Source organism: Carcharhinus amblyrhynchos, chromosome 9 (genome assembly GCF_965287045.1).
Source record: "Carcharhinus amblyrhynchos chromosome 9, sCarAmb.v2.hapA, whole genome shotgun sequence".
Taxonomy (NCBI): domain Eukaryota; kingdom Metazoa; phylum Chordata; class Chondrichthyes; order Carcharhiniformes; family Carcharhinidae; genus Carcharhinus; species Carcharhinus amblyrhynchos.
This window is the reverse complement of record NC_137332.1, coordinates 109,134,700-109,206,788: the sequence shown is the minus strand read 5'-3', so window position 1 is coordinate 109,206,788 and position 72,089 is coordinate 109,134,700. Positions and strand designations below refer to the sequence as shown.

The following is a 72,089-nucleotide window of genomic DNA, read 5'->3' as shown; positions in this document are numbered from 1 at the left end:
ACACCATACGCCTTCTTGACCACCTCCTCCACCTGCGAGGCCGATTTAAGAGTCCTGTGGACCCGGACCCCTAGATCCTCCTGCTCTTCAACACTACGCAGACTTCTGCCCTTGATAGTGTACTCGTTCATCCCGTTGGTTCTGCCAAAATGGACGACTACACATTTATCCGTGTTGAGGTCCATCTGCCACTTCTCTGCCCAGTCCTGCATCCTATTTATGTCCTGCTGCAACTTTTGACATCCTTCCAGACCATCCACAACACCACCGACCTTAGTGTCATCAGCGAACTTACTTACCCATCCCTCCACTTCCTCATCCAGGTCATTTATGAAAATGACAAACAACAAGGGTCCCAGAACAGATCCTTGAGGCACTCCGCTGGTGACTGACCTCCATTCAGAAAAAGCCCCATCCACAACCACTCTCTGCCTTCTGCAGGCAAGCCAATTCTGAATCCACAAGGCCAAAGCCCCTTGGATCCCATGCCCTCTCACCTTCTCAAGAAGTCTTGCATTTTCTCTTTTGGTTTCAGATTCCAGTATCCACTGTAATTTGCTTTTTATCCTGCTTCAAAATTGTTCCCTTTCTGACTCCACTGTCAATAATTTGATATCTTGTTGCAAACTTTCTCACAGAGTGAAGACTTTCTCCTTATTTGCTCAGAACCTTCAAAACTTTGAACACCTCTATTAACTTTGCCCTTTGATTAATCTGTTCTCAGTGAGGCCAATGCAAAACAGTAACTTTTGGACAAATCCAACATCCCTACTCTGCCGGCAACTGCAGGCCTTCACTTCTGGGACTGTTTAGGTTAATCTCCCTTGCATTTTTTCCGAGGAACCAATGTCTTCTTTAACGTATAACACCCAGGCGTAGAAACAATTCATCAGCTAATACATGATCAATAATTGATAAAGGTTGAGTTGAGATATCTTGATTTGTTTGCCTCAGTATCTATATTTATAAAGTCAGGTACATTGTATCCACTTCAACAAAATTACACATTTCTCCCTCCAGTGGTAACGAGGTGTTTGCATGTGGTTGCTCTGTTGCCACGTTCCATCATTCCTGGAATCCATTATTACTCTCAATATTTACACTGAGCATTTCCTGTCATCAGCAAATGTTGATATTAATTATACATAATATATACAAACATTGATATCATTTATACATAAGTAAGTCAAGATTACAATTTCTTTAAGTTCTTAGCATAAGATTTCCTTGCAAGTCTATTAATGAAATATCTGACCAATTATTCTACTATTCCATCCAGAACCATCAGAAATTCTCATTTGTCTCTCTGGAGTGAGTAAACATGCCGTTTTATTGTTGTATAACAATTTTTGGATTGAATGGGTTGAATTAAACCTTAATTTAAAGAAAAGGAAAGTGCTACAGATGCTGGACATCTGAAGTACAAGTCGAAACAGATTAAACAAAAACAGAAACTGCTGGAAAACCTCAGTAATTTGGCAGCATCTGTGGGGAGAGAATAGAGCCAACGTTTCGGGTCTAGATGCCTCTTACTCAGAGCTGAAAGGAAAGAGAATCAGCGGGCATTTATACTCCAATGGTGTGGGTGAGGGGTTTGGAATACGACAAAGGGAATGTAAATGAGGATACAGAAGTCTGAGAAGGCCCTAAAAAATGTCCATGAAGTGATCAGGATGCATGAATGGCAGAACAGAGGTACAATGTTCTAAAGGCTTGAGGAATGTGCCCTGAAAACGGAGAGGGGGTGGGGGTTGGGAGTTGCAAGAAGGGGAACTGGAATGGAAAGTAGAAAACTGAACTGAGAAAGAAGGATTCCAAAATAGATGAATAGGATGAAACGAAATAAAATAAAATAAATGGAAGTAGGGTGAAGGTGGAGTACAGATTTCATGCTCTGAAGATGTTGAACTCAATGTTCAGCCCCAAAGGCGGTAAAGTGCCCAATCGATAGATGCAGTGCTGTTCCCATAGTATGCACCTGGGTCGCTCAAACATTACAATGGATAGGGGTTGTGAAGCGCTGTAGTCAATGTAGTTGTAGGAATTAGTGGGCTTGTGGGCGTTTAGAGTAGCTAAGAGTAGTGGGCGAGAAGAGGATTGGGAGAGGTTTAAATGTCAACAAAGATTGACAAAGAAATTGATAAAGAAGGTAGGATAAACTATGAAGCTGGGCTAGCACTTAATGTAAAAAAGGATAGCAAGAGTTTTTATAAGTATATAAAAAGGAAGAGGCTGGCTAGGGTGAACGTTGGACCATTAGATGGTGAGAAGGGGGGCTTAGTGGTAGGGGATGGGGAAATGGCTGAGATCTTGAATAACTTTTTTGTTTCAGTCTTCACGGAGGAGGACGTGAATAATTTGCCGGGTGTCAGAGATGGAAAGGTGGTAGGACTGGAGGGTCTCAATGACATTACTGTTACTAGAGAGGCTGGAGGGGGCTGATTGTGGACAAGTCCCCAGGGCCGGATGGAATGCATCCGAGGATTCTGAAAGAAATGGCAGAGGTGATAGTGGATGCCTTGGTGGTTATTTTCCAGACATCGCTGGATTCCGGGGAAGTGCCGGAAGATTGGAAAGCGGCTAATGTTACGCCGTTGTTTAAGAAGGGTGCCAGGCAAAAGGCGGGGAATTATAGGCCGGTTAGTTTAACGTCTGTTGTAGGTGAAATGTTAGAATCCGTCATCAAGGAAGAAATAGCGAGGCATCTTGAGGGGAATTGCTTGATAGAGCAGACACAGCACGGTTTCGTTAAGGGGAAGTCGTGTCTGACGAATTTACTGGAGTTCTATGAGGATGTGTCTAGGGTGGTGGATAGAGGAGAGCCGGTGGATGTGGTCTTTCTTGATTTTCAGAAGGCGTTTGACAAGGTACCTCACAAGAGGTTATTGCAGAAGGTCAGGGGGCATGGAGTTGGGGGTAGGGTGTTAGCGTGGATAGAGGATTGGCTGTCAAATAGGAGGCAGAGAGTGGGGGTCAATGGGTGCTATTCGGATTGGCGGTTGGTGACTAGTGGAGTGCCTCAGGGGTCGGTGCTGGGGCCTCAGCTATTTACCATTTATATAGATGATCTGGAGGAGGGAACCGAGTGTATGGTGTCGAAATTTGCTGATGACACCAAGATTGGTGGAAAGGCAAATTGTGCGGAGGGTGTGGAGAGTCTGCAGAAGGATCTAGATAGGCTGGGCAAATGGGCCAGGAAATGGCAAATGGAATTTAATGTTGGCAAATGCGAGGTGGTCCACTTTGGTAGGAATAATGGTAGGAAGGATTATTACTTACGTGGAGAAAAACTGCAGCAGGCGACGGTGCAGAGGGACCTCGGGGTCCTTGTGCATGAGTCACAAAAACCCAGCTTGCAGGTGCAGCAGGTGGTCAGGAAGGCGAATGGGATGCTGGCCTTCATCGCGAGGGGGATTGAACATAAAAGTAGGGAGGTCTTGCTGCAGCTGTATAGGGCATTGGTGAGGCCGCAGCTGGAGTACTGTGTGCAGTTTTGGGCGCCGTACTTACGCAAGGATATTTTGGCCTTGGAGGGAGTGCAGAGGAGGTTTATTAGGCTGATGCCGGAGTTGAGGGGGTTGAGCTATGAGGAGAGGCTGAATAAACTAGGCTTGTACTCGTTAGAGTTTAGAAGAATGAGGGGCGATCTCATTGAGACGTATAAGATGATGAATGGGATGGATAGGATAGAGGTGGAGAGACTCTTCCCGCTCAGAAAGGACAGTAGGACTAGGGGGCACAGCCTCAAGATAAAGGGGGGGCGGTTTAGAACGGAGTTGAGGAAGAACTTCTTCACTCAAAGGGTGGTGAATCTCTGGAATTCTCTGCCCGTTGAAGTGGTGGAGGCTACCTCGCTAAATATTTTTAAGACGCGGGTTGATGGGTTTTTGATAAGAGAGGGGATTAAGGGTTATGGGGAAAGGGCGGGAATGTGGAACTGAGCCATGACAGATCAGCCATGATCTTATTGAATGGCGGGGCAGGCTCGAAGGGCTAGATGGCCTACTCCTGCTCCTATTTCTTATGTTCTTATGTTCTTATTGTCATAGATATTAGTGGACAGGTTATCGCTAGAAATGGAGACAGAGAGGTAAGGGAAAGGAAGAGAAGTGTCAGAGATGAGCCGTGTGAAGTTGATAGAGATGTGGAAATTGGAAGCAAAATTGATACTGTTTTTCCAGATCCAGACAGGAGCATGAAGTGGCACCCAAATAGTCATCAATGTAATGATATAGGAGTTGTGGGAAGGGGCCAGAGTAGGACTGGAAAGGGGATGTTTGACATAACCCATAAACAGACAGGCATGACTGTGCCCCCATGCAATAACCAAAGCCACACCTTTTCTTTGGAGGAAGTGAGCCAAGTGAAAGGAGAAATTGTTGAGTGAGAGAACCAGTTCAGCGAGACGGAGGGAATTGTTCAGATCTCTGTTCAGGAAGAAGTGAAGAGCTTTATGGGGAATGAGGTGTAGAGGGATTGGACATCCATGGTGAAGGGGAGGCATTTTAAGCCAGGGAACTGAAAGTTATTGATATGGTGTAATACATCAAAGTATTCGTGGATGTAGGTGGGAAAGGTCTGGACAAGAGAATGAAGTCAAGATAGGAGGAAATTAGTTTGGTGAGGCAGGAATGGACTGATATCATGGGCCTACCGGGGTAGACCTGTTTGTGGATTTTGGGAAGCAGGTAAATGCTCACTCTCCAGATTTAGGAGTCTATGAGGTTGGAGCCTGTGCAGTGAAGATCTCTACAGGAGATGAGGTCATTGACACTCCTGGAAACAGTGGATTGATGTTCAGTTGGCAGGTTGTGGTTCAGGGGAAGGTAGGAGAAAGCATCCAAGATTTGGTACTAAACCTCTGAGAGGTAGAGATCCATGTGCGAGATACTAAGAGCACCACCCTTGTCAGGGGGTTTGAGGACAAGGTCAGGGTTGGACCTAAGAGAGTGAAGTGCAGCAAGTTTGGAAGCAGACAAGTTGGAGTGGTGGAGAGACGCAGTGAAAATGTAAAGGCGAATGTCACGCCGACAGTTCTCGATAAAAAGATCAAGAGCAGGTAAGAAGCTAGGGAGAGGAATCTGGGGGAGAGGTGATGCTGGCCAAAGAGATGAACATGGCCAGCAGGGTTGGCAGTATCAGTGGACAGAATCACTGATTGAATGTTTCAGTTCTGTAACCTCTCATTAGAACTGAGGAAAGTTAGAAATGTGATAACTTTTGGGCAAGAGAAAGGCAGGGTAGCCGTGGGTGGTGGTGTGGAGAAGTACATAAGTGAAAGTTTTTGACAGGTTAGAGCACAGAGGAATATATTTTAACTTTATTTGGCAAGCAAAATGGAGAGTGGTAATCGGTAAAAGTAACAAAGCAAATTGGTGTCTTGATTAATTTATTTGATTGTATCGGAACCATAGCAATAGGAAGTAAAGAGTTTACGAAAGAAGCAAAAAGGCATAAAAGTACAACATGGTAGAGGTGACAGAGCTTTTGATTTAGCGTTGTTGACCCTGTTTGTTCACTGACTAATTAACGTCATTCTCCATGGACCTCAGTTGTTTCACTGGAGAATTTCCCTGTTCTACTAATAAGGAATTGATTTCCGTGTGTTATCTGATCTTGTCCGAGGACATGCCAGCCCTGATACTGTCAGTCAACAGCAACTGTAGAGTGAGGAAAACAATAGATTGGAATTTGTGAACAAAAGGTTTCAATACTCCGGCAATGGATTGGAATCTAAGAACTATAGATTGGAATGTTACAACAAGGATACCAAATCTTAGATCAATAGATTGGAATGATATAATGATAGGTCAGAACCTGAGAATAGGGGATTGGAATGCTACAATAATTAGTCAGAATATGAGAACATTAACAATCGGCAGGAAGTTATTTTGGGAGCTTAACTTTCTTCTTGATCGTTACGGAAGAATACCATTAGAAACTAAATTCTATTACTTACTTCTGCTGATGCAATACATTTACTATCCCATGCTCGCTGTTGTTGGTGTTCCTGGTAAGTCCTTACCTCCAGGTATTAATTTCATGATCTATGTTTTATTGCATTATTGATTTTGAAAGTTACCCTCTTGTTGATACTGATTTTCCATGTAAGTCTGTGCCAGCAATTAACTGTGTAAATCATTGCCAAATGTGTCACTGCATCATCTTTCCTTCTGATATTGACATTGACCATCTATATCCAGCTATGAACTCAATAAATCACATTTTGCTATCCTACTATTCTTGCCAATTAAAATTTGGCAAGGCTGAAGCTGTTGTCTGTGGATCCCATTCAGAGTTCTTTACTCATCCCTGGCTGAAAGGCACTCTCACACTGTCAGCGTCTCAAAGCTACACTCTTGAGCTAAACTGTATGAAACTTATAGTTTATTTCATAGTGAGTTGCATTTCAGTGGTATATCATTTCCATCACTAAACATATCTAATACAAACACAATACATTTCCCGATGTTTCAGCCATAACTACATTAGCCCTCATCCATGCCACTGCTGAATGCAGTTATTTTTATTGACAAACTAAACTGACCACGTTCTCATTTGCAAGCCTTCACAAGCCACAACCCATCCCAAACTCTATAGCCCACATACCAAACTGACACCAAAAGCCAAGTCACCGAAATTATTTGTGATATCAGTCAGTTACAGGTGAGGCACCACTCAAATTTAAATATACTTCACTTTGTTTTAATCTCTCTATATCCATTCCTTGCAATTATCTCATTTACTTATTCACCTCCTATATTCTGTCCACTTTTGCCTCTTTAATAATGAAATAGCTCCCCTTTCTAAAACGAATTTACTTCCCCTTGTATCTCCATCCAGTCATGGTTTTGAACCACAAAGAGCGACTGTTGGCAGCACTTCAAATCTCAACAATAGCTGCCACTGCTTCTGAGATGTCCAACATGTCTTGTGGTGGGTTTCACAGACAGTCATAACCTAACGATATCTGTGTTCACTAAGTGCATGTGTTTGACCTCCTCAACAACACAACGAATGCTGTCCAGCATTGTTTAGGTGGGCTGGGCATGCATCTTGTAAGTGAAGTGTTTTCCATTTATTTCCACTAGTGAAATTGTTCTGCTGCAGACATGTTCTGCTGCAGGCATCGTTGACGTGGATTTGCTAGCTAGGTCAGTATGTATTGTCCATCACAATTTCCATTCATTGTGCACCAGGGAGGGAGGGGGACCTGCAAAGGTGAGGAAATAGCTTGTGTGTATGTGTTTGTGTGTCTGTGTGTATGTTTTGCGGGGGTGGGGGAGAGTGCAAGTGGAGAGGTGAGGAGGGGAGCGCTTTCAGGCTTTCGACTTTGTGTCCTGTAAGCCGTTGTCTATACTATTTATGTATATGATGAATGGCAGTGGCCCGAGTACAGACCTCATCTTTACTTCCAGTAGTAAAAGCAATAGTCCATCAAATTTCCTGTGTTTTATTAGCATAGTGAACATTTAATGGTGTGTCTGTTTCTGTGTGTCTGTGCATATGTGTGTGTGTGCGTGTGTGTGTGTGTGTGAGAGAGAGAGAGAGTGAGACAGGGCTGGGGGTGGGGAGCGGGGTTGGATGTGAGAACCCATTTGGCTGTTATTACTCATCTGTAAGTTTATATTTTGATCAACTCCCTAGTCCAGCTGAAAAGTCCACTTTTACACTACTTCCCAGCACAAGCATGATGATCTAACTGAAACACTTTTTCAACTAAAATAATTAGACCCATCGGGGAATGAAATAACAAATGTAAAAACGTCACACTTTTACGTCTCCCGTGTGTTATCTTTATTCTCAACAACATGCAGAAATTCTCCTGATTGGTGATAACTAGGACATAATTTTGAAGGTTTGCTTTGTTGATTTTTTCACTGGACGCAATTCAAATCAGTATCATGAAACAAATCAACCCCATATTGGCTGCCAGAGGTTAGGAAATCACTCAGTCGTTACAAATATATTGTTTAATACAACAGCAAACTACTATGGATGCTGGAAACCTGAATCATGCGGTGAAAAATTTGGAATCATTCATCAGGCCTGAAAAAAACCTGTAGAGAGAAGAGAAACAGAGTTGATGATTCAAGTCAGTGACCCTTCACCAGAATTGGGGGTGCTTAGAGGTAAAATAGCTTTAAAATCGGTTAGTGAAAGTAGAGCGAGATGGAATATGAGGAGCATTCAGTTGCACAATTTCAGTGCCATCCTGTTGTAATTTAATGTCTCCTGAATTCAACTCTATCACTGGCCTTCCAGATTGACCTTTCAGGTATTATAATTTCAATTTGTCACTGTTTAAAGTAATACATTTGGAATTCTTAACAAGTCCTCAGTCAAACAACAAATCTAATGTGAAAATGATCTGTAATTTCCCTGCTTATTTTCCTTCCTGACAGTTAACTTAATGACGGTTGTGATCCTTTCTCAGGGAAACTGTGGTCTTTCCAAATGTGTTGCATGTTACCTCGTGGCAATGGCAGTGGCGGATCTGCTGGTTATTATTCTGGACCTGATATTGAGGCACATTCCAATTGTTTATCGAGAACTGCTTTATTTTGTGACCTATATTGGTGTGTGCAATATCCATGCTGTATTGCTGTTTGCAGCCACTGACTGTTCCGTCTGGTTCACTGTCTCTTTCACCTTCGATCGATTTGTGGCCATTTGTTTCCAGAAGCTCAAAAATAAATACTGCACTGAGAAAACAGCAGCTCTTACCCTGGGAATAGTGACAGTGCTAAGCTTTCTAAAGAACATCACCTGGTATTTTACGCTACAGGGCCGGTATCAGCTCAGTAATACTCCCTGGTTTTGTTACCTAGTATTGTCAACTTATTACTCTCCGGTCTGGGTAACAATTGAGTTCCTTCATTCCATTCTCACCCCAGCAGTCCCTTTTGTTCTGATTTTAGTGCTCAATGTTTTCACCATCAGGTACATTGTTGTGAGCAGCAAAGCCCGCAGGAGACTCCGAGCTCACAATAGCAGTGAAAGTCCCAGAGATCCAGAGATGGAGAACAGGAAGAAATCCATCGTTTTACTATTTGTTATCTCAGCCAATTTTATATTGTTATGGGCAATGCTTATGGTGTTCAATATATGGAACCGAATGCAGTTTGTGGGGTATTTCTCAATATATTTGGATGACTTTGTGCTGGAATTAGGCTTCATGTTACAGCTTCTGAGTTGCTGCACAAACACATGTATTTATGCCGTAACTCAGGCTAGGTTCAGACGGCAGTTTACAAATATGTTGAGATATCCTATAACTCGAATTACTCGGTCCACTTAAATAAGAGGAATAGAATTGTTGAAAGTTTCCCAAATCTTCTGATTACATTTTCTATTTAGAGTTGGTGACCTACCAGTACAGTAACAGAATGGATGTGGAAAGGGGTTCTTCAGCAGGATGGATTGTTTGAGAGTTGGGGAGTTGCTACATTTATGGCAACAAAGTTGGACTGGGCCCATAGTTGTGGTAAAATGGGAACAGCTTCTGCCACTACAGTGATGGGCAGTGGGAATGGGGCTTCTTCCCCATGCTGATTCTGGAGCTGGGGAGCAGGGATTCAGTTTGTGATACAGAGTGCTGGTGGAGAAGTGCCTTCTTATCTCCATTGAAAAATGTGGAATCGGGACACTGTCTGGTTCAAATGTTGAATGGCTTGTTGCATATTGCCCCTGGTGACAGGGTACATGTGTCAAAGGATGTATTTCTTGATGAAGGAAGGGGAGGTGTGAACCTGTTCCTGTAGGTCTAGTTTGTGAAGTTAATGGGAGGGTGGGGCACACCTTGTTTCCCATGATCCTGGCTCCGTGTCATTGGGAACTAGCTTTTCTTCATATTCTTCCAGGAGCAAAGAGTTGGATCTGCGTCTGGTCTCTTTGGTGAATTGTGTGTCAGTGTTTTTGTGTTGTGTGGAGTTCTTGTCCCTATCATGTCCGGTCCAGGAAGTTGGAGAAGCACAGAATCCTAATAATGACAGCACAATTTGTTTTATGTAAAGTCCAATGGCCCTGGTCCATCCAGAACCTGCTCACCCGCTGTAGTAGCATAGCAACTACAGTGTTCATAGCAACCAGGATAATCAGTGCACCACGAAGTAGAGAGCGCACTCCGACCCTTCTTGTTGAAATTGTAATAACTCTTCATTGCTCTCTTTATCCCGCTATGATCCTTTAGTAATGTGAAGAGAATAAAAATTGGACAAAAGGTATGGATAGTTGTGGCCTAAAGATACTCGGTCCATCGAGGTGTGGGACTGAGGTTGAATGAGTTTTTGCACCACTCTCGATGCAGACAGAGGGGAGGGGGGGGGGGCGATTGGATTAGCATTTGCCCATACAGAGAAATGACGAATAAATCCAACAGATAATTCCAGAGAACCATTATCAGATTCAGTCATGTGTTGTGAGTGTCACCAGCCCATACTGTCCATTGTTATTTTTCTTTGAGGAGTGGCGAGAATGTGGAATTCGCCGCTAAAGGGAGTGGTTAAGGTCAATTTCCAAGGTGCATTTTAGAGGAAAGTGGGCTAAACACATGTACATGGACATGTTGATGGAGTGAGATAGAGATGAGTGAGAGCAGGCTGGGCTGCAGCGCAAGAGCAGTTTGGCCAAATGACCTGTTTCTGTTCTGCATCTAGGGAATTTTATTCTGTTGTGTGCATGTACATGGTTTGCTGCTTATCTATAAACGGGTCTAGAATCTTAAGGCCTTCGAGAAATCTCAATCCTAAAATCAAAATCAATTCAAATCGTTCTACGAATTTCCCGCACTTTCATGTTGACTCGATTTTATTTGGATCCGTAGTCAGACCATTTCAATCAAGAATGGGTCCATTGCGTGTGGCCCTGAGCCTTACACAGAGACACACCGTAAGATCCCAGAATTAATTAGCCCTATTTCCCAGTCTGCATCGAATTTACGCATTCCACCGCCCCAGGACTGTTGCTAACGGTGACCCAAACAACAACTTTTATGTAAGGTGTTTAACATTGTAAATTATCACAAAGTGCTTCACATTACGGGTTTAAACATTCCCACTGCTGCACGTCAGGTAGCAGAAGCCAAGATGAATGTTCCCCATTCTGTATTTGTTCTTGAATGCTCCCCGTTCCTAATTTCCCTCAAGGTGGAGTGGTGAGGTTCCCCCTTAAACCGCTGCGCAATCCGTTGCAAATGGCAGGACAGTTAGGAATGGAGTTCAAGGAATTTGACCCAGCAACAATGAATGAACACTGGTATATTTCCAAGTCTGGCTGGTTAGTGGCTGGCCGGAGGACTTTGAAATGGCGGTGTTCGCAGCGGTCTGATGCACTTTCTAGATGGTGAAGTTCGAGGTTATGGGAAAAGCGTCTGCTATGAAGTCCTGGTGAGTTCCTACAGTGCAGCTTGTGGATCAGTGCTAGACAACCCGCGACCTGGTGCAACACACGGCCCCTCAGGGTTCTGACGCCGGTCCACTGGCATCCTGTTGATGATTGCCCACGTACAAGCTTACAACATCAGTTCCAACAGTGTAGGTGTTTTTCCTTCCGGCATAATTCAAGTGATACGCTTGGAAAGCAAGAGAAAGTGGTGAGGTGAGTTCTGATTGCACAAATTGACTGTGAGAGCCGTGCTCTCCTTTTGCAACCAAAGTGTTAATATTTATTTTGCTTTTAACATTTGAAATTTATGGCAGTTTTATTGATGTATAAATGATTAAACATTTTATGTATCTCATTATGAAATATTTCGCCTGCGCTAAATGTATTTAATGTTATTCATGGAGCCATGGTAAGTGAACATGACTGGCTTTCAACCTTGCAGCGCATTGGAATGACATAAGAAAATTCTTGCAGGCCAGTCACTCGCCGAGGTCGCCCATCACTCTAGTAGATGGTACTCACAGTTGCAACTGCGCACCAGTGCTGGAGGGAGTACCAATCAAGCGGACTTTGCCTTAGCTCGGACGGAGTCGATCTTGTTGCAGTTGGAGCTGCACTCATCAGGCAAGCGGCGAGTCTTCTATCACATTCCTGATTTATGTCTCGTCGATGGTGAGGAGGTGTTCAGGGGGCAGGAGGTGAGTTACCCCCCGCAAGATTCCTAACCTTTGACCTGCACTTCTAGCCACAGTATTTGTATGGCTAGTCCAGTTCAATTTCTGGTCTATAGTAACCAACACACCCAGCCCCCCATCTTTCCGGTTGTTGATGATGGGAATTCCCCGATGGTAGTGCCATTGAAAGACAAAGGGCGATGGTTAGATTCGCTTTTCCAGAAAATGGTCATTGCTTAGCGCTTGTGCTGCAAATGATACTTGCTACTTGTCAGCCCAAGCTGGGTATTGTCCAGATCTTGCTGCATTTGGAGATGAATTGCTTCAGTATCCGATGTATTGGGAATGTTGATGAGCATTGTGAATATCCACACTTCTGACCTTAAGATGGAAGGAAGATGAAGCAGCTGAAGATAGTTGGGCCTAGGACACTACTCTGACGAACTTTTGGAGTGATGTCCCGGATCTGACATCCAACCACAACAATGTTGCATCAATCCAGCCATTGGGCAGTCTTCTCCTGATTCCTGTTGATTCATGTTTTGCTAGAACTCTTTGGTACCTACTTGGATAAATGTTGTTTTGATGAAGGGCATTCACTCTTACATCATTCGCCCAGGTTATTGTGTCCATGTTGACGGAAGGCTGTAATAAGGTCAGAACCCAAACTGAGCTTGGGTGAGCAGGTTATTGCTGAGTATTGCCACTTGATGGCACTGTTGATAACCCATTCTATCACTTGACTGATGAGCGAGAGAAGACTGATTGTGTGGTAATTTGCTGGGTCAGATCTTTCCTTGTTTTTCTCTCTTTTTTTCTACCTTGAAACTTTCCACATTGCTCGGTGGATGCCAGTGTTGCAGCTATACCTCACCGGCTTGGTTAGAAGCGTCACATGTTGTGCACCACAAATAGTGGTGCACAACATAGTCATAGTGTTGGAATGCTGTCAGGATCCATAGCCTTTACAGTCTCGAAAAGCTTTCTAACGTCTCTTGAAACCAAAGTTCCTGAATTCAATGCTGAGACTGAAAGGCTTTAAAGGTCAAAATGGCAATATTACTAATCCTGTCAGGAACAGCTAACACAACATTACTAGAGCTGCATATTCATGATTGTTTGAAAGAGAGACGTGTAGTTGTAATCTAGAAACAAAGACAACACTTAACAGTGAACGAAGTAAATGAGGAGTAATAATGATATAAGAGCATGTATCAGATGGAACACGGAGATTCATTTCAATCCCATCATGTAGTTAAAACTCAATTATTTCCAAAAGCCAGGTACACAAACTCAGGAAAACTCTAAAAAGAATGAAAAGGAGTACTTTACTCGGGGGGGGGGGGGGGCAAAAAAAGTTCTCCAGATTTCAAGTGGGTTATTCCTTGCCTTTCGAATCCTTTTGTAACTTCTGAATCTCTGCACAAAGGTACTATTCATTGAGGCATTGTCAATTTTATTGCGTCCAGTGACCTTCAGATGCTCTGTGGAATCTAACAAGACCGTGGAGAGGATTTAGTGTCCTCCATTTCATCCTGCAAAAATGAATCACATTGCGACATTTATCAGCTGAACCGACAAACCAGGAGATTGAAGTTGGCTTGCGCAAGCCAGTGTCTTGATACTGATTCTGGCTTGAGACTGACAGTAATCCGGTTCAGTTCCTGAGTTCTCCAATCGCTGTTCTCCACCAATACTGTTGTTAGATTCTTCTTTCAGCACGGCAATGCCGCAAGACAATCATATTGGTTTATATAGTGGGATCCAAAACCAGCTAAATGCTATAGCATAAACATTAATACAGAATCTTAACAATTAATTATCTTTTCTGCATTGTTGTAGACATTAATGCTACATTCTCCAGCTAATCTTTCCTTTCACACTAACACTCATGGAAACGTATCACTGAACAACTTGATTGAGTGAATCGCCTTTCAAAATACGGATTTTATCTGATCTAAGTCTAAGAAGCAGAACAATCCTCAGCTGATAAACACAAAAAGTGGCCACTCGGCCCATTGAAAGTGAGCACCTTCAAAAATCTTAGTCACGATTTCTTGGGCAGTTTTGAATGGGAGATTCTTTATTTCAGCACTGATGTTCTGTCATAAAATGCGAACACAAAATGGTACATGAATATTTAGCTTCCTACCACATCCTCTCTGCGACGAGAAACACTGAAAAATGGGAATGTTAGGACCATTTTAATCATTTCTAAAATATTCTAAGGAAAGCTAATTCGTAACGCCAGCTATTTATTGCTCACAGCATCACTGAGGGTGATCACTCAGTAATATGAGCTGTCCTGTCCATCGGAAAGTTCAATACACTGTTTGAAGGGAAATGATAAACCAAGGGTCATCTAGACTCGAAATGTTGGCTCTATTCTCTTCTCTGCTGTCGGATCTACTGGGATTTTCCTGCATTTTCTGTTTTTAACGTTATAAACTCCATTAACGCCGATAAAGCACTCCTGTGTGTCCTATGACTATAAATCAAGACTAAAATCGTACTAAGTCCCAAAATATATGATGACATTGATTTTAATCCTCTTGCGCTAGAATGTCATATTCTATTTTCCGGGGTGCCTCAGGGTAAGTGTCTGAAGCCGTCAACATTGGGTGTCAAAGCAGTGAAGGGATGTGTATAACCAGAAAAATAGAGCACGAATCTCACGATGTGAAAATGAATTTGTAGAAAAGACTGGACTGGTCCCGTCTGGAGTTCTGCTTAACATTTTATTGAAGTCTATCCAAGGAGACATTCAGACATCAGGGAGCGGGTATTAACAGAAAGCTAACCTGTTCGATAGAATTAATGAAGTGGAGGGGCCGCAGAGTCTGCAATGGAGAAGGGTGGGATTGTGGCGATCTTATTGAAATGTTCAATGTTCAAATAGTGTAGAAAAAAAACAAACGTCCACAGAAGTAGGAATATTTTCAAATTTATAACTGGGAGGGTGACAAGACAGTTTAGATTGAAGGAGATTAATTTTTTTGAGTGACCCCATTGATCGAGCGGTTAGTGAACCAGAGAATTCACTGCTCAAGCTGAGAATGTGACCAGAGGCTCAATCCATTAGAAGGAATGAACTTCAGAACAGTAATACAGGCCAGTTATCCAGCTGTTTGAAGTGTAGGAAGATGTCCTTGAACGAGACGGGTAGAGGGGAGTGTGGAAATCAGGCGACATCTCCAGTGAGAGTAATGGCTTTGGGCGGAGCAGGGAGGCAGTGAGAGTTTACGGGAGAGACGAGATGGAAAACGAAGGAAATATAACCCATCTCCTGGTCACAGCGAAATCATTTGAAAATAGTTAAAAGTGACCGGCAACTTAAACGATGTCTTCATGTCCTCAGCATGACTCAACGTGCGTCGTAATCTGTGAGTTATCTTTTAGGAATGGTCATTGTTGTAACCTAGGAAATGAGAAAACCAAATTGTGAACAGCAAGATCCCAGGATCAGCATTGTGATAAAGTTGATGTTTTGTGTTCTGATGATGCGTGTTCCGGTCTAAATTTTGGCAGCAAACAGACAGAAAAAAATATCCTTACATCACGTCCAATGGGTTTCCAGTTCCCCTTTCGGATGAGTCATTAGGCCATTCTGCAGACTGCTCTCTGGGTGGCGCTTGCATTTCGCCATCCCATGAAAGATCGAGATTGTACTGAGTCTCTATTTACATCGAATTATGGGTTAACTATCTAAATGCTGTGGATGTAGGAGCAGGTCAGAAGCTAGGAATCTTGCCACGAGTAACTCACCTCCTGACTCTCCAAAGTCTGTCCAACAGCTAAAGGCAGAATTCAGGAGGAGTGTGATCCACCTGTCTGGGTGAGGGCAGCTCCAACAACACACAGGAATCTCAACATCATCCAACACAAAGCAACCAGCTCGAGTGACACTCCTTCCTCAAACATTCACTCCCTCAATCCCTGACGCACAATGGCAGCAGTGTGAACTATCTACAAGATGCACTGCAGAAACCCATCAAGGTTCATTCCAAACCTACGACCTCCAGCATATAAAAGGTTAAGTGCAGCTGACACCTAGGAACACCACCGAATGCTGTGTCCCCTCCATCCTTGACTTTAGCTGTGTCAAAATCCGCACTTCCTTCTCACTGTGGGTATACCCACGCCACAGGGAATGCAGCAGTCCAATATGGCAGCTCACCATCATCGTCTTAAAGACAATGAAGGATGGGTAGTAAATACTAGCCTAGCCAGAGGTGCCCACATTCCGTTAAAAGATTTTAAAAATACCTTCCTGTATATTTCATTGAGATCACCTCTAATCTTCTAAATGCCAGAGAACATAAATTCTGTTTAGTCAACTTCGTCCCCCTGCGCCCCCCCCCCAACTCTTCACTTTCCTTTAGTGACCTCCCAACCCCCACTTCCTCTCCGTCATCTGTGCTCTCTACTTCCTCCATTCCCTCTCCTCTAACTCTAGCTCTCTCTCTGCTCCACTTCCCATTTGGAAAGCTTGCCTGTGAACCATCATATATCAACCTGTAGAAATCAGCTGCCGATCTCAAAGCACAGTACCCATCATTTTCAAGAAAATAAATAGATTGTTTCAACTCATCTTCAAAAAGACAATTCGCTATCTCCCCCCGCTAGAATTCCCTTAATGGGTGGGATCTTCTACAGGATCCTGTGGCGTGTTTTCCATGACTCTCCATTGGGCACCAGGGGGAGCTTCCAGCCCTACCAATGTGTTGTGCGTCTCACCCGTCCCATCGTCGCGAAGAATCAGAAAATCCCGCCTGCATCTACATCAGCAGACCACCTGGTGTCACAAATTATTTTGACTGTCAGATGTTTTTCTCATTTACCCACACCAAGCATGATTGTAACATAACGTACACATGCGAGGAAATCGAGCAAAATGCATACACATCTTGGATGAAGTCAAACAATGTGTTGCCTCCTCACAACATTCAGCAGTAGCGTTGCATATTAAATGTAAGGAGTGACTGGAACAAGGTATATTTAAAGCAGAGGGGTTTGTTCTGTTCAGCCTTCCATATGGACCAGAATATTTTCCTGCTATATTTATGGCATTATGAAAGCTCTTCATCCCATTCTAGGGATTTGTCGTGTTAGTCTTTGCCTAGTTGTTTTAAACCAGTCAGAAACCTACAGCATTACCAAATGTGGTCAGCAGCGGACATTTTATTAGTACAGCCATTTGTCCATTAAAAAATGAATTTAAAGAAGAGAATATGGAAGATATACTAATAACCCTTTTTGAATTCTTTGTGCTGTCTCATCGGGATGGTTAACAGATGCAGAAAGTAATTAGCAAAGCTAATAGAATATTGTATACTGGAGCGGAATTGAATATGGTAATAGATACGTTATGTTTGAGTTATACAGGGTATTCAAGAGATCACGTCTGGAGCATTGTTTTCAGTATTGGTCACCTTATTTAAGATGCAAATAAGCTGGAAGCAGTTCAGAGAAAGGCTCTCTCATTAATATCTGGAATAGATGGATTGTCTTACGAGGAAAGATGGACAGGTTAAGTTTCCATTCACTGGAGTTTTGGAGTGTAAAAGGTGACTTATTTGAAACAAGCAAGATCTTGAATAGTTTTGACATGGCTTTTGTGGACAGAATGTTTCATCTTGTGGAATAATCTAGAAACAGGTGTTCAAACATAAATATTCATCCGTATGAGACAGAAATGAATATCTTTTTCCCCAGAGTGTTGTGAGTCACTTCCTAGAAGGGCACTGGAAGCAGAGACTTTTGAATATTTTTGAGGCGGAGCTAGATATTTTCTTCATTAACAAAGAGGTGAAAGGTTATATGGGCAACACAAGAATGCAGAGAAATCAGTTTGGCTATGAATAATTAACTGGTACAGCAGACTTGAGGGGCTGATTGGCCTACTGCTGCTCCTAGTTCTTGGTTTCTATGTGATTAACATTTCTGCTTAACCAGTTGAAAAATAGTTTTTCTGGTATACACTAGAATGTTATTGGACTCACAGTAATCATTTACCTCCAATTTATCTGGTCTGTCTCATCATTGTCCACATCAGTGAAATAATTCTTAAATCACAAATATGACCTGTTTTATTAAAACATTGTAAAAGCTTTCTGTACATGTAACTTGTCCATATTATGGCTATTAAACAATACTGCAGTCTAGAGGGAAGTTCCATTTTTAAAATGGTTCTTAAACAAAACAGAGAACCACTGGAATAGAAACAGGTTTTCTCAAATATTACACAGTTCATCATTAAATCCAAGAAGCAGGAATTAAACATGTTGTTTGTTTTATTTGTAAATTGTTCCAGAGTCTGAATCCTTACACCGTCCATTCCAAATTCATTTGGGTTATTTTAAGAGTCTCTGGTTGAAGGAAATGAAGTGGTAGTTTCCTGGAGATGGTCTAGAAGTTTACTCTGGTCCTTCAGTCATCGGCAAATTGCATAGTGCCCTGAGATGCTCAGTGGGACGGTCAGTTTCTGGAAACAATGTAAGATCATAATATTAGAAGGAGGAGAATGTGGTCAGTTGGCTGTCTGCTTCTTTAGACATGCTTTGATAGAACAAAGAAGAAAGAAAAGTACAGCACAGGAACAGGCCCTCTGGCCCTCCAAGCCCATGCCGATCATGATGCCAAATTAAACTAAAAACATCTTCTGCCCTTACTACGTCCATATCCCATTGTTCCCTCACTATGTCCATATCCCTCTGTTCCTTCCCTATTGATGTACTCATTCAGGTGCCTCTTAAACGACAAATGATAAAGCTATTCAACTGATCCCAATGCAATACCTTTCCTCGTCTTCTTTTATATTTTCCATCTTTTTATTGGGCAAGCATTTGTTGCCCATGTCTAATTGCATTTGAACTGAGTGGCTTACTCAGCCATTTCAGAGGGCAGTTAAGAGTTAATCACGTTGCTGTGGGTCTGGAGTTACATGTAGGCTAGACCAGGTAAGCTCGTATCCTTCTCCAAAGGACATGAGTGAAACAGATGTGTGTTTGTGTCAATCAGCAATGGTCATCATTAGAATTTTAATTCCAAAGAGCAAAGAAAATTACAGCACAGGAACGGGCCCTTCAAGCCTGCAATGACCACGCTGCCCGACTGAACTAATAACCCCTATCGTTCCAGAAACCATATCCCTCCATTTTAATCCTGTTCATGTATTTGACAATACGCCCCTTAAAAGTTGTGTCTACTTCCAACAACTGTCTTGTGGGATTTGAACCCGGATCTCCGGATTAATAGTCCGACGACAATGCCAATGCCCTACCGCCTGCCTCAAAGATCAATTCAATTTTGAAAGTTACTATTCAATTTGGTTCCATCACGCTATCATTCCAGGTCCTAACTGGCTGTGCAAAGAAACCCATCATCATCACACTGCTGTTTTTCTTGTTATCTTACATTTGTACGCTTTAATTTTTGAACCCTCTGCCATTACAAATAGTTTATTTTCCCCTGATTTGCTCTATCAAATATCTTCATGACTTTGATTGTCTGCCTGGGCGGAATTTCACACAGACTGGATTTTACCGTCCTGCCGAAATGCACCGGCGTATGAACTCTCACCTAATTTTAGGGGTGGATATATCTACACCACTTAGATTACGGTGTTCAATAGGCAGCTCACCACCTTCTAGCAAAGGGTAATTAGAGATGGACTATAATTGTTGGTCTAGCCAGCAACCTGCAAATCCCGTAAAATGATTTTTTTTTAAGTTCTTACTTCCCAGGTGAAATTTACCTTTCTTATCCACTCAGTTGAAACTTTCCATGCATATGTCTCACTGTTCTGTTCATTGCCAACCCTATGGTTTTCTCATGTTTCTGAAACTCTCTCATGTTTAATTTCACTTCGATCTGGTTCTCCCTTTTTACTTTCCTCAGTTACCATTTAATTTGTTTGCTCTTTGATGGATTCCTTTGGTTTGTCACCATCACTTGTGCTTTATCTCACACCAATGTCCCTCTCCTAGCCCTCTTCAGCGTTTAATTTTACAGCAATTTCTGGAAAATTTGACAAGAGTTTCTTCAACTGCTTCGATTAAACAAACAAAGGTCATTAACAATTCATTGCAATTCGGTCGTATTCGCTTCAGGAGACATTTGGACTGTCCACACTAGATTCAACACGTTGCGTCTGAAATTTCGGGGACAGTCTATGCTTGTTGGACCGGTTTTAATGGGGAATTCATTCCTGCAGCACTGCGACTGTGTCAACGGTGCACGCGTTAACAATGACAATCTCCAGAGATCAGTCTGGAACCTCCCTGGCAGTTACCCCATAGGGAAATATCTCCTTCCCGTTAACTGTACATGTATTTCAGGCGTAATGTCAGTGAGGTTCTCTGTATGTGCAGAGAATTTCGCGTTTTATTCAGCAGAAATAACGACAAACGAGGACTGCAATTTAGTTTCCTAAAGCAGAGTTTTGACACCAAGATTCAGAGAGATCCGATACGGTTGCTGAGTTCTCCAATCACTTGCAATCTACATCAACATACTTAAATCGTTCTGTTGGGGAAAAATGCCCAGAGGTCAATCAGGTTGGATTTGGAGCACATTTCAGACCCAGCTAAATACATTAGCATGTATCAAGCCCTACATGTTAATGGACAATCCTAATGAGTATGTTTCTGTTACATCATTGTGCATATTAACCTGATAGTTTGTAATTATCTTCCTCAACGGTAGCCACCAAATATAGAGTCAGATCATGAGGTTGAATTAAGTTATTCTGAAAATGTGGATTTGATCCAAACCAAATATAAGAGTATATAACATTCACAGTCTGATCCAGCATAGAAAGAGACCATTTGGCCCATCATATCTGTGATCCTTCAAAGACAGTCAATAATGCCTGGGCTGTTTTCACTTGGGATTATTTTCTTGAATATTGAGGTTCTGTCAGCAGCTGGCAGCGATGGGTTTTGTGACAATGAAAGATTTTGTGTTCATACCAAAGATTTCCATTATACAGGAAAATATTTGGTTACCGGAAACTTAGGGCCATGATTGTGGATTGACCTGAGATGTTCCACAGAGCCATGATTCAGTCTGTATATTCTCTCCCCAGGTGAGGACAACATTGTGAGCAATGAGTAAGATTAAACTGAAAGCATTATACTTGTTCATTGTGGAAGTGAAATGCTTACTTTCTGACACTTTGTCCTACCTTGTTTCCTCCAGGACCACACCACCGGCAAACCATTGTTTCAACAACTGTCACCAACCTCACCTCTTCTACACACATTCTCTTTGACATCCTACGAAACTCATAGCTCCACAATCCGGGACGAACTGCCTTGATCTCCTTCCCAAATCGACAAACAGGACTGCCCCGGTGGACCTTTGCTTCAGGTAGTTTCTGTCCCTCTGAACACATTTCTTCCAGTCTCCCCTTTGTTTTTTCTCCCTTTGTCCATGTTCTCACGCCGACATCTGTCACTCAATGAAAAACTGAGCAGTTTGTGTCTAGACCCAACAGAGTTTAGGCGAATCTAGGTGATCACAATGCAACATATAAGATGCTGAGGGGACTCAACAGGATTGAGGCTGAGAGGATGTTTCACCTGGGGAGGAATCTGGTCTGAAGGGACAGTTTAAAAATTAATGACCTCCAATTTGAGACTGAGATGAGGAAAATTTGCTTTCTGTCAGGGGGTGATTATTGTTGGAATTCTCTTCCTCATTGCGCTATTGAAGCTGGGTCACTGAACATATTGTACATTCTTTCTTTCCCACTCCTTTCCACACCCTCCCAATCTCCTGCTCACAAACTCTTCCACTTTTTTATTCGCCCTCTTGCTCTATCTCACCCTCTCCCAATCTCCCTGCCAGCCTAAAATCTCAACCCCTCCATATTGCCTCCTATACCATTTGCCTTCCAACTGCTCTCTATCTGCTGCCCTCTATTTCTGACCATCTCTCATAATCTGTATCATCTGCTCGCCCTTGTTTTCTCTCCTGCTTTGCCAATCAAACCTCTTCCTCTCTCACTCTCCTACCCACATCCTGCTCTCACTCTCCTATTTGCGCTCTTTCTCCCTTCCCTCCCTCTCGCTATTCCGTGTTCTCTCTTTTCTCATCTGCACCCTTCTACATCCTTTCTCCTTCCCCCTCCCTAAATTCCTCTCGCCACTCCCTCGAATCTACTTTCTGCTCTCTCCCCACTTCTCTCCCCCCGTCTCCTTGCTCCTATCCCATCCCTGCTCCCACAAACCTTCACCCCTCATTCTCCTCTCCCCCTCACAAATTTCTCTCCTCTCTTCCTCACTACTCACACTTTCTACCCTCAAAGTAAAAAAGTAAAGTTTATTTATTAGTGACAAGTAAGGCTTGCATTTACGCTGCAATGATGTTACTGTGAAATTCCCCTTCCCACTCCCCCTCCCCAACACCCCCCCCCCCCCCCCCCCCCCAACCCACCCATCCCAACACACTCTCTAAATCACTGTGTTATTTTACCTTACCCCAAGCTCCAGCCTTTCTGACTCTGGATCTGAACATAGCAAATCCCTGGCTCATCCTGTCTGGCGACCGGACCAGTGTGAGACTCAGAGACAAATGGCAGCCGCTTCCTGACACCCCAGAGAGGTTTCATCCTGGTGTCTGTTTCCTGGAATCAGAAGAATTCACATCAAGGAGACATTTCTGGGTGGTGGAGGTGGGGGTGAAGACAGAGTGGAGTCAGGGAGTGGCCCGAGTGTCAGTGTACAGAAAAGAGGGAATCTACTGAGCCCTGAGTCTGGGTTCTGGATGGTGAGGCTGAGTCCGAAAATTGGTTGTTTAGCCTTCACCTCCCCCTCACCGAACCCACCCCCCCCTCACCCCAGTGTGGATTTCCAGAAGAGCAGGGTTTTCCTGGACTATGAGGGTGGACAGGTGTCATTTTACAATGCAGATAACATGCCCCATCTCCACACTTTCACTGAGAGAATCAGTCACATTTTCAGGCCGGGACGAAATGATGATGGGGAAAACTCCACACCGCTGATAATCTGCAGGGTTAATGTTCACTAACAGATCTATTCCCATAATTTCACACTGTCTCCCTGCCTCGTGCCTGCTCTAAACTGATCAGGGTTCAATTCCAACTTGGGGTCACTGTCTGTGGAGACTAAGAAAATGTGACATGTCTGTTACGACTCTCACCAACTTTTACAGATGCACCATAGAAAGCGTTCTTTCTGATTGTGTCACAGCTTGGTACGGCTCCTGCTCTGTCCAAGACCACAAGCAAATACAAAGGGCCGTGAATGAAACCCAGTCCATCATGTAAACCAATCTCACATACATTGACTCTGTCTACACTTCCTGTTGTCTCGGAAAACCAGCCAGCATAGTCAAGGATCGCACACACCTTGGACATATTCTCTTCCACCTTCTTCCTTCGGGAAAAAGATACATACGTCTGAGCACACGTACCATCTGGCTAAAAAACAACTTTCTCCCTGCTGCTATCAGACTTTTGAATAGACCTACCTTGCATAAAGTTGATCTCCCTCCACACCCTAGCTATGACTGTAAGACTACATGCTGCACTCTTCTTTCCCGATGTACGGTATAAAAAAGTTAAAGTTTTATTTATTAGTCACAAGTAAGGCTTACATTAACACTGCTGTGAAGTTGCTGCAAAATTCCCCTAGTCACCACAGTCTGCTTTCACTGTGTAGCGTGTAAGAAACAACACTTTTCACTGTATGCTAATGCAAGTGACAATAATACATCAAATCAAATAAGAAAATGAACAGCCTCAGCCTCTATTCCCCAGAGATTAACTGAGAATGAGGGCAGATGCTGGAAAGACGGTTCCCCTGGCTAGGATTTCCAGAACCAGGGACTTTAGCAGCTTGATGGTGATGTTCCCGGAATAATAATAGACTCTAACCAGTGGAGAGCCCTCCCCCCGCCATTGCCATTGAGTTGTGTTTTGCTGGGGCTCCTTGATGCCACACTGGGTGAAATGCTGCCTTGATGTTCAGGGCAGTCACTCTCACTCCATCTCGGGAATTCAGCTCTTTGCTCCGGATCGGAGAGATGCTCATTTCGGCTTCCTCCAGGAGCACTCGGCTCCACACCTCATTGCAGCCTCGGTGCAAACTCTCAGGAGGCCATGGAATGGAGTGAAACTAGACATCCCATGAGAAATTGTTGCCCTCATATGAAAGGAAGAGTTGAATGAGCGCCCGTGATGCGGCTCCGGGCGGCTGAGGGGGGAAAGCGGGCTCGCGGGAGGAAAAGCTCCGCCCAGAGCGCGAGGAGCGACCGCGCGCTGACCTCCAGCCCAAGGTCAGAGCACGGAATGAAGCGCGGCTCTGATTGGAGGATCAGGCAGCGTCAGCTGGGGCAGTGGGAGGGGCTGGACTCAGCACAGCATCACGTGATGGGAAGCGCGACTGGGGGAGGAGAGCCGGGGAAAGGACCCGGAGCCCCGGGTTTAGAAAGAGACAATGTCCCAAATTCAGCTTTCTCACCACATTCTGTGATCCTGAGTGTCACTGATTCACCAGCTCCATTCACACATCACGCACACACTGATTGACACCCACACTGCAACATTACATTGCGCTCTTCATCTGCTTATTCCTCTGCTCAGATCATTCCTGCTCAAAACACAGGAAATATCATCAAATCATCCCCAAATTGACTTGTAAGGCATGGTTACAGTGGATTAACCAGGGTTCAATTAAATACAGTCCTGGTGCTGCCCACAAAAGAATTATTAAAATAGTTGTCAAAAGTTGATTTGAGCCACAGAAATAAACCTATTTACCAGATATTGAAAAACGATGTCAATCTTAATATTTAAAGAGCATCTTAAAGGAGGGTGAGAGAGGTCAGGAGGTTTTGATGGAATCGCGGCCTTTGGGCTGGGACAGCTGAAGGCCCAGCCACCAATGTTGGAGCAAATAGAATCGGAGTTTAACACGAGGCAGAATTGCAGCAGCTCAGAGACCTTAGTAAGTTATCCGGCTAGGGGAGTTTGCAAAGATAGGGAGCAGCGAGGTCAAGGGAGGTGACTTGAACACAAGGATGTGTTGCAGGAACTGGATATATAATCACACACACTTCACACCTCAGGTGCACACAAACCCGTGTCCCCATCATAAATACAGACAACATTCAGAAAACACTGAAACAGACAGGGGATGATCTATTAACTTCACTGTGGTTCAGGGTGAAAACTGTGTTATTGACAGACAGAAATTATCAAAAACCGAATCACAGACAAGAGCATAAGGAATAAGGGAATGGAGTAAAGAATGGGGAAGGGCGCTGGAGTAGGGCTAATCCACATATTTCATAACATAACAGAATTGCCCATGGAATAGAGGAAAGTTAAGAAACTGACTAACCTGTTCCGTTATGCTCACAAGTATTAGATGGATCCTGGAGCTCTTATTTCTCAGTAAGAAATCTCACAACACCCGATTAGAGTCCAACAGGTGAAGGAGAGTTCTCCCCCATCAGGTGAAGGAACAGCGCTCAGAAAGCTTGTGATTCCAAATAAACATGTTGGACTTTAACCTGGTGCTGTGAGACTTCTTACTGTGCTTACCCCAATCTAACGCCGGCATCTCCACATCTTATTTCTCATTTTGACTCGAAGGAAGTAATCACATCTCCAATCACCCTGAGACATTTCGAACAGTCTTTTTGACTTTTGTGTACCGGTATCTCACGGATTTCTTGATCATTAGAATCTCAATTCCCTTTAACGTCCAGATGTTTTTTTTCATTGTTTCGGAAATCTTTTCTTCCCTGAGATCTCCGAGTAAAATGTTCCTCGGTGAGATTCTGGTGCATTTTAGAATCTCAACGGCTTCACTGATCAGCAGGAAACGACTCATGTTTCTGTCCGTCTGTCCAGCAGGACGCGTCTTGTCAGTTTCACAAAACAGCTTCAGTTCTCTCCGATCATTCTCACCTTTCATTTCCTTGTGGAATTCAGATTTAATTTACCAAATTTTATTTTGTCTGAGTCTCAATGTCAGAGGAAACCTCCCAGCATTTACCCTGACAATCCCCTGAAGAATTTGAGATGTTTAAATTAGATATTCTTTCATTTTCTCATCTCTACAAATTATAATTATAACAAAATTATCTCCTTATAAAAATCCCCCGGCAGAATTTTGTTTCATGGATCCTCTTTGCACTCGCGCAAATACACCTATATCCTACAATTCTTGTCTCCAGAACTGTAAACAGTAATAACAGCTGCCCACTCACCAAGGCCCTTTATAGGATCATAGAATAAAATCACAGAATCCCTCCAGTGCAGCAGGAGACTATTCGGCCCATTGAGCGCGTACCGACAACAATCCAATCCAGGCCACCCCACATATTTACCCTACTGATCACACACTAGGGGCAATTTCACACAATCAATCAGCCCGCACATCTTTAGAGTATGGGAGGAAAGCTTTGAGGAAATACACACAGACACAGGGAGAACATGTAAACTCCGCACAGAAACCCGAGCCCGGAATCGGAACCTGGTCCTTGGCGTTGTGAAGCAGCAGTGCTAACCACTGTGCCACCGTGCCTCTATTGTTTTGCAGAGAGAATTCTTTGATATTCCAATCCCTTTGTGATAGGCCGAAAGAGTTAATAGTGACCCAAGTCAACAATTTAAAATATAAAGAAATATTTTAGCTGGGAAACACGAGGCCTGTGATTGACTTTTTTTGGTGCGGTGTCTCTGAGACACTCTGTTGAGTCTAAGGAAGTTTGCCGAGTGAGTTGACCCTCACATCATTTTGACTGGCAGAAGGAATCCCATTGCAATACTGGCTGGAATACCAGACAACCCAGGAACCCAGGTGGGGGTAACAGTGAATCTCTTGGGTGGGTCTCTCCGGAGTGTTAGTTCTGGCCAGTTGTCTCTGTGGCGTTTTCTCCTGTTTCTGGTGACAGTCACGCTTCCCCGTTGGCCTCGCTGGTAAACTCAGTCATCCGCTATTGAGGGACTAAACAGTGATGAGAAAGTACGAGACGGCCGTGATCTACATGGATCAGAGACTTAGTCTCAAGATGGCATCAAGGAATGGGAATCCCGTTGTTGATGAATCAGAGTGACTGGGATCTGCCCCAGATAAACAACCTCCCCGCAGTGGCGTCTGTAGCAGCGCAATGTGCAAAATGTCAATGTCACCGCTACACATGTTGCAGCTCTCCAGAGCTAGTAATAAGATCTTCAACAACTCCAACTCGAGAAGAGATCTTGAGACCCCCGCCATTGCTACCAGCCCTGTTGGCAGCTGGGTTCGGGTCCCAGAGCAGAAGAGGCAGCCAACTCAGTAGGTGACGACACTGTTAACGAAGAGTGAACGGCCACATCCACCGGAAAATACGATCTTTGTAACAACACAAACCTCCTATAAGAAGAAATATTGTGTTTCCAATAAGGGAAGGGAAACTCCGGCCAATGAAGCGGCAATTGACACAATAGAGAAACATCCGAGGCGACCACCTTCATGGAAGGGGTCACTGTCGAGCCGACTTATGACAGAGCATCAGTCAGAGAGGTGATCACCCATTACCCCCATTGATGGGGTTGTTCTGCAGCTCCTCCCTCCTCCGCAGGATCACCTTCTCCAACATCCACATGACCAAAGTGCCCCAGGTTACAAACATCAGAACCAGGTGTTGGCGCTGCGGTAAAACAGGAGACTATCAATCCATTGCCTGGCACTGCCCTCAGTGTAGCGGAGAAAGGTAACCTGTAACAGTCGGGGAATACCAATGCAGCGAGTGCGAGATCAGCTTCACCACCAGGTCTGGGCTGAGCCAGCACGACAGGCAGATACATGTCGTTTTGCGCAACCAGAAGTGCCTGGAAGCATTTCAGGTCAATTCTAAGCTGGGGATCTGTACCTGTAAGTGGACCCCGGAGCAAGTTACACTCCTGAGCGAACTTGAACCGAGATTTGCAGGATGCCGGTACACCAATAAGGAAATCGCAAGCATTCTTCAAACTGAAACACCCAAATAAACCTCAGACAGATAAATAATAAAGCATTCCAAATAAAACCATCTCGCTTCATTAGCAACTTACTTTTTCGAAGTAAGCTCTATCCCACAAGTTCATCCCTAACAAGGGGGGATATCAAATGCTATCAAATCATATCAGTGATGCGAGGCAGCAAACAAAACCATCACCCACTTTTCTGGTTGCTGCCCATTTGTAAAGGGCGCAAGAATTAAACACCACAGCAAGGGATTCCAACAACTATACCTATGTGTCAGTAAGTACTGCTGAACATCTTACAAGGAGCCAAGACTAGTGGCCGAGGACGGCTCCTTATGGAAACCTGACAAAATACTCACGGTAGATCAGAGTTACAGTGGTGGGTGTCACAGTGCGGTACGAAGGCGAATACAAGGCAGCTGAGTTGTGTGGGAATTAAAACTGCACAAATACAACCATCTGGGATCGGAGGTGAAGGAATTGCCGGGAGGTTTTGAGCGTGAGTACTTGGGCTTTGTGCTGAGCGCCAGAGGGAAATGGCTGGAAATGAACAACACCTTACTAAGATTCCTATTTTACAGATAAACAATTTCTCAGCAAGGACAGTGTCAGGGAAAAGGGCGGAGAATAACAACAGGGAAAGCTCCATGAAATGGTGCAAGACAGGAGAGGTTAAATGTCTAAAGGTGTAACGGTACAAAGTATAAGAGAATGGGGAATGGGACTGGTGAAGAAGCATAAGGTGGTTCCAGAGCAGTGTTAATGGTTACAGCAGAATGGTAATGGTGGTTAGAATCTGAAGTTCCTGAATTCAATGCTGAGGCTGAAAGGCTGGAAAGGGCAGAATGGGAATATCCTTAATTCCTGTCAGGAACAACTAACACTGCATTACCAGAGCTGTGCATCGGGGTGTTAGAAAGAGAGACGTGTCGATGTCCTTTTAGAAACAGTTAATCAGTTAACAGTGAACTCAGTAAATGAGGAATAATAATTATATGTGAATGCGCTTTAGATGGAACATACCGAGATCACAGTCGGTTTTATTGTGTTCAGTGTCTCTGTGATCCTCTGGGATGTCTAAATGAGATCTGTGGAGAGTTCAGTGTCCAACATTTCATCCGGCAGAATGAATCCCATTGCGACATTCATCAGATGAACAGACAAACCAGGAGTGCAGTAGATTGGAGTTGACTTACACAAGGCAGGGTCTTGATACCAGGCCTGCAGCGATCCTGTTCAGTTCCTGAGTTCTCCAAACACTTGTGCTCCACGATTACTGTTGTTAACTCCCCCTGTCAGCACAACAATTTATATTTAAATAGTTTTCATTGCGGGTTTCTAAGCCAACTAAATATAGCAGCATGTATAGAGTTTTTGCAGAATTTTAATGCATAAATCCTTCTCACAGAATGGTGAATATTAATGTGACATTCTCCTGATAATCTTTCTCACTAATAGTCAGGGAACATCCCACCAAACAATGGGATTCACTGAATGGGATTTGTTAACCTGGATTTGATCAGATCCAAGATTCTGAATAAATAACAACGCCAGTCTGATACAACACAGAAAGAGATTATTGGGTCCATCAAATCGGTGAACCTTCAGAGACAGTCCCCACTTCTTGGGCAGTTTTTAATGGGGAATTCTTCACTTCAGCACTGTGATTCTGTCAGCAGGAGGCAGCGGTGCGCTTTGTAACAATGAAAGACTTGAGTTCACACAGAGTCTCAACCCATCCCAGAAACTGATTGCACCCGCAATGAATTACTCACAAGAACATGAACAGCCGTCAAGTAGAGAGATTGTCACAAATGACAGAAGCTTCCCAGACTTCTTTGGGTGGAAATGATTGTCAGTAAATTCCACTGGGCTCCGCACCTTGTCACCCTGGAAAGTTACAATGTTCCCAATATCTATCCCCAGAGAGAATTCACATTTTCCGACACTTTAATGTATAAAATTGCTGCATGATTTCACTCCTGAATGTCTCCGGTCAGATTTTAACGATTAAAACTGAGCTCCCCCCAGTGCTGATGATGGGTGAGAGAATGTCCCAAAATCGAGGAGAATTCCATCCGGCGGGAGGATTGTCGCCAATGACACAAACTTCCCAGATTTTCCATGTGTTGAAATGTCTGTCAGTAAATTCCGCTGGGCTGCGTAAGGGCTGTCCCCCAGGACAGATTGTCTTTCGTGTTCTCCACACAGGAGCTGTTTAACACCCAGGCAGTAACAATAAAACCCAATGTTCAACACTATCAGATATATGACACATTTTACACCAGAATCATAGACAATATCTCTGCAATAAAACAAGACATTGATTTCCAATCCACATTGATCTCTCTCCCTCCACCTGGCATTTTCCGAACTTTACAAAAATGCCTGTTAATAAATCTGATCCATCGGAAAATTTCACAGCCTGTGGTTTTTCTTGCTGGAATAGTGCGAGTGTTGGGGGAAACTCTTCAAATTCAATCCCAATGGGATGTCGTTTTACCTTCTCCCATTTCCCATGTCCCACAATCCTGCTCCCACGCCCTGTGATGTGCTTCCTCTTTATCAGGGACTGGGAGGGCAGCCCTGTCAAAGTTTCAACTCTCTCTACCTCAACCACTCCATGTGACAGTGAGTTCCACATTCTCGCCATTCCCTGTGTGAAGAAACCTCGCCCAATATTGGAGGGGAGATTCCACTTCAAAAGTTCCCTCATCAGTTCACAGTAAATTGCTGCGGATGCTGGAATCTGACGAAGAGACATCCAGACTCGAAACGTTAGCTCTGTTCTCTCTCCACGGATGTTGTCAGACCTGCTGAGATTTTCCAGCATTTTCTGTTTTTGCTCCGTCATCAGTTGATGTTTCTCTGGGTCAGGGTCCCCGGGAGAGATTCAGAAACATTTATAAAACCGCAAGTTTCTCTTTCTAGAAAATAAACCAAACTTCACAGATCGAACCCTCTAAATATCTTCTCGATACCTGTTGTGTAAAATGTCTCCTTGACATTTACAGTACTTGATGTTTTAATCTGAGCGGCTGCAGTCATGAACACAATTCAATTTCTGGGTCTGGATCTCACACCAAGTTTCACCAGAGTGGTTTTAATCGGCACTGGATTCAAACTGAAGAGAAATGTCATGGAATCTCAATCCCTCCCATCTCCACCTCTTCTCCCCATTCTATCTCTCCATCTCTCTCTCTTTCCAGTGTCAACATTCCTGGGAGCCCAACCCACCCCAGACAGAGTTCAATGATTCCCCACCGTTATCCTTTACACCGCGCCAGTTGTTTTCTCCAGTGTGAAAGTGGCAAGGACATGGCCCACTCTGGAATAATAATTCCCTGAGTGCTGCAGTGAACTTTATCGGGAAATAGCAGAACTGAGGACGTGCGGCAGTAACACCGAAACTGAAAGCAGTTTGAATCAGGAAGTGCTGGGTGTGAAGATGGCTTCCAGACAACAGCTTCAGAGTTTGACCGAGGAGACAATTTGTCCCATTTGTCTCGATTTCTTCACTGATCCGGTAATGCTGGATTGTGGACACAACTTCTGCCGTTCCTGTATCACCCAGTGTTGGGAAAAGAAGGAGATAAACTCCTGCCCGGGATGTAGAGAGGAGTTTCCGGAAGGAAACCTGAGGGTAAATTGGGCCTTAGCAAATCTGGCTGAGAAAGCTCAACAATTAAAGCTGAATCCGAAAGAGAAGGAAAGTAAACTTCACTGTGAGAAACATCAGGAAGAACTGAAGCTGTTTTGTGAAACTGACAAGAAATTGATCTGTCTGGTTTGTAGAGATTCGCGGGATCACAGAGACCACCACTTCCTGCCCGTTAAAGAAGCTGTTGAAATCTACAAGGTAAAAGGGAAATATTATTTACCTGATAGTTTTATCACGTTTTCAACATCCAGCACTTTCATTCTGTGATTTTCTCTCCCAATCCCAGGATCAGCTCAAATCTGCCCTCGATTCTCTCACAGAGAAGAAATCGGCGGTTCTAGAAATGGAACAGAAACAGAAAGGGGAGATTTCTGAAGTTTGGGTAAGGTCTCCCTGTGCTGATTTTCTGGTATCTCGGTTAGTTTTGTTCCTGTTATCGCGGGACATTAATTATATTTCACATTTCATTGGGTAGGAACAGTCGAGCAGTCTGCAGACCCACATCACATCCGAGTTCACCAAAATGCGCCAGATTCTCACTGAGAAAGAGCAGCGATTACTCAAAGATCTCAGGGAAGAAGAGGAGAGGATTCTAGAACCAATGGAGAGAAACCTTCGAGAGATTCAGGAGAATTTAAATTCTATTGAGGAGAAACTCTCAAAGTTGCAGAAACAGATGGAGCAAAAAGATGAGCTGATATTTCTGAAGGTGAGGGAATATATTGCAGCTCAGTTCAGGGAAACTTCACACAGTCACTAAATCACTGATGGGAGCTGTGAAATTAATATAGAATTTACTGAAAAATACTAACCGGATTGAACAGAATTGTGTCCCCCTTCCTGAACGGTTTTCCTGTTGTCTCGGATCTAAGAGCTCCCACACTGTCTGCAGATTCCCGGGAATTCCTGTAACTCCTGAGAATGAGTTTTCTTGATCTTCACACTTGCTTTGTGATTATTTCCATGTTTCCCGAGTTTAATTTCCTCGTGGAACTCCCATTGTAATCCAGTTCCAGGTCCATGTTGTGAGTGTGTGGGTGTGTCTGGTACGGTGTGTGAGAGTCACTGTGTCTGTGAGCGGGACTGATGTTCAATTCCAGTTTATTTGACTCTCCACAATCTTCCTTCCAAAATGTATCACTTTACATTTCTGTGTGAAATCTCATCTGCTCTGAGTCTGCTCATTTCACCAGCCTGTCTAACTGCTCCTGAAATCTGTTACTGTCACCCTCACTGTTCCTGATTCATTTCTTTCAGGAGGAAGCTTGTCAGGAGAAAAGGTAGGACATGTTCTTTACTGAAACTCTGCAGTTTGGTAAAATAATTCGGTATCGTGTTATTGCGGTTTATTTATTCGTTGCTGTCACAGACGTTAAATCGTCATTCATCTGGTCACCAAAATTCCGTGTCTAGTTCATGGACGAGAGTTTTATAATAACCACCTTTATTACATTAATTTTATATAACTGTTCTCCAATATTGTAATAAATATCTAGGTGAAGTGTAATTAATACAATCTGGTTCCCAGGCCGGAAGTGATCACTTGCCCGATGTTGGCTGTTAGTGTCTGTGACCTTCCCCCTGACCCTGAGAGAACCACACAGTCCATGTTTCCATGGAGTGGGTCACCCATGTCCCTGCATGGAGCCTGACCAACCCGAGAAAGTCTCACATTAAAGGGGGGAATGGATTCTAAGTTTATACTAAATACAAACTGGTTCTGTGTCTTAACAACTACAACAGTAAACACTTGTATTTATAACAAAACCTTTATTGTAAATTAATATTGTAAGGAGTTTCACAGGAACGTTATAAAGTAAATTGACACAGAGCCTATTAAAGAAATATTAATCTGGGTGACGGAGTTGGATTTTAGAGAACATCTTAAAGGAAGAAACAGAAATAGAAAGATAGCGAGGATCAGAGAGAGAATTCCAGAGCTCAGGACCTCGGCAGCTGAAGGTCCAGCTCCCAATGGGGGAGTGACTGAAATCAGAGATGTTCAAGGTGTCAGAAGTAGAGGCGAGCTGGATTCTGGGAGAGTTGTGGGGCCCAGAGATTGCATAATTGGATATTCAGCTTTAGGATGTCTTCAGCCTTTGTCTTTGTTCTACAAACTTTGTTTATAATACAGCAAGTGGACAGGCTAAATGTTTATCATTTCCTGCAGTCTGTGATGTCTGTTATCAGATTTTGAACCTTCTTCAAGACATGGCTGTCTTCATTCTCTGCCATTCAATTTCTAAGTTATCCCTTTCTCAGTTAGAGTAACAAGATTAACATTTCTCTGTCGTCAAATATGCTGAAAACTTGACTATTTAAATAAGTTCTAAAATATTCTAACAGAGTCAAATTCATAGCATCATTTTTACCATTTACAGGATTAGTGATGAGACTCATACTTTCTCAGTATCTGCTGCCGCCCTGTCTATCGGGAAGTACAAAGACCTTTTACAGTACAGGGCATGGAGAGAAATGATAAACTTCATTAACCCCGGTAAATCTCTTATACTGATTTTCCTGATTATAAATACAGTTGTGAGCAAATGAAATGGGCTCCCAAGTTCCAGATTAAATATTCACATTTCAGGTTACTAATATCTCAGTTCTCCCCATTCTCATATTTCTCTTTCTGTTGGTTCCTCTGGGTAAGTGTCTGAAGCCATCAGCACTGTGTGTCAAAGCAGTGAAGGGATCTGTATAACCAAAGGAATAGAGAGAGCATCAATCTCAGGGTGTGAGATGGAATTGCTCCAGGAGATTGGACTGGACTCGTCCGTCATTCTGAGAAATAGTTTTTCATCATTGTTCATCAGAAAGACACATTGACATTACAGAGCAAGTGTTAAATGATATATAATCTGCCTGGTGGAATTGAACACCTTAATCAAGAGGAGGAGCTGCAGAAACTGCAAGGCTGCACTGGATTAGGGAGGGAATGTGGTGATCTTATTGAAATGTTCAAGGTTCAGAATAAAAGGGAGATTATAAACATCCACAGGTTTAACACAGTAACAAAGATTCCTATGTCAGATTCCTATATCTTGACTACAGTTCATCCTTCAACACCATTATTCCTACAAAGCTCATTTCCAAACTCTGGGTCCTGGGGTGCGGCTTCTCCCTCTGCGACTGAATCCTGAACTTCCTAACTCACAGACCACAATCAGTAAGGATAGGCAACAACACCTCCTCCACGATCATCCTCAATACCTGTGCCCCACAAGAATGTGTCCCCAGCCCCCTACCACACTCCTTATGCACCTATGGCTGTGTGGGCAAATACCTCTCCAACTCGACCTTAACGTTTGCTGACCGTATCTCAAAGAATGAGGAGATGGAGTACAGGAAAGAGAGAGAGAATCTGATGAACTGGTGTGTCAATAATCTCTCCCTCAATGTCAGTACCATCAACAAGACGGTCATCGACTTCAGGAAACTTAGTGGAGAACATGCCCCTGTCTGCAAAAACAGTTATGAAGTAGAAATGGTCAAGACCTTCATGTTTCTAGGTGTTCAGATCATCAACAATCTGGCCTAGTCCCACCATGCCAACAATATTGTTAAGGAAGTCCACCAATGCCAATCCTTGCTCAGGAGGTTTAGGAAATTCAGCATGTCGGCTATGACTCTCACCGACCTTTACAGACACACCATAGAAAGCGTCCTTTATGGATATATCAGAGTTTGGTATGGCTCCTGCTCTGACCCAAACCCCAAGAAATGACGAAGAGTCGTGAATGTAGTCCAGTCCATCAAGCAAACCATGACTCTGTCTGCACTTTCCGCTGCCTTGGAAAAGCAACCAGCATAATTATGGACCCTATGCAACCCCAGACACATTCCGAAAGAACACAGAAAATTACAGCACAGGAACAGGCCCCTCGGTCCTCCAAGCCTGCACTGACCATACTGCCCGACTTAACTAAAACATCCTACCCCTCCGGGGACCAGATCCCACTAATCCCATCCTATTTCTCTTTCACCTTCTTTGATTAGGAAAGAGATACAAAAGTCTGAGAACACGTTCCAACCGACTCAAGAATAGTTTCTTCCCTGCTGCCATTAGACATCTGAATGGTGCTATCATGTATTAAGCCGATCTTTCTGTTCACCCTATCTGTAACTGTAACACTATATTATGCATTCTATCCTTTCCGTCTCCCATATGCACTCTATGAACGGCATGTTTGCCTGTATAGCATGCAAGAAACGATATTTTTTCAAATGTGACAATAATACATCAAATCAAATCAATACAACCCTACTATCTCCAATACTGGTGGCAACGCCCATGATCCAGAACCCATTTCTCCCACACCAGCCTTTGAACATTCATCTCCACCATATGATTTTCCTTCTGCCAGTTTACATGTAGTTCAGGTAATGATCCAGAGATTATTACCTTTCAGGTTTGCTTCTGAATTGGTACCTAGCCTCTCACGGTGACTATGCCCTTTACAGACATTCCAAATATCCCTGCTTGCGTGACCACTTCCCTCCAACCTCAATGTCTCCACCCAGCCCACAATATCACACTGATTGAACATTAGTGGAGTGGACCAGGATGACTTTCTTTACTTGCCCTGTCTGTCGTTGGTACCTACACGGACCACACCAACTGGATCCTTCCACTTACAATGCAAGTTCCTCTCCAGCTCTGAGCACATGTTCTGAACCCTGGCACTGGGCAGGCAACACAGATGTCTGGGCTCTCGCTTTTGCCGCTGAGAACAATGTCTATGTCATGCACTATACTGTCCCCTACCTCCACCACATTCCTGTTTGCTAACCCCCACTTGACAGGCTTCCTGTATCATGGTGCCATGGTTAGACTGTTCTCTCACTGTGCAGATCTTGCTTTCATCCACACAGATTATAAACACCTCAAACATTTTCAAAGACTCAGGCTCCTCTATTACTCTCTGCTCAGTCCCTTTACCTGTCTTAGTCACGGGCACATCCTCCTGTCACTCACTGCTGACCAAAACAAATGACCCTGTTCTAAGAGGTGTGACCATATTCCGGATCAAATTGTCCAGGTATTTCTCCCATTCCCTTACATTGTGCAGTGTCTGCAGTTCCGCCTCTAACTCACTAATTCTGATCTGGGAGTCCTCCAGCTGCTTACACTTTCTGCAGAAGTGTTTGTCATGGAACACCTGGACATCCAAAATCACACATTCCACAGCAGCAACATAACATTTGTCCTGCCATTGTTCCTGATGTTACTTAGTTAAATTTAACTAAATTACTCATTTAATTAATTTAGATGTGAGAACCACATTTATTTCCCCTGTGCATTTCATTCCCACATGAATCTAATTCAACGTTCACTCAGTCTCAATCCCAGTCCAGCGCAGTCACCTGTCTCATGCACCTATTACTGGATGCATTTTGAAAGGTGTGTCTTATTTGTAGACCCTCTGATGAGTCACTTGCTAGTTTTACTTCCTGCTGCACTGATTAAGAATCATGAACCAACTGCTTTCAGGTGTTTGATGGATAACTGCCACTCCAGATTGTTCATAGAAACTAGATTACGCCAAACGGTCTTTCGAACATGCTCTGGTTTTTATTTTGACCATGTCTGATCATCAAATTCAATATCCTGATCCCCCTTCCAGTTTCAGTTTTGGTCTCCTTTTCCGAAGACTGATGTTCTTGCTCTCGAGGGGGTGTAGCGAAGAGTTACCAGGCTCATTTCGGGAATGGCGGGACTGATGTACGAGGAGAGATTGACTATATCAGGAAGGCTAATGGGATGCAGGCTTTCATAGCGAGGGGGATTGAATATAAAAGTAGGGAGGTCTTGCTGCGGCTGTATAGGGCATTGGTGAGACCGCAGCTGGAGTACTGTGTGCAGTTTTGGTCGCCGTACTTACGCAAAGATATTTTGGCCTTGGAGGGTGTGCAGAGGAGGTTTACTAGGCTGATACCGGAGTTGAGGGGGTTGAGCTATGAGGAGAGGCTGAATAAACTAGGCTTGTACTTGTTAGAGTTTAGAAGAATGAGGGGAGATCTCATTGAGACGTATAAGATGATGAATGGGATGGATAGGATAGAGGTGGAGAGACTCTTCCCGCTCAGAAAGGACAGTAGGACTAGGGGGCACAGCCTCAAGATAAAGGGGGGGCGGTTTAGAACAGAGTTGAGGTGGAACTTCTTCACTCAAAGGGTGGTGAATCTCTGGAATTCTCTGCCCGTTGAGGTGGTGGAGGCTGCCTCGCTAAATATTTTTAAGATGCGGGTTGATGGGTTTTTGATAAGCGAGGGGATTAAGGGTTATGGGGAGAGGGCGGGAATGTGGAACTGAGCCACGACAGATCAGCCATGATCTTATTGAATGGCGGGGCAGGCTTGAACGGCTAGATGGCCTACTCCTGCTCCTATTTCTTATGTTCTTATGTTGGGATTGTTTTTGCTGGAGCTCAGACGAATGAGGGGGGATCCCAATGAGACTTATAAAATTCTAACAGAACTGGACAGGGTAGATGGAGGGAGGATATTCCCAATGGTGGGGGAATCCAGAAGCAGGGGTCACAGTCTGAGGATTCGGGGGAAACCATTTAGAATTGAGGTGAGGAGAGTGGTCATCTGTGGAATTAATTATCACTGGAAGAAGCTGATGCCAAAACATTGAATTAATTCAAGAGGCGGCTGGATATAGCACTTGGAATGACGGGATCGAAGGTTATGAGGAGAAAGCAGGATTAGGCTATTGAGTTGGACAATCAGCAATGGTCGTAACAAATGTTGGAGCACGCTCGAAGGGCCAAATGGCCTCCTCTTGCTCCTATTTTCTATATTTCTATGTTCCCCCCCCCCCATATCCCATGATCCTTTTAGCTCCAAGAGCTATATCTGATTTCTTCTTGCAATCAGATGTTTTGACCTCAATTACATTCTGTGGTAATGAATTCCACACATCCACTACTGTCTCGGTGAAGAAACTTCTCCTCACCTCAGTTCTAAAAGGTTTGCCCTTTACCTTCAAAATATGACCATTAGTCCTGGACTCCCCCACCACTGGGAACATTCTTTCTGAATTTTCCCTTTCTAGCTGTGTCAGAACTTTATAAGTTTCTAAATTCCAGTGAATAGAATCCTAATCAACTTAGTCTCTCCTCATATGACAGACCTACCATACCAGAAATCAGCCTTGTAAACCTTCACTGTATTCCCTCTGCAGCAAGGACATCCCTCCTCAGATAAGGACACCAAAACTACACACAATACTCCAGGTGTGGCCTCACCAATGCTCTATGTAATTGCAGCAAAACATACTTATCCCTGTACTCAGGTCTGCTACCAAGACCAACATACTATTTGGTTTCTTTACTGCCTGCTGTACCTACACGCTTGCATTCTGTGGCTGATGTACGAGGAGACCAAGCTCTCGCTCAGTATCCACGTTTCTCAATTTGTTACCCATTCAAGTAATAATCTATCTTATTATTGTTACCAAAGTGGATAACCTTGCGTATATCCATGTTATAAGAACATAAGAACATAAGAAATAGGAGCAGGAGTAGGCCAACTAGCCCTTCGAGCCTGCCCCGCCATTCAATAAGATCATGGCTGATCTGTCGTGGCTCAGTTCCACATTCCCACCCTCTCCCCATAACCCTTAATCCCCTCTCTTATCAAAAACCCATCAACCCGCGTCTTAAAAATATTTAGCGAGGTAGCCTCCACCACTTCAACGGGCAGAGAATTCCAGAGATTCACCACCCTTTGAGTGAATACTGCATCTGCTATGCATATGCCCACACACTCAGCCTGTCCAATCACGCTGAAGCAACTGATCTTTGTGTTACCCCACTAGTAACAGGCTGCTCACCTCAAAATGAGCATTTATCCCTACTATCTCTTTTCTGTGTGTTAATCAGTTCCCATGTACATGTACTGGCAGTACATGCAAACTTCATTTGCTCCAAAATTATTTACTAACCTTTTGTGTGGGACCTTATTAAAAGCTTTCTGAAAATCTAAGTACACCAGATCCACCAGTTACATCTTATCTATTCTGCTATCACATTCTTCAAAATCTTCAACTAGTTTGTTAAACCGATTCCCTTTCATAAATCCCTATTGACTGTGCCCAAATTCACCATTATTTATTACATCATTTGTTACAGATCCTAGAATCTTTCCTCTGACTAATGTCAGGCTAACAAGTTTTTCATTCCCCATATTCTCTTTCCCTTCTTTTTTGAATATTGGAGTTACATTTGCACCTTCCAATCTGCAGGAACAATTCCAGAGTCTGCAGAATTTTGAAAGATAACCACGAATGCATTTACTTTCTCGACAGTCACTACTTTCAGCATCTGAGATAGAGACCAACAGGTCTGGGAAAATTTATCTAGTTCAAATCTCATTCATTTCTCCACTTCTAAATTCTTATGAGCATAAAAAACATCTCGAAGTTCCTCATTAATGCCAGTCACCTAATCCTATATTATTTATGGGAGGTTTTTAATGGTGATCATTGATATTTGGGCACATTATTGAGAAAGTCTGTGTGTTCTGCCTTGGTCATGTAATCTAACATGAGTTTGAGGTTTGTGTGTGAGACCAGTGCCTGGAGCTGTGAGGTAGCAACCTAACCAATGCACCACCGTGCCACCTCTAAAATTATTGTGTTTCTTTCAAATTATGGAATCTGATGGCTTTATCCTCTTAGTGAGTAATTAGGATTTGCTATTAATTTATGCTTAACTCCTTCATTGTTTAAGTATAAGATATATAGTATTAATTGTTTGCTTTGTTGACTCTTTCATAGAAAAATTATTCCTCTGACTCCTGGTGAGTCAGAGCCTATCCCGACAGGTACTGGGCATTAAGCAGGATACACCCAGAATGGGACACCAATTATCGCAGGTCACACACTCGCACACAAAAATTAAGGGGCAATTTAACATGGCCAATCCACCTAAGTCACACATCTTTGAAATGGAGAGGAAACCGGAGCATCCTCAGGAAACACATGCAGACACAGGGAGAACATGCAAACTCAACACAGACAGTGACCCAAGGTTGGAATTGAAGCCATGTCCCTGGAGTTGTGAGACAGCACTGCTAACCATTATGCCTTGATGCTGCCTCTAAAATTAACGTGTTTCTTTCAAATTATTAAATCTCATGGCTTTATATACTTCTTTAGTAACTGGGATTTCAAATTTGCTCTGTGCACCAAAAAACGTTGATTGTTCCTATTCTGAACACAACCAAATATGGAGCCTCATCCAATATTGTAACAAATTTGGAGCCTGGTCTGATATTGCACCGAGAAACTGCAGAACTCTGGAGCAGAGAGGGATCTGGATGTCGTGATGTAAAAATCACAAAACGTTAGTCTACATTTACAGCAAGTAATTAGGAATATAAATGGGATGTTAGTGTTTATTGTAAGGAAAATCAAATAAATCAATTGTGCCTGCAGAGGTACAGGGCCTTAGTGAGGCTGCATTTGGAGTAATGCGCACTATCTTGATCTCCTAATGTAAGATAATGAGATCATAAGACAGAGGTAGGCCATTCAGCTCATTGAGTCTGCTCTGCCATTCAATGAGATCAGGACTGGTCTGATGTGATAATCCTCCAACTCCATTTTCTCACCTTATTTCCATAACCCTGATTCCATTATTGATTAAAAATCTGTCTATCTCAGCCCTAAAGATATGTTCCAGTCTTTACAGCTCTCTGCGGTAAAGAGTTCCAAGGATTCACTACCTCTGAGAGAAGAAGTTCCTCCTCACCTCTGTCTTAAATGGACAACCCTTTGCTCTGAGAATATGCCCTTTGGTCCTGGACTCTCCCACGAAGGGAAACAAACTATCAGCATCCAAGCTGTCAACCCCGCTGAGAATCCCATAAGATCAATAAGAGATCAATAAGGTCACCTCTCGTTCCTCTAAACTCCAATGAGTACAGGCCCAACCTACTTAGCCTCGATTGATAAAACTATCCCGCCATATTTGGAATCAATCGAATTAACTTTCAGTGGACTGCTTCTAATGCTGGTATGTCTTTTCTGAGTTAAGGGGGTGAAAACAGTATTCCAGGTGTGGTCTAACTACTCACTTGTACAGTTCTAGCAAGACCTCCCTATTTTCATACTCCATTCCCTTTTCAATAAAGGTCAATATTCCATTTGTCTTCCCCAACACTTGCTGAACTTGCATGCCAGCTTTCTTTGTGATTTATGCACAAGGATCCCAAATCCCTCTGTGCTGCAGCTTTCTGCAGTCTTTCTCTATTTAAATAATTTCCAGCTCCTTTATTCTTCCCACCAATTTGCATAACTTCACATTTTCCTGCATTATTTTTCATCTGCCAAGCTTTCACCCAGACACCAAAATTTTTTATCCCTCTGTAGACTCTGTCATCCTCACCACTTACCTTCCCACCTATTTTTGTGTCATCTCAAATTTAGCAGTAGTACATTCACTTCACTTATCCAAGTGATTAGTATAGGTAAGGCTTGTACTCGTTAGAGTTTAGAAGAATGAGGGGAGATCTCATTGAGACGTATAAGATGATGAATGGGATGGATAGGATAGAGGTGGAGAGACTCTTCCCGCTCAAAAAAGACAGTAGGACTAGGGGGCACAGCCTCAAGATAAAGGGGAGGCGGTTTAGAACGGAGTTGAGGAGGAACTTCTTCACTCAAAGGGTGGTGAATCTCTGGAATTCTCTGCCCATTGAAGTGGTGGAGGCTGCCTCGCTAAATATTTTTAAGAAGCGGGTTGATGGGTTCTTGATAAGAGAGGGGATTAAGGGTTATGGGGAGAGGGCGGGAAAGTGGAACTGAGCCACAACAGATCAGCCATGATCTTATTGAATGGCGGGGCAGGCTCGAAGGGCTAGATGGCCTACTCCTGCTCCTATTTCTTATGTTCTTATGTTCTTATGTAATATAAGAAATGACCATTGAATTAGAGACTGATTCCTGGGATGAAGGCAGTTATGTTACCATGAAAGCCTGAGCAGGTTTGGCCTGTACTCATTGGAGTTCAGGAGAATGAGAGGTGATCTTATTGAAACATAGAAGACACTGAGGGGACTCGACAGGATTGATGCTGAGCAGATGTTTCCCTTGCGATGGCGTCTTGTACAATGCACAGTTTGAGAATTAGCAATCTGCCATTTACTACAGAAATGAGATTTTGTTTTCTACCAGTGGGTGATTTGTGTTGGATTCTCTACCCCAGTGAGCAGTGGAGGCCGGATCACTGACAATATTCAATCAGATCAGTCATGATCTTGTTGAGTGGCAGAGCAGGCTCGAGGGGCCGAATGGCCGACTCCTGTTCCGAATTCTTTTGTTCTTGGAATTGAGGTTTTGTGTGATTTCTTACAGACTCGGATCTGTACAGTGACATTTACACAATGTTTCACAGAGATATCACCTCCCACCCGCTGTCTCCAGCTTTCTCTCCTCTACCTCTGTCCCCTCTCCCTCTCTCCTCAACCTAAACCTTCTCTTCCACTCTTCTTCTCACAGCCTGTCTTCCCTCTCTCAAATTCTCCTTCCCCAACCCCGCTATCTCTCTCTCCTTCCACTTCCTGTCATTTATGCGCTCCTCTACTCCCCCCTTCTCCCCACTAACTTCTTTCCACCGACATTCTCTCTCCCCTTTCTCCCTCACCTCCCATTCTCCCTTTTCTCTCCCTCTTTAATTCCTCTCTTCTTCTTACTTTGGGTGGGATGGTGGCACAGTGGTTCGCATTACTGCCTCATAGTGCCAGGGGCCTGGTTTCGATTCCTGGCTTGGGTCACTGTCTGTGCAGAATCTACATGTTCTCCCCCACGTCTGCGTGGGTTTCCTCCCACAGTTCAAAGGACATGCTGGTTCGCAATGCTAAACTCTCCTTTAGTGTACCCGAATAGGCATCGAAGTGTGGTGGCTAGGGGATTTTCACACTAACTTCATTGCAGTGTTAATGTAAGCCTACTTGTGACACTAATAAACTGGAAACTCAATCTGTCCTGCAATTTCACTCCCATTTCCCACAACCATCCCATCTCCCTGCCAGCCACTCATTTGTCTCTCCTGCTCCCTGACCCTACTCCTCACCCACTCTCTCTCAGCACCTTCCCATTCTCCTCCATCTACACATAATCTCTCTCCTCCTCACCTCCTATCCCCCTCCCTCATCATTCTGCTATATTTCTCCCACTCACTCACTCTCTTCTCTTCAGACTCTCTCCCCTTTCCCTCTCTCTCACATTCTTCCCTGCCCCTCCTGCTTTATTTCCCATCCTGTCTTTACACGGAAGGGTCTGTTTATTTCTTTCCCCCACACTACCTGCCTTCCAGATGCTCTCTCTACTCTGCCATTTCTTTCTCACCCACTATCCCAATCCCTGTCACCTGCCCTGCCATTCTCTCTCCTGCTTCCACACTCAAAACGTCCCACTCTGGCTTGCCCTCTCTCTTATCCTGCTCTCAATCTCCCTCTTTACACTCCGGTTTCCTCCAGTCCCTCTCATTACTGCCTGTTTTCTCTCTTCCCAACTGCACCCTCAACCTATCTTCTCATCCCCCCTCCCTATTTCTCTGTCGCTCACTATCTCCTCTTCCCTCTTCCTTGCCTCTCTTTTCTGGTCTATTCCCTCTCCTCTCCTCTCCCTCCAGCTCCATGTTGCCATCCCATTCCTGCTCCCACTCTCTCCTCCCCCTCATTCTCCCTTACCCCTCACAAACCTCTCTCCTCTCTTCCTCACTCCTCACACTCTCTCCCCTCCCCACACCCTCTCTCAAAATCACTGACAGTGTTTTTTCAACTTTCCCCCAGCTCCAGCCTCTCTGACTCTGGATCCAAACGCAGCAAATCCCTGGCTCATCCTGTCTGAGGACCGGACCAGTGTGAGACTCGGAGACAAACAGCAGCCGCTCCCTGACACCCCGGAGAGGTTTGATTCCTGGCTCTGTGTCCTGGGATCAGAGGGATTCACATCAGGGAGACATTACTGGGAGGTGGAGGTGGGGGAGAAGACAGAGTGGATTCTGGGGGTGGCCCGAGAGTCTGTGAACAGGAAAGGGGGAATCTACCTGAGCCCTGAGTCCGGATTGTGGATTGTGTGGCTGATGCCCGGAAGTGATTATTTTGCCTTCACCTCCCCCTCACCGACCCCCCTCACCCCGAGTGTGAATCCCCGGAAGATCGGTGTTTCCCTGGACTATGAGGGTGGACAGGTGTCATTTTACAATGCGGACAACATGTCCCATCTCCACACCTTCACCCACACTTTCACTGAGAGAATCTTTCCCTTCTTCAGCCCAGGATTGAATATCTGGGAAAACTTGGCGCCGCTGACAATCTGCGGGATTAAAGGTCTCTAACAGATCCATCCCATAATTTCACACCATCTCCCTGCCTCCTGCCAGCTGTAAACTGATGGAACCTGTTCATAAGAAATAGGAGCAGGAGTAGGCCATCTACCCCTTCGAGCCTGCCCCGCCATTCAATAAGATCATGACTGATCTGAAGTGAATCAGTTCCACTTTCCTGCTTTCTCCCCATGACCCTTAATTCCCTTGTCTATCAGAAATCTATCTACCCCGTGATTTAAATATATTCAACGAGGTAACCTCCACCACTTCAATGGGCAGAGAATTCCTGAGATTCACCACCTTTGAGTGAAGAAGTTTCTCCTCAACTCTGTCCTAAACTGCACCCCGCCCACCCGCCTCCCCCCCCCACCTCCACTCCCCCCACCCTCCCGCTTATTTTGAGGCTGTGCCCTTTAGTTTTGCTATCCTTTCTAAGCGGGAAGAATCTCTCTACCTCTACCCTATCTAGCCCCTTCATTATCTTGTAAGTCTCTATAAGATCCCCCCTCAGCCTTCTAAACTCCAACAAGTACAGACCCAGTCTATTCAATCTCTCTTCATAAGCTAACACCCTCATCTCTGGTATCAGCCTGGTGAACCTTCTCTGTACTCCCTCCAAGGCCAATATGCCCTTTCACAAATGCGGGTACCAAAACTGCACACAGTACTCCAGTTGTGGACTCACCAGTGCCTTGTACAGTTGCAGCAAGACCTCCCTGCTTTTATAGAACATAGAACATTACAGCGCAGTACAGGCCCTTCGGCCCTCCATGTTGCGCCGACCAGTGGAACCAATCTAATGACCTTCTAACCTAAACTATTCCAATGTTATCCATATGCCTATCCACCGACCATTTGAACGCCCTTAAAGTTGGCGAGTCCATAACTGCTGCAGGCAGGGCATTCCACACCCTTACTACCCTCTGAGTAAAGAACCTACCTCTGACATCTGTCCTATAACTACTACCCCTTAATTTAAAGCTATGTCTCCTCGTGTTAGCCATCACCATCCGAGGAAAAAGGCTCTCACTGTCCACCCTATCTAACCCTCTGATCGTCTTGTATGCCTCAGTTAGGTCACCTTTCAACCTTCTTCTTTCTAACGAAAATAACCTCAAGTCCCTCAGCCTTTCCTCATAAGACCGTCCCACCATACCAGGCAACATCCTGGTAAACCTCCTCTGCACCCTTTCCAATGCCTCTGCATCTTTCTTGTAATGCGGCGACCAGAACTGTATGCAATACTCCAAGTGCGCCAGCACCAGAGTTTTGTACAGTTGCAACATGACCTCACAGCTCCGAAATTCAATCCCTCTACCAATAAAAGCTAACACACCGTACACCTTCTTAACAACCTTATCAACTTCGGTGCCAACTTTCAGGGAGCTATGCTTCCCGCTCAGAAAGGATAGTAGGACTAGGGGGCACTCCTGGAATCTCTCCTGGTGAATCTCTGGAATTCTCTGCCCGTTGAAGTGGTGGAGGCTACCTCGCTAAATATTTTTAAGATGCGGGTTGATGGGTTTTTGATAAGAGAGGGGATTAAGGGTTATGGGGAGAGGGCGGGAATGTGGAACTGAGCCACGACAGATCAGCCATGTTCTTATTGAATGGCGGGGCAGGCTCGAAGGGCTAGTTGGCCTACTCCTGCTCCTATTTCTTATGTTCTTATGTTCTTATACACTGAGATCTCTCTGCTCGTCAGCACTATTAAGAGTCCTTCCATTAGCCCTATATTCTGTACTCCTGTTACTCTTACCAAAGTGAATCACTTCACACTTTTCCGTATTAAACTCCATTTGCCACCTCTCGGCCCAGCTCTGCAACTTATCTATGTCCCTCTACAAACTGTAACATCCATCTTCAACGTCTACAACTCCTCCGACTTTGGTGTCGGATATATTCAATCCCCCTCGCTATAAAGGCCAACATTCCATTCACCTTCTTGATCACCTGCTGCACCTGCAGACCAGGTTTTTGCGATTCGTGCACAAGGACCCCCAGGTCCCTCTGCACTGAAGCATGCTGCAGCTTTTCACTCTTTAAATAATAATCCCTCCTACTATTATTTCTATTAAAGTGGATAACCTCACATTTGCTAACGTTATACTCCATCTGCCAGGTCCTCGCCCACTCACTCAGCCTATCCAGGTCTCTCTGCAGACTTTCCGCGTCTTCCATGCAATTTGCTTTTCCACTCATCTTCATGTCATCAGCAAATTTTGTTACCCTACACTCAGCTTCCTCCTCCAGATCATCTGTGTAAATGGTAAACAGTTGAGGCCCCAGCACCGATGCCTGCGGCACTCCACTAGTCACCAACTGCCAACCAGAAAAGCATGATGTGGAGATGCCAGCGTTGGACTGGGGTAAACACAGTAAGAAGTCTGACAACATCAGGTTTAAGTCCAACCGATTTATTTGATAGTAAACTCACAAGCTTTTGAGGTTTCCCTCTTCGTCAGGTGAATGGAGAGTTCTGGCCTCAGACAGAGCATATAACAGCACAGACAGTTTACAGATTACTGATTAGAATGCGAATGCGAATCTTTACACCTAACCTGCTGTTCAAGTCTTAAAGTGGCCGACAATGTGAGTGGAAGGAGCACTGAGCACAAGTTAGAGAGATGTGTATTGTCTCCAGACAGTACAGTAAGTGAGGTTTTGCAAACCCAGGCAAGTCATGGGGGTTACAGATAGTGCGACATGAACCCAAGATCCCTGTTGAGACCATCTTCATGTGGGGATGGGGAGGGGCAGGGGGAGGGGGTCGGGAGTGGGTCAGGAGTGGGGGGGAAATGAGAGGGGTGGGGGGGGGGGGGCGAGGCGGGGGGGAGGTGAGAGGAGGTGGGGGGAGGGGGCGAGGGGGGAAGAGGAGGCTAGGGGAGGAGGAGGAGGAAGAAGAGGGAGAGGAGGGTCGGGGAGGAGGCAAGGGGGAAGAGGAGGCTAGGGGAGGAGGAGGAGGAAGAGGGAGAGGAGGGTCGGGGAGGAGGCGAGGGGGGAAGAGGAAGCTAGGGGAGGGGGTAGAGGGGGGTAGGGGAGGAGGGGGAGAGAAGGGTAGGGAAGGAGGGGGTGAGGAGGAGGGTGAGGAGGGGGGAGAGGAGGGTAGGAGGGGGTAAGGGAGAGGAGGGTAGGGGAGGAGGGGGGAGGGGGACAGGAGGGTAGGGGAGAGGAGGGGGGGGCAATGGCCTCCTTCTGTACTGTAGGGATTCTATGACTGTTGCAATGGTTGAGGCGAATAGTAGGGACATACTTAATCTGAAGCTAGAGAATTTAAGGATGTGATAGGGTGAGCTGACTTCAGGTGGAATGTAAACCCTGCCTGGACCAGAGGGGACGAGTGACCTATTTCTGTAACGTGAACCATGTCCGATGTCGGGGCATTCCATGAAACGCTACGCAGCCAATGATGTATTCCTAAAGCATGACACTGTTGCAATAGAGACAAAACGACACCAGTCCTGTGCACAGCAAGCTCCCACAAGCAATAGTATGATAAAATATTTCATTGTGCTGGTCGAGAGATGACTATTGTCCGGGAAATGCTGAGAGAACTCCCTGCTCTTCATAAGTGGTCTTGTGGGAGCTTCTGTGCTCATGAGAATCTCACTTGAAAATCTCATCTGAAAAACGGCACTTCCGACAGAGCAGCACTCCCTTGGTACTGGCTTTGGAATTCTCTGCTCCAGTCTCTGTGGTGGGATCTGAATCCACAAATGTGACTTGGCAACAGGAGTTTGACTCACTGGGTGGAGGCTGGCACACGTCAGAATGTATAGTTAAACAATGCTTAATATTGCGCTTCTGTTAAAATGTTGCACTCGTGTTTCACTTGTCAAGCAAATTAAACTTGCATACCTGCTTTTAATTGCTTTTGTCTATTCTTAAAAGCTCAGTGAACTGAACAATGTAATTTAATCAATGTTCAGTCATTTGCTCAATCTAATCTTGCTCCACACATTTTATCCAACCCAAGCTACCTGTCATTTAATTTGTCTTGGGAAATGCATTTTTTTTAAACTTACTTGCTCATGGAATGTGGGTGTCTCTGGCTAGGCCAGTATTTATTGCCCATCCCTAATTGCCCTCGAGAAGGTGTGGAGCTGCCATCTTGAACAGTACCTTCCAAACCCATGACCACTTTCATTGAGAAGGACAAGGGCAGCAGATACATGGGAACATCATCACTTGCAAGTTCCCCTCCAAGCCACTCACCGTCCTGACTTGGAAATATTTCGCCATTCCTTTGCAGTTGCTGGGTCAAAATCCTGGAATTCCCTCCCGAATGGCATCGTGGGTTACTCACAGCACATGGACTGCAAGCAGTTCAAGAAGCGAGCTCACCACCACCTTCTCAATGGCAACCAGAGATGAGCAATTAATACTGGCCAGCCAGTGGTGCCCATGTCCCACAAATGAATAAAATCAACCTTAACAGTCCCTGAGGTGTAGGTGCATCCACAGTGCCGTTCAGCAAGAACTCCAAGATTTTGACCAAACGATAGTTAAGAAATGCTGAAATATTTCCAAGCCCGGATAGTGAGTGGCTTGGAAGGGAACCTCCAGATGGTGGTGTCCCATGTGTCTGCTGCCTTTGTCCATCTTGGGGAGAAATCGGAAGTTTGGAAGATGCCATTGAAGGAGCTTTGTTGAATCCCTGCAGTACGTCAGGCAGGTGATGCACATTGCTGCTACTGTGCTTGATGGAAGGAGTGACTGTGGATGGGGCGCCTATCAAGCGGGCTGCTTTGTCCTGGATGGTGTTGAGCTTCTTGAGAGTTGTTGCAGCTACACTTATCCAGGCAAGTGGAGAGTATTCCCTCACATGCCAGACTTGTGTATTGTCGATGATGGACAGGCTTTGGGGAGTCAGGGGGTGAGTTATTTTAAACTTGCATTGGTAGGCCCATTTGAAAACCTGCAGCTTTATTACAACTTGCCAGCTGGGCTGGAAGGTAAAGCCTGCTTGACCAATATTTTCTTACTTGCAAGTTGCGCTCATATTGTTGCATCGAAGAATCATTTCCTCTGTGGCTACATTTTAAATATAGTCTTGTGTCTTGCAAAGGTGTTTTTTTTAAAACCTCAGCAATGCTCCATAGTAAAACAATTAGCAGCTGACCACCACGCAAACAGTTCTGCTGACCATTTCCAAGTCTGACTGGAGGTTTAGCAGAGACAAGCCACTTGCAGGTTTGGCACCATTAGAAATGTGGACTCTTTGCGATGGACGGATTGAGGTGAATTTTGTCTGTGTGGTAAACCTGTTGCACAGGGAGAGTGCGGATGTGCCAGTCTCCCCTGTATCCTGCTGACAATATCCTGCATCATTCCTTTTCATTTTTATTTCATTTGTCTCTGGCAATGTCTGATGAATTCAGGGACTTTATCCGGGTTGTTTTGAGCTAAATCCTTTGCAGATTTTTGTGCCTCTGCTATGTTGAAATGGCGGTTCTTGTGCAATTTGTTGGTGTAGACTTGCTTCTGTGCTGTGAATCTGATGGACCCAAACCACTTTCTCTTTCCCTATCCACACCCCACCAGACGCAAAGTGCAATGCCTGGGCTCAAAATCTGATTTAATTCTCCAGGCCTATGCTGTGCTTTCTTTAAAATAGTGATTGCCCTGATAATTTTGTACCATTGCATCAGCATTCTGTGTCCAGTGGGATGATTTGCTGATGGGAGTCTTCTGATATTGGAGAGGATGATTAAACATTGTCTGAAGTCACGTGCCAACAGACTCAAGAACAGCTTCTTCCCTGCTGCATCAGACTTTTCAGTGGACTTACCTTCTTAAGCTGATCTTTCTTTACATCTGTGACACTACATTTTGCACCCACTTCTTTCTTCCTCTATCTATGGTATGCTTTGTCTGTTTGGCGCACAAGAAACAATACTTTTCACTGTACACAATTACATCATAATAAATCAAATCAATCCAATGTCTCCAAGTGTGAGACATGCGGCTGCAAAATTTGTGGTAATGGGGGACTGCATTCACACTTGCCCCTGATTTACAAGTTAAAAATAGAGCTCATAATTTCAAGTATCGAATGCATCAAAGGTTTATTTATTTTTGTCAGCTAATAGTTTTCCTCCAAAAGCACTCTGATCAGCTTTTACAGATATCTGTAACAGTAGCTGAAACACTTGGACTTGCTAAATCTGGTCTTCAGGCTGTTCTCTGTAATTAGATAATCAGAATCTAACCTATCTCCTCCGTTGCAAAGATTCACCTTGATTTATTTTAATTCCTTATCTCAAAGCTCACCAGGCACAACACAGGAGCAGCAAGAATCTAACATCCACTCCCACTCTGAGCAGAAGCATCCTTGGGGTTATAGAATCTTTGATTAACCCCTGTTATGGTGTAGGCTGACTACACATCCTGGGAAAGAACGTTGTATTGTATCGTTGGTGCCTCCAATGTGGTTGGGGTGGGGGTAAACATTCTTTGGTGTATGAAGGGTTATGTTCATGTCTCCTTCAACCATGTGGACACTAAGCAGTTCTGAACCCAATTTGATAAATATAATTCATAGCTACCACATTACTCATTGCAACAGCAAAGCCACAGGAGATAATTCACCTTTTGACCTGATGATGATAAATTAAGAGATCAAAGTAATCAGGTTTCTGTAAACAAGATGAATGTGTTTGTCCCATTCAATTCCATCTCTGTAGCCTGAGCTCAAAATGACACAGTGATGTCACAGAGGCCATTCAGCCCATTGTATCCATGTTGTCTCTTTGAAACAGCTGTTTAAATTCTCACACTCCAGCTTTCTCTGAGAGCTCAGAAAATTCATCCTCCCCAAGTACAGTCTAATTGTCTTTTGAAAATTCCTATGTAATCTCCTTCCATCACCCTTTCAAAAATTAGAACAAGATCTTTCAGGATCTTGGAGCAATATGTTGTGGAACCAACCAGAGAGCAGGCTATTCAAGATTTGGTTGTGTAACAAACAGGGATTATTTCATGACCTCATAGTTAAGGATACTCGAGAAAAGAGTGATCATAGTATGAGAGCAAGAAACATTCTGGAGATAAACAGAGGTAATTACGTAGGCATAAACCAGGCAGGAAAGGTAAAATGTTGATGAGTTGATGATTAATACCAGTTGTTTGAGTAGATATTCATCTCTTCACAACTAAAATATATTCCAGAGAGGAAAAGAAATATGGGCAGCATGGTAGCACAGTGGTTAGCACTGCTGCTTCACAGCTCCAGGGTCCTGGGTTCTGGGTTCGATTCTTGGCTCAGGTCACTGTCTGTGTAGAGTTTGTACATTCTCCTCGTGTCTACGTGGGTTTCCTCCAGGTGCTCCAGTTTCCTCCCACAGTCCAAAGATGTGCGGGTTAGGTTGATTGGCCTTGCTAAGAAATTGCCCCTTAGTGTCCAGTGCAGTGGAGGTTAGAGGGATTAGTGGGTATAATGTGTAGGGATATGGGGGTAGGGCCTGGGTGGGGTTGTGTTCAGTGCAGAATTGATGGGCCAAAGGGCCTCTCTCAACACTGTAGGGTTCTATGGTTCATGGCTTAGTGAGGAAGTTAAAGACCACATAAAGACAAAAACTAAGGCATACCTTATTGCAAAGGCCAGTGGCAGGCTGGAGGATTGGGAAACTTTTAAAGATCAACAAAGGGTTGCTAAAAACGTAATAAAAAGGCCAAGGTAAATTATGAAAGAAAACAAGCACAAAATATAGGGAGTGCAGAGGAGGTTTACTAGGCTCATACCGGAGTTGAGGGGGTTGAGCTATGAGGAGAGGCTGAATAAACTAGGCCTGTACTCGTTAGAGTTTAGAAGAATGAAGGGAGATCTCATTGAGACGTATAAGATGATGAATGGGATGGATAGGATAGAGGTGGAGAGACTCTTCCCGCTCAAAAAAGACAGTAGGACTAGGGGGCACAGCCTCAAGATAAAGGGGAGGCGGTTTAGAACAGAGTTGAGGAGGAACTTCTTCACTCAAAGGGTGGTGAATCTCTGGAATTCTCTGCCCGTTGAAGTGGTGGAGGCTGCCTCGCTAAATATTTTTAAGAAGCGGGTTGATGGGTTCTTGATAAGAGAGGGGATTAAGGGTTATGGGGAGAGGGCGGGAAAGTGGAACTGAGCCACGACAGATCAGCCATGATCTTATTGAATGGCGGGGCAGGCTCGAAGGGCTAGATGGCCTACTCCTGCTCCTATTTCTTATGTTCTTATATAAAAGGATAGCAAAGGTTTTCATCAGTATAAGAAAGGAAAGATAGTAGCTAAAGTGAAAGTTGGTCCCTTGGAGCAGTTCTTCGAAGATGTAACCAAGTGGATAATGGGGATCCAGTGGATGTAGTGTATCTGCACTTCTGGAAAGCATTTGATGAGGTGCTGCACAAAATGTTAATGTACAATGTAAGATCACATGGGGTTAAGGGTAATTTATTAGTTTGGACACAAGACTGATGAACTGAGAAGGCAGAGAGTCAGGATAAATGGGCCATCTTCTTGTTGGCAAGATTTAACTAGTGGGATGTCACATGTTTGGTGCTCAGGTCCCAACCATTTACAATCCCTAGATAGAAGATATTATAGCCAAATGTGCTCCTAGTTCTTATGTTTTCATAAACGAAATGAGCAAAATGTCAAAAAACAAAAGGAGGTACAACTTTGATGTTAACTGTAAATCTGAGATTAACCAAAAGTTAATCTCAGGCTCGAGGGACTGAATGGCCTCCTCTTGTCACTGTGCTCTTTGTTTCAAAAATGGTAGGTGGACAAACTTGTATATTGGTCCCTTTAAGTTGAGGAATGTAATAGAATTGAGCAAAAGTTTTCAAACTAAAACTGTAATCTCAAAAGATTTTTATAATTTAAATGATAAATGATATGTCATAAAAATAACTTTTAACCAAAAGACAAATAAATAAAACATAAAGACTAAACAATGAATAGAAACAAAGAAAACCTTTGCTCACCAAGATACTTGGATTGGCATTATTCTCAGTGGACAGATGACCAGTGAGGACAGTCTCTCATCCCCCCATGGTCAATCACTCATGTATGTAGATGCTAGAACTCCAATAAATTCTGTTCACTGCTCGTCACCCGTACAGACATAGTTAACAACATCCTGAGCGTTATCTATGTGTTTGGAAATTTGTTCTTGAAACTTGACATTACCTGCTATTTGAGCAGTAATACGTTTCATGGGAAGTAGACATTGAAGATGATTAATCTCTCTGTAAATCATAACAGATCCACTTGACCATGGAGCCTTAACAGTTATCCATTCACAAGGCCGGCCCATCAAATTGATTCCATTTAAATGATGCTGTGTTTTCATCATGTCCCTCCTGGAATACATTACTCCACATTTACTTATGTCTGGTATGTGTCTGTCTATTCCACCAGTCTAGCCTCCTGAAATGTGTAATTATCCTCCTCACTATTTACTTCATTGCCCAATATTCCATCATCCACAAACGTGGAAATTGTGCTCTCTAGATCCAAGTCCATGTCCTTTATGTAAAACACAAAGGTTCCTTTGAATTGCCTTGTATTTTTTTGTCGCTTTGTCTCTGTTCTGAACAAAATATCATCCTCCTCCTCATTCAGATTTATCAACAAGTTCCACACCATCTTGTTCAAATAGTCTGCAATTGAGAAAATGCACGGTCGAGGTTCTGTCATTGATTCGAGGTTCTGTCATTGATTCAACTGTTTCTGTGAAGACAAAAAGAGCTTGTAAAAGAAGGAATTAAAACTCTCACAGGTCACTCACACATTGATCAAGTACTATGTTTAAAAAACAGCTAGTTTCACTGCTGAAAATGTACAGGGACAGAGTTCTGTTAGCTGGACATGGGATTAATAACACTTCCCACACAGCCACATCCAACATCAGCTAACTGAGAATTGTGCTTAATTTCAGAAAGGCTCTCTTGCTGCTAAAATTCAAAATGTACAAACATTCAAAAGAGGTTTTATTCTGCCTCAGAGAATGTCAGAGTGTGTTTATTTGTTTTGTGTAATTTGAATTGTTAAATCTGACAATAGTTCTAATTTATTCCCTGGGATTGATATTCACTCAGGCCTGAATAAAACTGATCAAATTAATTTCATAATGGTCACTGTTATCATCCTGTCAAACCCCCTCCTCAACACATAACCCACTGCACTTCCTGTCCCACAAACCACACTCCTTTCTCCCATCAACTTCACCACTCTTTACCACTGCCCCTCCTTCATACCCTACACCCTTTCTCCTTAACATGGTATCACTCCTCCTTAACCTCTATTCCCTCCTCCTGAACCCCTTCCCCCCATCCTCAGCCCCATCAACCTTCTCCCCTCCTAAAACCACTCTCCACCCTCCTCCTTAACAAGCCTTCCACTGCTTCTCAAGTGACACAACCCTCCCCTGCTCCTCCTCAAAACCTGCTTAAGTCTGACTATCCCCACTCTTCCTCATCTCCTCACCCTCATCATCCTCCTTCAGCTATCTACCCCCATTATCGCCTTTCACCTCCATTACAACCCCATCTCCTTACCTCCATCATCCCCCACCTCCTTTCCTCCCCACCAATATCCCCAAACAATACGAGTTTAGCTCCCATGAATTTTATTGGACTCCCCACTGGAACGTGACATTCTGGCCTCCTTCTGCACTTTAGGGATTGTACTACTTTTCAACCCTCACCAAAGAGGAAGCCCCTCTCACCTGTGCCTGTGAACAGGTGGACAATTCCTCCTCCCGAGCTGATCTTCCAGTAGCCTCTCTTGCTCGGTGTGGCTGCGCTGTGATCTGACCATTGCTGCCAACAACAAGGGGCCCACACTCTGAATGACAGATGAAGCAACCAACCAGCTTTCGAACTGACCGGAAGCTCATCCTCCGGTCTATGACGGACAGACACTTTAACCAATCAACGTCCAGACCACCACCCCGCTCAGAGTGACAGGAGCTCCAACCAATCATCTTCCAGGGCTTTCGGAAGCCCGCCTACTACTTCTGATTGGCAAGTATGTCAGCCAATCGGTTTCCACATTCACCAGAGACCCGCCTCTCTGTCTAAGTGACAGGCACTCTGACCAATCCGATGCCACTCCTCGGAAACCTGCCGACCTCGACAAGGTGAGAAGCCTCACAACACCAGGTTAAAGTCCAACCGGTTTATTATTAGCAAACGCCATTAACTTTCGGAACTGGTTGTCCCTTCCACCCACCTGACAAAGGAATAGGCAGTTCCGAAAGCTAGTGGCGTTTGCTATAAATAAACCTGTTGGACTTTAACTTGCTGCTGTGAGACTTTTAACTGTGTTTACCCCAGTCCAATGCCGGCATCTCCGCATCATATCTCGACAAGCACCAACAACATGTGGAGCTTCTGCTTCTTGGATTGAATGGTGAACTGTGGAATCGTTGAGAAAAACTGTTTCTATCCCAGTGGTTCTCAGATTGTTTTGTTTGGAAAATCATTTTACAAATGTTATGTTAAAATGGGTGTTAAATATAATTCAATATAATAACGCGAAATGGTTCCAATTACAGGGAACATTAAAGATGTTAGTAAAACAAGTAATTACATACTAATGATTAAAAGATTATTTTGCTGATGTGGACAATGATGAGACAGGTCAGACAAACCAGAAATTAACAATAACTGTGACTCCACTAACATTTTAGTGCAGCAACTGAACAGTTTTTCATTTCGTTAAACATTAATGTCCTATAAATTCGATTAATTCACACATCGTGATCAATACAGACAGATTTTCAAATTCTTACTCACAGCAGCATCACATCATTTACAATTTGATTTGATGTATTATTGTCACATGTATTAACATACAGTGAAAAGTATTGTTTCTTGCGCGATATACAGACAAAACATACCGTTCATAGAGAAGGAAACGAGAGTGCAGAATGCACTGTTACAGTTATAGCTAAGGAGTAGAGAAAGATCAACTTAATGCAAGGTAAGTTCATTCAAAAGTCTGACAGCAGCATGGAGGAAGCTGTTCTTGAGCCAGTTGGTACGTGACCTGAAACTTTTGTAACTTTTTCTGTCGGAAGAAGGTGGAAGAGAGAATATCTGGGGTGCGTGGGATCCTTAATAATGCTGGCTGTTTTGCCGAGGCAGCAGGAAGTGTACTCAGAGTCAATGGATGGGAGGCTGGTTTGTGTGATCGACTGGCTACATTCAAACTACATCTTCAAACTGTCTCAAGACAGGTTGCTACTTTAATGTAAAATAAAACTTCCCATAAACACAGAAGTTTTCTCCCTTCCAGTTTTATTACAAATATCCCCTTGATCATGGCATTCTGGGCAATATTTACAGAGCTGTGCAAACCCATTCCAGTTCATCATTGTTATTGAATCATTCAGGGAACATTATTGAACCATGCTGAGAGTTTGATGTCAGTTAGGCAGACAGCTTTATCACAATTACAAGAAACAAACTAACTGGAGATTAATATAAACAGAAAATGATGGAAATACTTAACAGGCCAGGCAGCACGATAATGGCACTTGTTCACTGCCTGAACCTAAAATGGAGATGACCAAGTATCACAACAACAGCTGCTCTCCCACCCTCTCCCCTTCCCCTCCACCTATGCAAAATAAATGTCCGGCTCACCACTGAAAACTATGACAGCTAAAATGTTCATCATTGTGAAGAAGGGAAAGAATTCTGGAAGACTGGGGAGGAAACCCTGACAGCTGCTCTAGTAGGCCTAGCATTTACTCTTGGGAATTTATACAAAGCGGGGAGCTTGTTATTGTTCTATAACTTTTCTTCCCCTCTTCTTTGTGTTTTTTTCCCCAAACATAAATTACTTTCTTGAAAGAATCCATGGAGATCTCTACCCTGATTCATCTCAAGCATGGTGATGTCCCACCACCTTCTGCCTGTGGAGAAACACTACAGGCAGGAAGGTCACTGGATTTCTGCAGTTCACAGCTGTACCCAAAAAGTTCCTCCCCACAATTAAACTTTTACTTGTTTCTTCTCTCCCCCTCCTTCTTTCCCCCAGCCCTACAGAAGTCATCGCTGATCTTTCAGTTCCCAGGGTTTATACCAGGAATGTTAATCTGGCTTCTCTCTCCACCTGTGACTGAGACCCACACTCATCATCTTTCATGGATAGAGGATTGGTTGAATGGTAGGGGAGGATTGCAACAGACACCTATAGATGCTAAAAAAACCCCCATAAAATAGGATATGGCATTTGACTCATCGATCAACAGTTCTGATACACCACTGCGAAAAACCGCACCGACCTCCTCAGAAGATAAACATGGGACACGGCGAACAGAGTATCCTTCATTGACCAGTACTTCTCCAGAGCGGAGAATTTATGACATCTTCTCTGGAGCCTTCAACATGTCATAGATGAAGATGTACATCTCGCCAAGGCCATCCCAAAATCCCCACTTCTTGTCATCAAACAACTGCACAACCTCAAACACACCATTGTCCGCAGAAAAATACCCCAGCCTTCAGGAGAACAGTGACCACAACACCACAGAACCTTGCCACAGTAGCCTGTGCAAGATATGCCGGATCGTAGACATGGATGTCATCATCCCACATGAGAACACCATCCACCCGGTACACGATACATACTCTTGCCAATTCTTCGCCCACTCTCCGAACCTGTCCAAGTCCTTCTGCAGCCACCACCACCCCCCCCTCAATATTATCTGTCCCTCTGCATATCTTTGTATCATCTGCAAACTTAGCAACAGTGCCTTCAGTTCCTTTCTACAAATCGTTAATGTATATTGTGAAAAGTTGTGGTTCCAGCATTGACCCCTGAAGCACACCACTAATTACCGGCTGCCAACTTTGCCTACCTGTTAAACTACAGGAAAGGATGTCCCAAGGCATGGTTCATTGGGGAGACCATGCAGAGGTTATGACAACGATGAATGAACACCACTCAAGAATCACCAGGCAGGAGTGTTCTCTTCCTGTCAGAGTCAGCAGTCATAGGCATTCAGCCTCTGATCTTCGGGCAAGCATTCTCCAAGGTGGCCTTCATGACACTCGACAATGTAGAATCGCCGAGCAAAAACTGATAGCTAAGTTCCACACAGTTGAGGATGACCTCTACAGGGATTTTGTGTTCATGTCACACTATCTGTAACCCCCACGACTTGCCTAGGCTTGCAAAATCTCACTAACTGTCCTGTCTGGAGACAATTTACACAACTCTTTAACCTGCGCTTAACCCTCTCTCCACTCACATTGTCTGTACCTTTAAGACTTGATTAGCTGTAAAGACTCGCATTCCAACCATTATCTTGTAAATTGAGTCTGTATCTATGTATGCCCTGTTTGTGAACACAACTCTTCACTCACCTAAGGAAGAAGCAACACTCTGAAAGCTTGTGCTACCAAATAAACCTGTTGGACTTTAACCTGGTGTTTGAGACTTCTTACTGACTGGCAGAAGGCAGAGAGTGTGGATAAAGCGGTCTTTCTCAGGATGGCAGCCAGTAACTATGGTGTGCCTCGGGGTCAATGCTGGAACCACAACTTTTCACAATGTACATTAACGATTTGTAGGAAGGAACTGAAGGCACTGTTGCTAAGTTTGGAGATGATACAAAGATATGCAGAGGGATAGGTAATATTGAGGAAGCGGTTGCGGGGGGGCGCTGCAGAAGGACTTGATCAGGTTAGGAGAGTGGGCAAAGAAGTGGCAGATGGAATACAATGTGGAAAAGTGTGAGGTTATGCACTTTGGAAGGAAGAATTGAGGCACGGACTATTTTCTAAATGGGAAAATGCTTAGGAAATCAGATATACAAAGGGATTTGGAAGTCATTGTTCAAGATTCTCTTCAGGTTAATGTGCAGGTTCAGTTGGCAGTTAGGAAGGCCAATGCAATGTTAGCATTCATGTCGAGAGGGCTAGAATACAAGTGCAGGGATGTGCTTCTCAGGCTGTATAAGGCTCTGGTCAAACTCCATTTGGAGTTTTGTGAGCAGTTTTGGACCCCATATCTAAGGAAGGATGTTCTGACCTTGCAAAGGGTCCAGAGGAGGTTCACAAGAATGATCCCTGGAAAGAAGAGGTTGTCATATGAGGAACGGTTGAGGACTCTGGGTCTGTACTCGTTGGAGTTTAGGAGGGTGAGGGGGCATCTTATTGAAACTTACAGGATACTGTGAGGCCTGGATAGAGTGTACATGGAGAGGATGTTTCCACTCGTAGGAAAAACTAGAACCAGATGGCACAACCTCAGGCTGAAGGGAAGATCCTTTAAAACAGAGATGAGGAGGAATGCCTTCAGTCAGAAAGTGGTGAATCTGTGGAACTCTTTGTCGCAGAAAGCTGTAGAGGGCAGACCATTAAGTGTCTTTAAGTCAGAGATAGATAGGTTCTTGATTGATAAGGGGATCGGGGTTATGGGGAAAAGGCAGGAGAATGGGGATGAGAAAAACATCAGCCATGATCGAATGGTGGAGCAGGTTTCAAGTGGCCTAATTCTGCTCCTATATCTTATGGTCTTACAGCTCACAGGGCGCAGAGAGGCGGTGTGAAGTTATGGGATGGATTTGTTAATGATCTTTACTCCAGCAGATTGTCAGTGGTGCAGGGTTTTCCCCATTGTCATTCCATCCCGGACTGTAAAAGGGAAAGATTTGCTCAGTGAACTTGTGGGTAAAAGTGTGGAAATGGGACATGTTATCTGCATTGTAAAATGACACGTGTCCACGCTCATAGTCCAGATAAATTCCGATCTTCTGGAATTTCACTCCTGGAGTGAAGGAGGTGCATGATGGGGAAGTAAGGGCAAAGCAACTGCTTCTGGGATTCAGCCCCACAGCCCAGTACCCAAACTCAGGGCTCAGGTCGATTGTCCCTTTCCTCTCTGCAGACTCTCGGGCTACTCCCAGCCGCCACCAAGTCTTTTTCCCCACTTCCACCTCCCAGTAATGTCTCCCTGATGTGAATCCCTCTGATCCCAGAATGAAGGGCCAGGAATCAAACCTCTCCGGGGTGTCAGGGAGCGGCTGCCGTTTGTCTCCAAATCTCACACTGGTCCGATCCTCAGACAGGATGAGGTGGGGATGGGCTGTGTTTGGATTCAGAGTCAGAAAGGCTGGAGCTGGCGGAAAGTTAAAATAACACAGTCAGTGATTTAGTCAGATGAAGAGAGCAGAGTGTAAGAAGAGGGGTAGAATCCCACAGGGGGAAACAGAAGGAGTGAGGAGAAGAGAGCACCGTGAGGTAAAGAAGTGAAGGGAGAGGACAATAAAGTGTAGGGGAGATATGAGCTTCAAGGAAAGAAATGGGATAGGAAGCAAATCTAGGGGGTGAGAGAGAGGGTAGAGGAGAGAGATGAAAGCTGAGAATGAGGTTGAGAAGAGAGAAAATGGAGCAGAGAGGGGGGAATAGAGAAGTGGAAAGAGCTGGAGTCAAGAGATGGAGAATGGGATTGGAGAGGGATCTGGTGTCTGGAGAGTGTGGAAGCAGAAGAGAGTGAGAGAGAGCAGTATGACAAGGAAATCAGGGGGGTGGATAAAAAAGAGAGGGGAGGACAGAGAGAGCAGGAAGGTGGCAGGAAGTGTCTTGAAAGCTCTCTAACAATGAGATTGGGGGAGCAGAGAATGCAAGATCAGGGAGAGAAGGACAATGTGAGTGAGAGAGTGAGCATGAGGGTGAATGTAAAAGTAGAAGAGTGTCAGAAAGATGGAGGGGTGTTAGCAAAAACAGGAAGATGGGAAAGAGAATGAGTGCGTGAGAGAGAGTGGGAAAAGGGAGGGAATGTGCAAGACGGGAGTGGGAGAGGGGGGAAGAATGTGGGAGAGGGGGGAAAATATTCAAGCTGAGGTGGGGAAAGAAAGCAGAAAGGGCAGGAGAAAAATTGCTGGAAAGAGAAAGGAGAGAGAGGCGCACGGGGAATTCTTCAAGGAGAGGTAAATCAGAATGATGAGGGAAGGGGGAAGGAGATGAAGTGGAGAGAGTATATGTTGGCAGAATAGAGAATGGAAGGGGCTAAGAGAGAGAGGGAAATATAGTGTGCAGGTACAACATTAAGAAAAGGCAAATAGGATATTACCATTTATTGCAAAAGGACCAGAGTATAAAAGTTTTGTTGCAATTCAGAGCATTGCAATGTCAGAACATTGAATACAGGAGCTGGGACGTCTTGTTGAAATTGTACAAGACATTGGTAAGGCCACACTTGGAACACTGTGTACAGTTCTGGTCACTTTATTATGAAAAATATATTATTAAACTAGAAAGAGTGCAGAAAAGATTTACTAGGATACTACCGGGACTTGATTGTTGAAGTTATAGGGAGAGCCTGGATAGACTGGGACTTTTTTTTCTCTGGAGCATAGAAAGCTGAAGGGTAATCTTGTAGAGGTCTATAAAATAATGAGGGGCATTGATAAAACAGATAGTCATTATCTTTTCCCAAAGGTAGGGGAGTCTAAAGCTAGAGGGCATTGGTTTAAGGTGAGAGGGAAGAGATATAAAAGGGTCCGGAGGGGAAATTTTTCAATCAGAGGGTGGTGAGTGGCTGGAACAAGCTGCCAGACGTGGTAGTAGAGGCGGATACAATTTTGACTATTAAAAAGCATTTGGACAGTTATATGGGTAAGATGGTAGAGAAGGAAACGGGCCAAATGCAGGCGATTGGGACTAGCTTAGGGCTTTAAAAAAAGGATGGCATGGATAAGTTGGGCCGAAGGGCCTGCTTCCATGCGGGAAACCTCTGATTGTATAACGTGTTGGTAAGACCACACCTGAAGTATTGTGTCCACTTTTGGTCTCCTTATTTGAGGAAGGATGTGGTGGCACTGAAGACAATTCAGAGGAAGTTCATCAGATCGATTCTGGGGATGAAAGGACTGAAGAGTGAAGAGAGATTAAACAGTGTGGACTTATACTTGCTGAAGTTTATAAGGATGAGAGGGAATCTGTTCGAGATGGTACACACTGCTGCCACTATTCATTGGTGACCGACAGAGCGGGTGTTTGAGGTGACAATCAAGCAGGCTGCTTTGTCCTGGATAGTGCCATGCTTCTTGAGTGTTGTTGGAGTTGCACCCATCCAGGAGGATATTCCATCACACCCCTGACCCAGAAGCAAGAGCAGAGGAAAAGAGAGTGGGGATGTGGGCATAGACGAGGAGAGTGTGGGAAAAGGGGAGATTGTTATGGAAGACTGAGAGATCAGAAAGGATTGGTGAGAGTGTGAGCGGATGGAGTAAACAGAGAGAAAAGTGAAAGGGACAGCACATGTGATACAGTGGGGAAGAGGGTAGGAGGATGATGGGAGAGATAAACCTGGAGTAGAAGGAGGCAGAATAGTGTGAGAGTGAGTGGAGTGAGGAAGAGTGGAGTGGAAGGGGATAGAGTGATTAAGAGGATGGACAGGTGTGTGTGTGTGTGTGTGTGTGTGTGTGTGTGTGTGTGTGTGTGTGTGTGTGTGTGTGTGTGTGTGTGTGTGTGTGTGTGTGTGTGTGTGTGTGTGTGTGTGTGTGTGTGTACATCTGTGTGCGCGTGTGTGGGGCACAGGAAATGTAGGTGGTAGGTTGGGGATAGGGAGAGAGAACACAGAGAGAGGGAAAAGAGGGGAGAGAGTGAATAGAAAAAAAGGGGCGCTTGGGAGAAACACATGGAGGAGGGAGATGGTGAACAGGGTTAGGGAAAAGAGAGGGGATATGTGGACAGGGGACAAGGTGGACAGCGGAGGACAGAGCGTGAAGGTGTCAGGCACTGATGCCATGTGACTTCATCTTCTGTATCAGCTTGCCATGAGAGGCCTTGTCAGATGCTTTGCTAAAGTTCATGTAGACAACAACCATTACCTTGTCCTCATCACTCATCTTTGTAACTTCCTCAAAAAACTCAATCAATTTTGAGAGACACAATTCCCCTGCACAAAGCCATGCTGCGTATAGCTAATAAGTCCAAGCTCAGTGCACACTGGAGGAGCAGCATCTCATCTTCTTGTTGGGCAAGTTACAGCCATCTGGACTCAATGTTGACTGTGGCAATTTTAGATTTTGACCTTTCACGTCCATCTTAGACCAGCTTTTCAAAAACAAATTCCATACATTTACTGCCTTAATGCCAACATGCCTCCTCATACTCCCTGCTCTTCCCTCAACAATCCACAGCAGGCCATCTGCCTTTTGTTCTTTAAGTTGCTACTTCTTGTAGTTTCTACTGTTTTAAGACATTTTCTGTCCTTTCAGTTCCAACGAAGAATCTATGACTTGATCCTAGTTTAGTGTTTCCGGAGTCCTCTGTTCTTGTTACTGATTTGATCTCTGCTGTTTTCATCCAAACAAAATGTACTCTGCAGATATGACCCACACATCACTCTGTTGATGTGGAGCAACAGGAAATACCAACATCCGGAGAAAAGCAGGAAGAGAAAGAAAAATGAGAAAAGGAAAATGAAGATGGTGGTTGGGAGTGGTGGGCACTGCTTCAGAAACGAAGAAGATTGAAATGATTAACTTTTAATTAGCTAAGGGAAACAATGTTACAAAGCTGAGTGAAGAAAACAGGAAAGACGGGATAGACCAGGAAGTCAAGCGACCAAGGGACAGCAAGGGTCTGGTTCAGTCTGAACCAGTGGACAAGGAGGGGTAGAGTTGGTGACATTTTCCAAATACAATTGCATAAAAACTTTCCTACTGCTTAATTGAAGAAAATCTGTCCCTTCCATTGCCAAATTCCAGATAAATTGACGAGATGTTGGCAGTGAAAATGTTTGGCCAGGTGGTAATGAGGTCGAGCAGGGGTCATTGATGTACATCAGAAAACTGACCATGTTTCTGTTGGTGAGGTTACCAAGTGGCAGCAAGTAGATTACATGTTTAAGAGACTCCTGTGGTGCAGAATGAATGAGAAATGAAACCAGTGCCGGTCATATTGTGGAGGCAATTGAACAGGCAAGGCTGAAACTGAGGAAACTCAGTGCCACAGATTAGGACAACCAAGGAAATATTTTAGAGAGGAATAAGGATCAGAGAGGCTCAGAGGGATGAGGAGTGATAACGTTCTATATTTGTTGTCATAGATTACACGAATCTATCGACTGAATGGAGCTAGCTAGTTTTAACCCTCCTCCGCAGCTCCTTCCCTGTAGGCGAACCCACACTCACCTAATAAGGGAGCTCATACTCAATGAGGCCCATGGAAAGATCTATTGAACCACCTGTGGTCATCATGACATCCATTAAACAGATCAGCCACCGGTTAAGAGCATTCTTTGGTGCCAAAAAAGTCTGCCTGATACATAGTCATAAAATTTCACCCAGACTGACAGACAAGTCATGTCTAGAAATTCTAACTCACATCCTGAGATTGATGCCCTATCCCTCTGGTTATACAGATCCCTTCACTCCTTTGACACACAGTGCTGGTGACTTCAGCCACTTAGCCAGAGGCACCCACAAGAAACCAAATTATAATTGTGAGTCTCCGAGGATTAACAAGCAGAAAAGTGAATATTTAAACTGGGACCTTGGATTTGAAATCAGGAAAATAAATACAAGATTTTTACCGGGGTTAATGTAGTTGATCATTTCTCTCCATGCTGTGTACTGTAAAGGACCACTGAACTTTCCACGAGACAGGGAAACAGCAGTCACTGAGAGAGTGTAAACCTCATCACTAATCCTGTAAGAGTTAAGCAAGTGATGTTATAAATGTTTTAGACTATTTAGGAATTGAAGTAAATGATCAAACATCCCAAATGATCAAACATCCCAAATGATCAAACGTCCCAAATTCACTTCTCATGTCAGACTGAATGTGGTGGAAAGTGAAACAACCATGGAAGGAACTGCTGGGGGAGGCCGAGATGGATTATCCACTTAGCAGTTCTGATTGAACCATGTCTTTTGCACTGATGTGCTGGGCTCCTCCATCATTGAGGATGGGGATATTTGTGCAGCCTCCTCCCCCAGTGAATTGTTTCAATTGTACCACCCTTCATGACGTATAACTGGATGTGACCGGACTGCAGACCTTAGATCTGATCTATTGGTTTTGGCATTGCTTAGTTTTGTTTATCATTTGCTGTTCTAACGTTTTGCATGGAAATTGTCCTTTGTTGTAGGTTTAGTAAGTTGACACATCATTTTAGGTATGCCCTAGGGGCAGTACGGTGACAGAATTGCTGCCTCACAGCGCCAGAGACCCGGGTTCAATTCTGGCCTTGGGGGACAGTCTGTGTGGAATTTTCACATTCTCACTGTGTCGGCGTTGGTTTCCTATGGGAGCTCTGGTTTCCTCTCGCGCTCCAAAGATGTGCAAGTTTGGTTGATTGACCATGTTAAAATGCCCTTTAGTGTTAGATGGGTTTGCTATGGTAAATGTGCATGTTACAGTAGGGATGGAGCGGGAGAGGGCCTGAGTCAGAAAGTCGGTGCAGACTCGATTGTCTGAAAGGCCTCCTCTGCACTGTAGGTATTATGCGGTATTGCTCAAGGCATGCCCTCCTCACACCTTACTGAATCACGTTCGATCCTTTGGTTTATTGGTTTGCCATGAGCTAACAGATTATAGTTGAGTACAATTCTGCTGCTGCTGATGGTCCATCGCGCCTCACAGATGCCTGGCCTTGAGTGGCTAGATACATTTGAAATCTATCCCATTTAGCACAGTCGTAGTTCATTTTTGATGTCACTGCAAAGAAAACACTCACGTGTGAACCATCGGCCGTATCGTCACTCACCTGTAAACCCTTTTTAAAATATAATTATTGCACTCAAAAAAAAAAGAGGGATCCGCAAACAGCCATATCAACCCGTTCGAGATATTTAAATTGGACAAACATCTGTAAAGTTTTAGTAAAGAATATGTCTTACCTTCTCTTCTGATAAACTTCCTCCTGAAATAAATAAATCACCAACAGTAAGAATGACAATAACAGATTTCAAGACGGCGATGGAGGAGGGATATGAGGCCAAATACGGTAATTGGGACTAGCTTAGTGGTCCAAAAAAGGGGACAAGTTGTGCCGAAAGGCCTATTTCCTTGCTGCAAACCTCTATGACTCTGTAACTCTCTGGTGAAATGAACAGACACAGGGCACAAATGATTTAACACAGAAGTGTAAGTGATATATTTTGGATGGAAAAATGAGGAGAGGCAAAGAAACTAAATAATACAATTTAAAAGGAATACAGGAACAGGGAGGTCGGGAGGATCAAGTTCACAAATCTTCAAGACAATCGTAGAAAAATAATTTTTCTTTTACCATTGAATTGTGATGATCTTCAGTGTGCAGATTGACATGATGGAGAAAGCCGATTCAATCGGAATTTTAAGATATGGAAACATTTGCCCCCGTCAGAATAAAGAGCCAGGCAGAGAGCTCTTTCACTGAGCTGGCACAGGCAGAATGAAGGGAATTGTGTCCTATGTGTTGTAGAATTGATGATATCATTAAGATGTCCTTTGTATCAGATACTGGAACACAACATCAATCCCACTTGCAGGCAAAGTGAATCTCAGACGCACCATATCAAACACACCCACACACTCACAATATGGAATGGGAACTGAATTACAATGTCATTTTCAGGAGGAAATTATACTACTGAAGCAAGGAAATAATTCCAACCAAATGCCCAGATCAGGACAGCTCATCCCTGGAAGGTTGCCGTTATTCCTGAGATCCTGCACAATGTGGGAGTGGTAAGTTAGTGCAGCACAGTGGCACAATGGCTAGCACTGCTGCCTTACAGTGCCAGGGACCCAGATTCAATCCCAGTCTTGGGTCACTGTCTGTACTGAGTCAGCACATTCTCCCAGTGATTTCAGTGGTTTGCTCCTGTTTCCTCCCACAGTCCAAAAGACATGTTGATTAAATGCATTGGCATGCTAAAGTCTCCCTCAGTGTACCAAACAGGCATTGGAATGTGGAGACTAGGGGATTTCCACGGTAACTTCAATGCAGTGTTAATGTAAGCCTACTTGTGACTAATAAATAAACTTCACGACTGCAGAAAATGTTCGAAGTAGACACAAACTCAGTTTAATTCTGATCCTTCTGTTTGTAAACTCTTTAGACTTATTATCAGTTATATTGTGTCTGTGGTAAATTTCAATAAAGGGCCTGCGATATATTAAATTAATTCAAAATGTCTTCATTTTTCAGTAAATTCTATATTAATTTCAGGGTTCCCATCAGTTATATAGTGCCTGTGTGAAGTTTCCCTGAACTGAGCCGCAATATATTCCCTCACCTTCAGAAATATCAGATCGTCTTTTTGCTCCATCTGTTTCTGCAACTTTGAGAGTTTCTCCTCGTAAGAATTTAACTTCTCCTGAATCTCTCGAAGTTTTCTCTCCATTGGTTCCAGAATCCTCTCCTCTTCTTCCCTGAGATCTCTGAGTAAACGCTGCTCTTTCTCAGTGAGAATCTGGTGCATTTTAGTGAACTCGGATGTGATGTGGGTCTGCAGACTGCTCGACTGTTCCTACCCAATGAAATGTGAAACATAATTAATGTCCCGCGATAAAGGGAACAAAACTAACCGAGATCCCGGAAAATCAGCACAGGGAGACTTTACCTGAACTTCAGAAATCTTCCCTTTCTGTTTCTGCTCCATTTCTAGAATCACCGATTTCTTCTCTGTGAGAGAATCTAAGGAAGATTTCAGCTGATCCTGGAATTGGGAGAGAAAATCACAGAATAAAAGTCTCAGAACAACTAGTTGTCACAAAACAATCAAGCGATACAATTTGTTCCCTCTACCTTGTACATTTCAACAGCTTCTTTAATCTGCAGAAAGCGGTGCTCTCTGTGTTCCTCCGCAGTCACACAAATCAGACACATCAATTTCTTGTCAGTTTCACAAAACAGCTTCAGTTCTTCCTGATGTTTCTCACAGCGAAGTTTACTTTCCTTCTCTTTCGGATTCAGCTTTAATTGTCGAGCTTTCTCGGCCAGATTCGCTAAGGCCCGACTTCTTCTGAGGTTTCTTTGCGGAAACTCCTCTCTACATTCCGGGCAGGAGTTTATCTCCTTCTTTTCCCAACTCTGGGTGATACAGGAGCGGCAGAAGTTGTGTCCACAATCCAGCATTACCGGATCAGTGAAGAAATCGAGACAAATTGGACAAATTGTCTCCTCATTCAAACTCTTGACCAGCTGCTTCGAAGCCATGTTCACTCTCAGCACTTCCTGATTCAAACCGGTTTAACTGTGGGATCCAACTGCATTCCTGAACACCTTCAGTTCCAGATTTCCTGATGACATTCATTGCGATTATAAATTGATCTCTGTCCTCCCGGCTATCACACGCGTTGATAAATCCTCGCTCAGTGTGATGGAGAAACAGTTGGAGCGTGGAGGGGAAAAATTACAATCCGTCAGGGGCGGCTTGGGCTCCAGGGAATGTTGACTGTGGAAGGGGAGGGAGAGGGAGAGAGAGGAGGCGTAGATGGGCGGCATCGAGATTCCATTGCATTTTTCTCCAGTCTGATCTCGCTGCCGATTACAAACCCTGCGGTGAAACTCGGTGAATGTTCCAGATCCATGCACGGAATTACATTCCAACAGAGAAAATGCTGGAAAATCTCAGCAGGTCTGGCAGCGTCTGTAAGGAGAGGAAAGAGCTGGCGTTTCGAGTCCAGGTGACCCTATATCAAAGCTAAAAGGCATAGGAAGTGGGAGATATTTATACTGCAGGGTGGGGGAATGAAAGATGAGTCATAGCCACAAAAAGGGGAAAGGCAACGAATGGCAGTCCGTAGAGAGATTAAAAGGGGCGAGTGGCTGGGAGAGAGGTAAAATAGAGAAAAAGCGGGGAAAGGGCAAGCAAAGGGGGAGAAAGGGGAAGGAAAGAGAAGATAAAACAGGGGGAAAGTATGAGGGAGAAAGAAAAATAAAGAAAGACAATAAAGCGTTTTAACGGAATTGTACTAATGAATGGAGCAGGAAGTCCCGCACTCGTCAAGAAAAACGACAGGCACAAAGGCGATATTTAAATGAGTTGTAGCGATATTTAAATGAGATGTTTGGTTTTATTTGCTCGAAAGTAAACCATTTCCCCAACCGGGGCCTCCCACAGCTCCTTAAAGCTAATGAGGTATTTGAACACGGAGTGATCACTGCGAAGTCGGGGTATGTATAGGTTATCGTAAGAACAGAATCTCACAGCAAACCTTGGTGATGTCCCAGGTATCTGGAGGGGGATTCGATTCCACCGCCTTTTTGTCTCATGGTGAGTTGCAGCTGACAGGGAGAACTAAGGGCGAGATATTTACCGCCAGATTTCTGGAATGTTTGCATAACAAGCTCACAGAAATAAAGAAAAGGAAAATGCAGAAAAACTCTGCCGGTCTGGCAGATCTGTGCAGAGAGAAAGAAAGTTAACGTTTGTGAGAAATATGATGAATTTTAATTTGTTTAAGGGAGGAAGGAGCAGCTGGAGCAGATAGACGGTCAGTGAAAGGTGGGAATTCGACGAGATTGCAATGAGCCTGAATATAGGGTACGAGAGAGAGAGAGAGGCAGTGTGATGGACTACACAAGGAGCTGTTAGTGGTGTTAAGTTAATTTAGCAGAAAATATTAAAGGGAGATAAAAAGGTCAGTGCTTACTGTAAGGTTAAAGAACAAGTGGCAGCTGACCCAGTGGGGAAGGGGAGGGTTTGTGTTGGCACAAAAAAGTTTGAGATTTTTTTTAATAAAAGGGTCAAGGTGGAGGAGAAAGGTCACAGTGTAAAGTTATTGAAGTCAATGTTGAGTGCTGACCGCTGGAACATGCCTAATCAGAAGATGAGATACTGCTCCTCCAATTTGTGTTGGGATTCACTGGAACGAAGCAAGCAAGAATGGGCATTTGAGCATGGGAGCTAGATGTCAGTCAGCTGGGGGAAGCCCGTAAGAACGCAATGGCCATAGAGGCCAGTACAGTTAAGGGTTCTCCGTAGCAAGGAGTGAGAGTCCAGATGTCTGTATTACCTGCGCAGTGCAAGGGTTTGAGATATGTGCTCTGGGCTGGAGAGGAACATGCAGAGCACCCAGTGGCCGAGGTCCATGTAGGTGCCAATGATGTAGGCAGAACGAGGAAGGAGGTTCTGCATAGACTGGGCTAGACACCAAATTAATACACAAACCTCAATGGTAATCATTTCTGAATTATTGCCGGAGCCTTGTGCAAATAGGCATGGAGCAATAAAAATTGGAGAAATGAATGCATGGCTCAAAGACTGGAGTGGGAGAAGTGCATTCCGGTTCATTTGCACTGACATCAGTACTGGGGAATCTGTACCATTGAGACAGCCTGCACCTGAACTGTGCTGGGGATAATCTTCCAGCAGGCACTTAACTAGGAAAGTAGAGAGTTTCAAGTCAGATGTTCGGGCGAGGCATCAAATTTGGGATGATGTGATTTGCCAAAGTGAAGAGACAAGGCAAGAGAAAAAGGTAATAATATTGGAAATGACAAACAGAGCGTGACAGGAAGGGACAAAGAATACAAGTCTAAGAGTGAACCAGTGGTTGCTACTGAGAGAGAGGAGTGGGGTAGAGGTAAAGGAGATGGGTTAGTCAGGGTTAAGTTTCATATCAATTGCAGCAACCGGGTGCGGATCGTGCAGGGGGAGAGATTCAGTGAAGTAAAAAGACAGATATGTTAGAAGCACCATTGTCGAAGGTGGCATCATCAAAACAGATATTACAGAGATGGAGAAGCTGGGAGAATAGGATTGGGTTCTTACAGGGAGCAGGGTGTGAGGAGCTGTCGTCAAAGTAATTGTGGTAATCGGTGGGTTTATAATGAACATGGTGGTCAGTCCATCACCAGAAATGGAGACAGAAGTCAAAGAAAGGAAATAAAGTGTTGGAGATGGATCCTGTGAAAACGAGAGAGAGGTGAAAATTGGAATCAAAGACGATTTTTTCCCAGTTCCAGATGAAAGTACAAAGCGGCACTGATACTGTCATTGATGCAATAGAAAAAGGAGTTGCAGAGTGTTCCAGAGTAGAATGGAACCAGGAGTCTTCCACTTACCCCACAAAAAGATAAACACAACTGGGGCCCT

General features: G+C 44.1%; 1 protein-coding gene, 1 long non-coding RNA gene and 1 pseudogene across 4 annotated transcripts; 1 reads left to right on the top strand and 2 right to left on the bottom strand.

Moving 5' to 3' along the window:
• Positions 1–18,334: 18,334 nt before the first annotated feature.
• LOC145348177 (uncharacterized) lies at positions 18,335–54,727 on the bottom strand. Of its 2 annotated transcripts, none has more exons than XR_013887920.1 (5): positions 54,013–54,727; positions 31,926–32,042; positions 29,068–29,336; positions 22,544–22,689; positions 18,335–18,543 (listed from the first exon to the last, which is right to left on the bottom strand). It is a non-coding gene; the product is annotated as an uncharacterized LOC145348177 (long non-coding RNA). The 2 variants fall into 2 exon arrangements; XR_013887921.1 differs by having other exon boundaries at positions 29,241–29,336.
• On the top strand, positions 31,493–45,388 carry LOC145348176 (zinc-binding protein A33-like; annotated as a pseudogene). Its single transcript, XR_013887919.1, has 7 exons — positions 31,493–31,903; positions 31,992–32,087; positions 32,181–32,414; positions 32,598–32,692; positions 32,963–32,985; positions 34,087–34,202; positions 44,513–45,388. The product of XR_013887919.1 is annotated as a zinc-binding protein A33-like (transcript).
• Positions 54,728–59,719: 4,992 nt separating the features above from the next.
• LOC145348185 (zinc-binding protein A33-like) lies at positions 59,720–69,420 on the bottom strand. Its single transcript, XM_080196378.1, has 6 exons — positions 68,795–69,420; positions 68,610–68,705; positions 68,283–68,516; positions 66,900–66,922; positions 65,591–65,706; positions 59,720–61,165 (listed from the first exon to the last, which is right to left on the bottom strand). The coding sequence occupies exons 1-6, from the start codon at positions 69,203–69,205 to the stop codon at positions 60,615–60,617; spliced, it is 1,431 nt and encodes a 476-aa protein (XP_080052504.1). The 5' UTR covers positions 69,206–69,420; the 3' UTR covers positions 59,720–60,614.
• Positions 69,421–72,089: the final 2,669 nt, after the last annotated feature.

Excerpts from the sequence above, each read along its gene's own strand:
- LOC145348185 (XM_080196378.1), bottom strand. The coding sequence starts at position 69,205 with ATGGCTTCGAAGCAGCTGGTCAAGAGTTTGAATGAGGAGACAATTTGT. Across the intron at positions 66,923-68,282 it reads ACGATCTGATATTTCTGAAG|GAGGAAGTTTATCAGAAGAG; the intron begins GTGAGGGAATAT and ends TATTTATTTCAG. Across the intron at positions 61,166-65,590 it reads GATCAACTACATTAACCCCG|CTCCAGCCTTTCTGACTCTG; the intron begins GTAAAAATCTTG and ends ACTTTCCGCCAG.